Genomic DNA, 58,415 nt, shown 5'->3' with positions numbered 1-58,415 from the left:
TATATAGGATACACATATCTTCTCTAAATTTACAGATTGTGTTTATTTGAGCGATTTTTGAAAACACTTAACTTCCCGAAAGAAATATACATACATTTCTTTTTCATCAAACTAAGAAAACCATTAAACGCAAACCCATTTAAACCAGCGTAATGAGTAAGACAATGTGTCACTTTTCACTGCACTATGAACTTGAGTTGTGACTGACTTATAGTATGTTTTATTTACTTTCTCAAACCACCTGAGCCACATCTCAAAATATGCTGTTGGCCATATTCTTCAGAGAGGTTCACTAAGCAAGCAACTGACATCTGTTAATGATTTTATAAATTTGCTTATATTAATTGCATGCATATTTTTTTCTTTTGCTTAAAAAATAATTCACATTATCTATTCACTATAATAGACTTCTAACATCTAAATATCCTATTTCCCATAAAATACTTTTGGAATGTATTTCTACGGCAGAAAACTATCACAGCAACATATTTGGAGCCTTTTGGCGGCTGCGAGAGAAAACTCACTAAATAATTTAGATCTGAGCTAAAAAATTTCGCCAAGATCTGCATCAACTAGAGTACAAACCTAACGCTACAAGTTTCTTTTTTTCCTATTTTCTAGGGGAGAGGGGAGGGCGTTAATGGTGTAAAGGATTCTTCGACCTGGAAGTAGTTATCTTACGAGTAGGCAGGTTATCGTGACTAGGAAATCTAATGAGAGAAGGCAGCCGGAAACAAAAAATTGATTACGCCCAAGGTGCCATTTACTCTTCTCCACGCCACAGACTATTACAGAAAGATAGACGTGTGAAATTATTTAATAGATAACTATAATTGTTTTAGCGCTTGATAAAGTTCTCTGCTTTACATGATATTGAATGTCATATGACACCTTAATTCAGCTCCAACAGAAGCTGCTTTAGTGGTGTACCAAAATAAAATGTTTATCCATTTGAAATTGTTGCAGGGAACTCGCTTACGCTTCGTCCAGTATTGAAACTATTAGACTATGCCAGTGATTGTAATACAAGATTTAAGTATTTAAAATGGTAGGAGGAAGAAATTTGTTACAAGGTTTAAATAGGGTGTGATGAAACCGTTGCCTTAAAACTAGAATACGCAAACTTAAAAAAAATCCAAACTGCAGTTCTTGTATGAAACCAACGGTGTCCCCTTCAAAGAAGGAATTCCCTTTATTTCCCTCAAGAAGACTATAGTCAGCTAATATTTTCTCGCCACTCGCTGTTCGATCGTTTAGACTCATTCACACTGATGAAATAAATTTGATTTTTTTTCCAAGTTTTGGCAACAAGATAGAATTGGACGAAATAGAAAAAAACATAAGAAAGGAAAGCTGTTTGGTCTCACGCAGAATTATTATTATTTAATGTACGCCAGAAGAAACGGATAAATTTTTAAAACACTCATTCGTCGTTTCTGCTTCAATGAAATAAATTGTTTTAATCTATGTTATTGATTCTCCCCAAAGCTAGTCAGTGGCTTGTTGAAATATATTCTTTTGAGTAATAATGGAGACAGATCTACAGTTTGATTTCCACTAGAGAAGCAAGACCAATCAATGGTTTTTGAAAATTGCGTTTCTATCTTGAGATTTGTAATATTTGATGTACACTAACCAAAGAAACATCACTCAGTGATCATTGATCTACAGGAAATATTCACCGTTGGTAAGTAAAAGGAATTTTGGCAAAGTTTTGAATGTCTTCATCACGTCTTGTGAAGGATAAATTTTTGAAATCTGCAATTCTTTCATCTTCTCTGATGATACCTCCTTAGCTTAAATTTTTAAATAAATCCAATATTCAAGACTTCGAATTATTTTTACAAAGTTTTTTTTTTTATTTATTTAAATCTGATTAGCTGCAAATAGATATTCAAAAAGACGCATTTTTGTCGAAGCTCGTTTAAAATTCTCAGTCACGAATCACGATTAACTTTGCCACGACGTTACAAGGGATAGTCATTTTAATAGCAAAAAACTAGCTTAACCGCATCTAACTTAGCTTTATTATATCTAAAATTTTCCAATGTTTCTTCTAGTGCGGCTTTGTTTCGAACCAAAACGAAGCAGCTTTGAATGAAATGGTATATGCATTTATAAATATTTTGTTTGATGAAAGACGTGTTTCTCGTCAATTTATCCGAGTCCACTACAAATCAAGCATTACTTTTATTATTATGTATCTGCCTATACATGCTTGTAAATTTAGAAAAAAGTCAAGAGTTTTCATTCATATCAATAAATACAAGAAGGAAACCTCGTTTACTTTCCTTAAGATATGCCGCACTCGAGAATAATAAAAACAAGAATTAAAAGACATTTTCAATTCAATTTATGTATATACAGTTGAATACTTGCCAAGCAAAAAAAAAAACAATGTTTAATATAATCAGACAAATGATCGTTAATTTGTCAACAAGCTAAAACCGAACAAGTATTGTAGAATTACACAATTGATTCTAGAAATACAAACTAGAGTGCATTGGATGATCCTTCAGAAATTTTAAGTAAATTTGAGTCTATATCGATTGCAAATAAGTAAACTTTTACCAGCAGATTGTATGCGGATACTATTCCTTTGTATTGCCTATTTGAAGGATGGGTCACGAGGTTCTTAAGGTATCTGTCTACGTGCGAAGACAAATTTTTGAAAAAACTGTTCAATTTTATTTTTTAGCTTATTTTTTAGGTCATTGCAATTCAAAAAAATGAATAATACCATTTAAAAAGTTTTATGAAATTTGCAACTCAGTCAAATGGGGAAATGTTAGTAAAAAACTGTGAAAATTGGTGTAAAACGCAAAACATCCTAACAAGAATTCTAGTCAAAATTTTCAAATTCTTTTTCCAGAAAATATAATTACAGCTTTATTGAAGGCAATGAACTAGGATCTAAGAAATATTTGCATTTATAAGAAAGGTTTAGCAGTTCGAGTATTTCCTAAATGGAAATTTATCAAAATTCTTACGCATAAACAACATTAAGGAGCTCTAAATAAAAAACTATTCATCTCAGAAATATAATCCTAGTTCATTGCCTTTAGGATAGTATAAATCACATACATACATAATTTCATTAAATATTCATAATATTTTGAGATATCATGTTTTGCGTATCAAAATTTTTACAAAATTAAAGTTCCTCAAAAAATGCATTTAAAGTTTTTGTATTTTATGAAAAATATCTCAACGATCGATTGCAAAAAAGTTAAATTTTACCAGCAGATTGTATGCGGATACTATTTCTTTGTATTACGTATTTGAAGGATGGGCCACGATGTTCTTAAATGCGAAGTTCTTAACTCGGGATGTAACAGATGATATGAATATTGATAAGACATTGAGATTACTTATGAAGTTGTTGCACATTTTGAAAGTGTCGCCACGGAGAGCAGTTAGATAATTATTGATGATATTTCGAAAGAGAGAAAAGAAAATTTATTTATATATACATAAATATAATAAGGAAATCGAATTTTATATAAGGAATTTTTCTGTGAAAAGTTCTCTCGGTGTGGTAAATCAAAAATTTCTATTAAACACAGATGAGATGACGAGGTCGCTTGGCGTTTTTCGGAAGTATGAAGTCACATGGTTTTATTTCTTTAATGGCAATGTTGTCACTTCTGTTGAATTTATCAAAAAATCTTATTATAAATTCCTGTTGAACGCCCTGAGAAAGACGAGGATAGGAAATATTAAAATTTACAATCTCTGGACCATATGCATCTTTCAACAGACAAAAAGGCGAAGCATTTCACTGTTTTTCAGAAAAATTCGCTTTTTAAAAGGATATTTTGAAAGGTTTTTCTCGAAATTATTTAAAACAAACTGATGAAGAAACGTCGATTTCGGAAATTCATATATGATGAGATTTCACAATCAGAACCGACCTAAAAAAATTGTAGAATCTGATTGAGTTGTTATTGACTAAATGTTAATCGTACTGCCAATCGATGCCAGTTATAGCAGTCTTCTGAAAATTTTAAATCTCTTCTGATTAGTGTACTATAATAATTAACTAACAAGTGAAAAGTCCATATACATGTTAAAATTAAATAATTCCTCACAGAAAATAAAAAGGAGACGATTTCTTAAATAGTGCAATGATTCCTCAGCTTTCAGCTTTGCTATCTTTGCAACGACATTATTTTCTAATGTCAGAAGTAAATTATTCCATTATCGATACTGAAGAAAACTAAAAATAATTGAATCGCTTATCTTCATTTATTGCATTTCGCTGATATTTCTCAAAAAAACCCTTCCTATCTTAATAAAAGAATTGAAGTATGAAAACACTCAGTAATTAATTTTCTAAAAATATCTATATCCTAAATAAACGCTAGTTAAAAATTGTATTTGGAGAACATTAAAAACGAAATAATCGTTTTATTCATGTGAGTCGGATACTGCTTTATATAAATATTAAACCTCAGATTAAATAAAAATTGTTTTTAAGTATTGGAAATGTATCTTAATGAAATGAACTGACTTTGGGTCAATTCAACTGTATTTGCAAGTAGGTATTTTTCTGATGAGGCATATAAATTATATATACGACACAGTTCCCTAATATTGTCCTTTATTCATTTCCCCAGCCCTAAAACGAAAAAAAAAAATCCAAACTTATATGAAGTCATTCATAAATACGACCATTTCCCAGTTTTATGGTTACTAGTAGAAAAAAAAATGTATATACTTAATTGTATTTTCAGCAAGTATATACTTTGAATAAAGGACAGATGGGAGCAAATAATTTTGGAAATATTTCTTATATATAAATGAAAAGAATGATGAGCAAAACAAAAAGATTTACGTTTGAAAATTTTCGGTTAACAGCTTCATTGATGCATGAAGCTTTGGGTACAATTCGCAGGATATTTGTATACGGCTTTCATATTTCGACTAGATTAACTTGTGAAAGCAAAGAAACTAAGGGAAATTTATTGACTACCCCTTTTTAAAAAAGAAAAAGACTTTAAATATTTCTTTAATTATATAAGATGCAGTTGTATATTATTGCATTTCTGCATCATATGAGCATTTTCTTTTTCATTGAAAATTATCAATAAAAAATTTAATGGTTTTAATCTGATGTTGTAGAAATGTTTTACTATATCATTAATTTTTAATGACTCTTAATTGTGAAAGTAAATAAATTGCCTCACTTGTTATTCCTGCACTCCTTGCTTTTGTTCATTTACATCTACAGAATTGGGTTTTAAAAATAAAGTATCAATGCATGAAGTTAAAACTCAGATTTTGGAAAATTATTTTAATATTTAGTAACAAGGAATTTACTTATCAAGCAATATTTTTGAAATAGTTTTAATTTGTTCATCTTTCATTACCATCGTTAGTTTCAAACTTTTGACATAACATAGGCGACTCTAAAGTGGAAAAATCGTTATATAACCCATTTCTAAAATATATGGAAATGGATTTTCTGAAACAATTTCAAGCAATGTAATGGGGGGGGGGAGAGGATTCTACGTATTGTTAACACTCAAAATATATAAAAACTGGGACTAGAGCAAAATGCAATTTTTCGACTATTTTTGTCCTTATGTGAAAGTAAACAGTTCTTGTTTAGATCAAAAATGTAAGAGCACATTTAAATATTATGAAGATAAATTAATTAATTAAAGTAATATAAAGCTGGGATGCTGCAGTTCAGTTGTGTTAATGACAGAAAACTTCGAGACAACGTAGTTTGATTGAAAATTGACATTCGCACCTTCAAACGATACTCCTTATCGCAGTTGCTTATCGTTGCAATTTTGTTGCATAAACGAATAAGTGATTTCATCAGTACAAAGCGATTTCATAAGTAATGCATAGGATATAAATTGTTACATTATCCATTTTATTAATATATGTGATTATCGTAAATGTTTGAAAAAATTTTACTCTATATTTAAAAATTGTGAAAATGTACTTGATCTTATTGACAACAATTCCAGTCTAAAGTTCATGGTGTGAAAACGTTTTTAGAACAAGGAACCGGTTTGCAATTTCAAATACATTTTGAATCTGAAAAAATCACTATTCAAAGAAGTACACGAAAATCCTGGTTTAAAAATTTGTATCAATAGTTTTGTTGCATTTACCTATTATTAAATGTTGAATTGTTGAGCATTGATTTTCAGGTAAAAAGATAATATAAACAGTCATGAATTATAGCAAAGAAGTAATAAAATAAATACATTGAGCACCTCTTTCAAAAATGAAATGCTGTCTTCGAAATGTCCAACAAAACTGCGTATAATTAATTATTTTTAGAAAACAAAATCAGCAGAAATGGTTTTCTTAAAAGTTTCTCCCATACTCATTAATAAAAGTGTTATCCAGAGAACGCCCTCTGTGGCATTGGTATACAAAAAGTATTACATATTAATTTTTGGTGTGAAATTTCAGCATTTTTGGTTGAATCTATCGTGTGATCCTTGGAGAGGATTTAATAATTGATCCCTAGCATAAGGTTAATAGTAAGTATATGAAAATCAAATTTGGGTTTTCGAAGCATATTTTCCCAATGGATAAAAAGAAAAATTTAACACAGAACTGCAAAAACCAAAAACCACATAACAAATTTGATATATTTAAGATCATACTGATCGACAGACGGTCAATCCCTTGTTGGGTCAAACTCAAAATTGACATATATTAAATCTATACCGAATTTAATCTATCTAGATCTTTTCGTTTTGTAATTATCACGACAATTTATAATCATCCAGTGAACTGACAAAATGCCATTGAATAGTTTTCCTTAAAATTTGATTGAAATCTAGAAATATGACATGAAGAAAGATGACATATACTAAATTTCATCCGTCTAGCTTAAAGTGTTTGAGGTTTCTTTGTCTGAAATACGCATAATGCCGAAAATCTGTTTTTAAACTCTGAGAGGTCTAAAACAAGGAGATTCCGCAAAATTTCAAGTTCAAATTTTTTGTGATTACAATACTTTCTCTCTTCTTCATATAAGTAAAAATACAAAAATAGATATTAATTATTTCTTCGCTACAATATACTAAAATATATGCTACTCATTGATTTTACTGAATTTCAAATATATTTATTTTCCACAGCTTTATTTTTGTACCATAAAATTAGGTAGCAATTGCATGATTTAAGCGTTTTCCAATCTAATTTAACAAATTCATATAATAATTGAGTCCCAAATGATAAGCAAATGATTTAAGCAGCTACAATTTTGTTTTATGGAGAAACATTGTTATTACTAACGTTATTAACTAAATAACGTTTGAGTCTTCTTTCTCAAAATTAAGTGCGAATCTGTCATTCATTTAGTACAATGATGTAAAACTGAAACAAAATCGTTTGCCAATGAATTATTAAACCTTTAAAAGCAATTTAATTTATGATTCTAATTTTAAAAATTAACGACAACTTAGCAGATTTTTTTGCAAATATTTTTGTTTCGATATATCTCAACAACATTATTCATATCAGAACAAAAATCTTAAATTTGATATCCGCTTTGCAATATAAAAGATACAAGTAATAATAATTCAAAAAGGACAAATTTAATTAATTTCTTTTTCTATTACAAAAAGTACTTTTAGTCATAAATAAGATTTGAGATAAAAATTGGATTAAATCTTTAAACGAATATCCAGTTTTGAAATTAATCCATAAGTTACTCAGGAAAGCTATGACATAAGCCTAAAATAGACAACACTATTTTGATAATCTAACGACTGAGCTTTGACTATTCACATATGATAAAAAGATCCTTTGTCAAATTGGATTACGAAATTCATATCACTAATTGATTGTAAAAATAACTGCATGAAAGAATTTAATATTTAAAAATATATTTGAATGAATCTTCTCGTTTTTTTTTTAAAAATCCTGATAACCACTGACATTTAAAATACAGTATTGATGAAATTTATAATTCACTGCATTAGATTGATTTATTATATCAAAAAAATAAATGGACGCTTTTGTATAATTTTCCGTATTCATAAGGAAATATCTATTTAAGGACATACATGAAGTACTCAAAAATACTAGGAAATAACTATTTATAAATGATTCTACAACCTTCAATTCTACAAGGATCAAGATATTTTTATGTCAAATTTTCGTATAATTGAATTTTTAAAAAACATTTCAATTATGATCATTAATAGTTTCAGAAAATTAAGACCCAAACTACCATTTTCCGGTGAACTGAATTTCTAACCAATGGAACACATAAAATCCCTGAGGAATTAATCATTATAATAAATTATTTGATGCTTACAAATGTTTAAAAATTTTGTTGGCAAGTATATTCATCAAAGAGCTTCAAAGAATTTTTTTTATTATCTTGGCAAGATATTTTTTTAAATTATAACTGATAAATTTTCAATAATTTATGGCACTCCGTCTATTTGACTCTAAAGATAAGATAGAACTATATAATGCAAATATGCTATAAGAAAATTATATAATACAATTAAATGGCGCTTGTTTTTCTCCGGCAGATTAGACCGAAGGGAATGTTTCGTCATAACTTACAACACAATGCTGAATAGATTTGATTTACTTATAATTATTTAATAAGCACTACTAATTTACAAAAATTCCAGTTTGCTCAAAAAGGCTTAATATTTCCTTACTTCACGATTACGAAATAAAAAATAAAATTGCCTAGCATTCCAAAATTGATATTAATACACGTAAAATTTAAATTAATAAAATAATTTTAATTTAAGAAAAATCAAAGAATAAATATTTTTATTTACTCATCTTAAGATTTACTTATATTAAAATTTATTTAAAAAAAAACAATATTAAGTGTAAGAATCATAATTCATTAATAGAACAAGACATTAAAAAATTGCAACATATATTTTTTTCTCAAGCTCCATTTAGATAATTTAAATTGCACCAATCAGATTTAATAAATTGCTAAATTAAGACAATACTTTTTAATATTACATTCAATTACAATTTTGAGACAGTCAATGTGCTACAAGTCTCATAAACCCATAATTTCCAAAAAAAGAACATTAACGTAATATATATACATTATACACAAAAGTTCTGCATCAGAAATTGGTAACAGAAAATATCAAAATATACACAGATTACAAGTAAAAGCATTTTTAGAAGGGGGAATTATTAATTTCATTTTCATCACTTTTTTTTTTCTTTTCATTTTTTATTTTTTCCTTTTTTTTTCTTTTTATTTGTTTTTTTTTTCTTTTCATTTTTTTTTCCTTTTTTTTTTCATTTTTTTTTTCTTTTCTTTTTTTTTTTCTTTTTCTTTTTTCAATTTTTTCTTTTATTATTTTTTTCATTTATTATTATTTTCTCATAAACCCATAATTTCCAAAAAAAGAACATTAACGTAATATATATACATTATACACAAAAGTTCTGCATTAGAAATTGGTAACAGAAAATATCAAAATATACACAGATTACAAGTAAAAGCATTTTTAGAAGGGGGAATTATTAATTTCATTTTCATCACTTTTTTTTTTCTTTTCATTTTTTATTTTTTCCTTTTTTTTTCTTTTTATTTGTTTTTTTTTCTTTTCATTTTTTTTTCCTTTTTTTTTTCATTTTTTTTCTTTTCTTTTTTTTTTCTTTTTCTTTTTTCAATTTTTTCTTTTATTATTTTTTTCATTTATTATTATTTTCTTTTTTTTTTTCATTTTTTTTGCTTTTTTTATATTATAATTTTATCTTTTCATTTCTTTTCTTTTTATTTTTTATATTTATTTGCATTTTCCCCTTTAACAATATTAATACAGATAAGATATATAGAATAACATACGGCATATTTCATACATTATCACTAGATAAATACAAAAAGTTAATACAATTTAACCCCACATGGCGCCTTTTTTTTCAACCACATTTCTGTAAATCGATGTAAATAGAAGTAGAGAAATAGAATATTAATTTTCCAGCTTAATTTTTAAAAGCTAAACTTTAATAAATCATTACGAACTCTAAATCATTTAATTACTTTTTTTTCTAAATTTGGTTTATAATGGAACTATAAACCAAAATATCCTATTATAAAAGAAAAAAATGTATTAAATTATTTTATCATTATATTCATAATTTAAACGAAAATAAAATTTAAGAATTATTGCGCAATATAGTGTTAATATCAAATTTTTGATATTAGCCAATATTGCATTAATTTGCTTCCACATAAACTATTATCATTTACTATTAAAAGGAAAATAATCTCAATCTAATTTCTAGAGATCATGAATTCTTTTAGATAATTTGCCCTGCATGGGCTTCGGTTTTAACTGGAGCTAACCTAGCATATGCATGAAGCACACAATATAAAATTAAATTTAAGATAAAATGTTATAATCAAAGCCGAAAAATGATATTTTCTGATTTGATTAATTCTGCAAAACCTTATAGAAAAGTAATGAGTTTTACAATTTGGCAAGTCCCATGCATGATAACTTCAAAGGCATTTATGACACTTTCACAATGACTGAAATTAAAATGTTTGCTTGCCGACTGAGACGCCAAAAAAAGAAAATAACTGTATTTCTATACATATTTTAACATATTGATAATTCCGACTGCTTACAACTTATTCTTTCCTCAAATGATTAAAATCAAATTTCGTAATTTTTAATCAATTTCGATAAACAAGATTTGGAGTTTGTGAATTTCATCTAAAAATACTTATTATTAAGTCAATGGATACAATATTCGCAAATCATTTTTTCTAAAATTATTTATTAAAAACAAAGAAAAATCTTTGTTAAAATAATAGAAAAAGTTTGTTAAAATAACACACTCTTTTTATCAACTTGAGAAACAAAGTCTGGAGAAGTTTTACTATGTAAAGTTGATGTGCTCCTTATCGAAGCTATCATTTAAGCAAAAACACTCTTTGCACCAATGCATTTCTTCTTTCAAATTAGGTATTTAACGAACATTTTCTTTTTTTTAATTCATACTCAATTTCTCAGACATGACACAGACTTTGGAAAAAAGCTGAATATTAAATAATGAACTAAATATTAAATAAATACCAAAAATTAAATCAAGTAGTAATAGTTGAATGGTAAAATGAATTTAAACAAAAGGTGCATGAGATATTTACAATTTTTTAGAATTATTACATGAATACAAGAATAATAAATTAATACTGAATAATAAATTGTATACAATACAATTGTATACAAATACAAGAATAATAAAATTAAATACTGAAAACAATGAAATCAGAGGAAATGTATCATGTCTGAATTCTGTATTAAAAATATGCATTTACATTCAATTAACAATAAACTTCTGCAAACGTAGTACTATCAATTAAAATTGCAACATCTTTAACATATGACATGATTAACATGAAATTCATTTTACGCATAAATCAGAAATTCGATCACAAAAAATGAAAAATGATGCAGAGTTGATTCTTCAAAAACACATATTTTGAAAATTGCAACATCATTAGCAGAAAACAGTCACATTCAGTCGAAAAATTCAACAGGAATAATTGCTTTATTAGAAGGCTGCTTGTGCGCCGAATGGAAGGAATATAAAAATGAGACTAATGTTTCCTTTCAGTTTATCAGCAAACAGCTCAAGAAACACACTGAATACAGAACATTTGGTGTTTTAAAGTCAGTTCAGAGTCCATAAGCGTACAGTGGTGCTTGTCACAGTACACTGCTCAACGTATGGTCGAAGAGGCTATATTCGTAAGACAGTTGGGTACAACACTTCTCTTTTCTTTCAAAAGATAAGTATAGTAACGACTTCTTCTCAGATTATTTTCAGTATATTCTTTTTTATTTAACTCGAAGTTAAAATCAACTCTGTAAAAATTAGTTCCTTAAAAATTAGAGCTTATTCCTTCTTCCAGGCTTCCCATTTTGTACAACCATTTATTTCTTCTCCTGCCTTCTTTTTCTTCCACTTCTGCTACAACAAGTTATTTTTTTTATGTCTGTTGTAAGAGGTTTTTCCCTTTTTCCCTTTTTCCTCCTAAATGAGTTTTTCTCCTTTTATATTTCTTCTCGCAAGAGGTTTTTTTTTATTTCTTATCGCAAGAGGTTTTTTTTTATTTCTTCTCGCAAGAGATTTTTTTTTTTTTATTTCTTCTCGCAAGAGAGTTTTTTTATTTCTTCTAGCAGGAGAGGTTTTTTTTTTTTTTTATTTCTTCTCTCAAGAGAGTTTTTTTTTTTTTTTATTTCTTCCCGCAAGAGAGTTTTTTTTTTTTTATTTCTTCTCGCAAGAGAGTTTTTTTTTTTTTTATTTCTTCTCTCAAGAGAGTTTTTTTTTTCATTTCTTCTCTCAAGAGAGTTTTTTTTTTTTTTTATTTCTTCCCGCAAGAGAGTTTTTTTTTTTATTTCTTCCCGCAAGAGAGTTTTTTTTTTTTAATTTCTTCCCGCAAGAGAGTTTTTTTTTTATTTCTTCTCGCAAGAGAGGTTTTTTTTTTAATTTCTTCTCGCAAAAGTTTTTTTTAATTTTTTTTATTTCTTCTCGCAAAAGTTTTTTTTTTTTTTCAATTTCTTCTCGCAAGAGTTTTGTCTCTTACAAGATTTTATTCCTTCACCAGAGTCTTTCTAGGTCCACTTTCTTTATACAAGAGTTCGCTACAAACAACTTTATTTTCTTTCGTTCTCTGATGGCAATTCCTGATTTCACACATCGAAACAGCTGCAAATCAATCAACAAGATTCACATAATTACTTGTTCTGGATTATAAGGTATACAGTTTCACAATGGTTATATAGTCCAGCGCCCAACAACGTGTTTCCGATACATAAATCTGTATCTTCTATTGTAAAGGCAACAACTGGGGGAAGGAGCCGGAATAGTATAGAAAATAGCTATTTTGGAGCTGGAAAAATTCGACATCGTAGGCTTTTTTGCCCCTACTCCTTTTTGTTGCATATTTTTATAAGCTCACTTATTGAAGAATTGAAAATTTAGGCATGAAATGATCATGGTTAATAGTAATTTCCATGTTTACATCAGCACAAATGAAAGTGGTACACTTTGAGCTCGCCTTTAATCGGGAACCACAACAAACCGATATTCTGTATCGATTGCTAAGTCCTTGAAAGGCACACTGGTGCAGCCACAGCAGTATTTTGCAGCACTGGGAGTTTTCTTATAACGACTGTATGACTGCTCAGAAATTACAGGTTATAAATTATTACAGAACAAAACTTAATATTTCCATTTCAATGAAACATTTGAGAAACAGAAACAATTATGATGTTGCAAATTTTAAGGAGTACTTTATATATCAAATACAGGAAATTAAAATTTGGAAAAATGCATTGAAAGATATGCTGTTTTGATTCTTTAAAAAATATTTATCCCTAAATATCTGCTCTAAATTATATATCTTTAAAAAAAATTTTGAAAGTTATGCTAAATTAACAGTATTTGATATAGAATATTATTTTAGTAAATTATTATCTGAATACTGTTTAATTGTACTAAAAGAAAATGTTCGAATGTCTTCTATCATCTGCACATGAATAGGAATAGGCTTCAGGAACAAACATGAATCACATTTAATTATTTCATTGAACATAAATTTGATCACAAAAGTTCATAAAAAAAATCTGAATATTGATTAAAATTATGAAAGCTTTTTTTTTTTCCCCAATTTCCAATAGAGAGAAAATTTGACAACACGAATATAAAGTTTTTCTACAAAACAAGATAAAAATAAACAATTTATCACATTTTATAACAAAAGCTTAAACTAATTGATGCTTTATAAAGCTCATTTAACAGTTTAAGTTCTGATAATGGTTTCTATTTTAACAAAATAATACTTCAGAAACTTCACAGAAATACTAAATACATTGGTGCAAAAAATAAAAAAAGTTTAATTTCCTTTCCAGACGTTATTTTTGGAGTCTCAGTCATTCTAACAACACACATTATTAAATTATTTAACACTTTAACTGCCATGGGGTTCACTGGTGACCAGTGGTCCAATATAAATTACATTGTAAGAAATTCAGCACGGTATTCAATATGTTAATTAACGAACATAAAATTCCATAAACTCAAGGAACATAAAACATTAAAAAAATACAAAAAAGGAAATTAAAAAAATATTTTTAATTAAATTTTGTTAATTTTTATAGAAGCAATAAAAAACGAAACGAAACATACACTTTCTGCTAGATACAATGCAGGCATATACTGTATATATAGAATAAAATTAAGATGTCAAATGTACTAAATATATTTTTGATACTGAGCTGTGTTTATTTTCAAAATCCCCAAATGGGGATTTGTCAACTAATGGATTAAAACAGTAATAGCTATTTGGTGCAATATATAATAAAGGAGCAAATAATTTTAAGAGAAAAATATAATTTCATTACATAATTACCATTTGAAACAATATAAAAAATATTTTATTTCGATAGAAAGTATTTAATAAAAAAAATGAATAACTATAATTTATATCCAAACAGTAAATTTTCATAGAATTACTAATTTTAATCATTAAAAATTTTACTATAAATCTTTTAACTTTATAAAAATTTTTAATGAAAACTTTCGTAATTATCACTTTATGAGCAAACTGGACAACACTTTCAAAAGACAAACGTCTTCTTGGCTGTATTAAATCTTAATATATTCAGAACTACTATTTATAATTAATTGAATTATAATTAATACTGCACTGATAATGATAAATATCAATTAATAACTTTTAATGATGATAAATAGCAATTAATAACTTTTTAATGTGATGTAAGAGTGTATTAATAAATTTCATTTTATCACAATTACATGAGATAATTGTTTTTGTTTTTAAATTTAAACAGTGCTTCAAATAAATACTTACATACGTTTAAAATTTAGATATATTAGAATTTATCTTTTCTACACAAAATGAAACTCAAACTTTACAGAAGAAACTTCAGAATACCTATATTAATTTACACTGAACCATAAGTTAATAATTTTAAATGCGCTTCAAATTTCACCAGATATAAATTTCACCAGGTAAAAATAATTGAAGAATTTTACATGATTATGAATATTGACGATTTTGTTACTTTTATAGTTAAAATATGCCCTTGATTAAAAGAAAAAATATCGGCATTCGAAATTACCAAACTATTGGAAAACTTATAGAAATCGTGAGTATTGAGTACTTGATATTGAATATATAGCATATTTTTGCTATGATTCTTGCCAAAACCAGCCTCAAATTTTTTAAAAAATCTACAAAAAATTATAAAAGAAAGGTGGATTTCTTATCACATCGGTTTGAATTGACCTCACGATAAAAAAAAACAAACCTTTTCAGCATCAAATATTCAAGTTCACTGCAGAAATAATTGAAAAAAAGCTGGAAATCCTAAACTTAGTGTTAAAAAAATGAATAGAAGTACAAATGGAATTTTTAAAAAAATGAACACGAGTGCAAAATATTGTTAAAATGCTCTATTTGCTTTTTCGGGTGTAAGAGGATTTCATTAATATTTCGGTTAATCGGAATCTCTTTCCTCTCTGAGATAAACAAATTGATAAATTGAGGGAATTAATAAATCATTTATCATTCCATTACTAAAATTACTCCCTTCAATATCCTAGAAGATTTGAGTTATTAGTTGAGCTGCATAAATCTTTAATATCAGTAGTACCGATTATTCCCAATAAGATTATAAGATTTTTGTAAAATATAAGAAGCGTTGAAGTTACGAATTTGTTTCTAAATAAATTTGTGCATCCAATTTAGGTAGAATTCCTATTCTTGAATAAACCAATGAATTAATTTAAACACGCAAGAAAACGTTAATATTTAAAAGAAATAAATGTCTCCTTTCAATTCCGTAATCTCCAAATTTCATTTAGTTTATACATATATAAAGCGAGAAGAATGCGAACTATATCAGAAATTTTATAATTAACATATACACCAGCAAGAAGATTACCGTAATCATAAAATTGTGTTTTGAATTTAAAAAATAAATGATAAAGTTGTCTAGCAGTAGATGCCTTTTCGTGAGTAACCCATAAGCATTTGATATTTATTTTTAAACATTGCTATTAAAGGATTTCGTACAAGGCAACTTTATCAATTCACTTCAAAGGTAAGCAAATTGATACGAAGCGATTCAGAAATCTATTCCTCGATTAAATATTGACAATTTTTTGAAAAAATATGTTAAAATTTTTTAAATATGGAATTATCCTATTTATGCACTAGGAAATAAGGAAAACTACAAGTTTTGAATATTTCGATTCATTGGCAAACGGAGAGGGTTTCTTGGAGCAATCTTACAAAAAATGTAATGAATTTTGAGCAATCCACTAAATTAATGTATATTTAATTGCTCGTAAATGTAATAAACATATTTCTAACAAGTTCGAAGAAAATATGTGTCGGCAATCTCGAAATGTACTGCTCTTCCTTAATTAGATTAAAATATAATACATTTAAGAATTAAGTAAAAAAGAATCCATAACACTTTAAAGCAAATACAGAGGCGGACAGTACTTATTACAAGTTTGAGACTTTTACTTTATCAGGAGTTTCATATTGCAATCAGACTTTACTTTCTGATAGGGTTATTCAGAATTTTTAGACGAAACTTTTGAATAAATGCCACACCGAAGTTCTTGAGGAAATGTCAGTCATTCAGATAAATAATCCTTTGAATGACTAGTGATTTTAAATAATGTTTGCGCTTTTATTTCATTTTACAAATATGTTTGAATTTCGGGAAAATTATTACAGTTTTTCGGAGAATTACTAAACTTTTACAGCAGTTGTCTTGATAAGGCGAGATATTTTTTATAACATATAAAAAACAACAGATTATCTTAATATCCAGTTTTAGAACACAAATTCTATTTCGAAAAGGATCCTGTAATTCTTTCTGAGGGGAGACAACAAGGACGACTCCTAGACCAACAACACCTGATCAATAAAAGTGCACATGATCCTGCGTATAGATTTTATTATCATTAGCTGGGATTCGAATTTCCAATCAAGAACTTCTTAGCTATGTATCAAAATAATAGAAATTTTATACAGAACTTTTCTGCGACATTCGATTATAAGTCAGTTAATTTTTTTATAAAAGAGTTAAGACTTCTGTCCATTAATATTTTTATATCGTAATACTTTCGCCGGTTTACAGATAAAATCAGATACATTTAATTTCGAGATTTTCCATCTAAGGTTTCTTTCCAGGTAAATTTTCAAATGTACTTTTGAAAAACATTATTAAATAATAATGCGGATGTTCATTTATTATTTTAAGAATGGGATCGTATTTGAAGTTCATGCAATTTTAGACTGGAATTGTGTCTTCAATAATGTATTCGCATTAAAATTAACCATAATTTGATCTTGAATTCATAATTTATTAGACATATCATTAACAGCAAATATTTGAATTTCCTGGGCATTCAGCCTTCATGAGATTTCTAGCATATTATTTATTTTTCTATTAGTTTTAGAACTGTTTGTACATTTGTCTATTCGCTATACTAGGCATTTTGTAAGCTTATGAAAATGTCCCTTAAAATGTTCTATTAATATTCGGTTTTTCCAATGCGATGAACAGGCGATTTTTCTTTTTATTTCATCAGCAAAAACTAAGTATTGTAAAGATAGAAAAAGCAGAAACCGAGTCAAAAAATTCTTAAGAAATATAAATCAATAAAATATTTTGCATTATACCTAGAAATGCTTTTTCCTAACTAATTACTTACTCAAACATCCTTAACTGTATGATTTTGAAAGATTTTTTCCAATTTAATAAAAATATAAAGTTGCATAAATTCATATGGATAAAAGTAAGGAATGCCGGGAAGAGAATTTTAAGAACTAAATTCAGACGTATTTAATAAAAAATTATATATTATTAGCTTAATTTCAATTAAGGAAAAAAATTGAGAATTAGAGGTTATAAAAAGTGACAGACGAAAATGTCAGAAAATCGACAAATTTTATTTTTGCATATATCTGACACTAATAATATTCATACTTTTATCTCGTTTTCATTGAGAAACGTTTGTTACCTAATATATATAATATCACCATCATTACACAATAAAAGTTACAAAGTGCATCTAATTGTCCTTTGCATGCTCTTTTGAATTTAGAGGTATACCAGGCATTTTTGACAATTAACACATTAAAAAGCAATGCTCATTTGATATACAAAGTTTATTTTTTGTGCTAGCATGCAACACAGTCCTAAATCTCAGTAATGAAGATAAATATAACATACCAAACAATTAGTAAAATATTAATTTGAAACTTTAAAAGCAGAGTATGATGTCTCAAGGAATGTCAGGATTTGCGCTTTAATCAAAATTTAAAATATTTCAGATTAAGAGTTTCGATTGATGTTCCACAGTTCTTTGATTTTGTGCAGTTAAATTTAGTTGCACAACCATATATTAATATTTTTCTGATTTGGTGGCAAATCATTCGTAATATTTATTTGATCTCCAACTTTTTAAAGGCAAGTTTAAATATTTTTAACTATAGATATTCAAATTTTCGAACTAATTGAACGTTTTATTTTAACATTCATATAGCAAAATACATTAAATTATTATTATAAATTAAATTTAAAATCAGAATATTGGAACTTAATCTGAAAACGGAGTGGAAAAGGGAGATGTGCTCATAAAGAAAACTAGCATAAGGATTAAAAACTGAAAGGCAATATGTGCTTTACAAAGTAATATCTGCGCTGTATATATTTCACAGTATGGCAGCATCGGATGATGAATAATATTTAAGGAGCAGGTGAAATTAAGAATCTGTCGCCTGAAAATTCAGAAAAAAAATTACTCTTGAAAGACCGAAAATTCTACTAGGGTCTAGGGCACTAAACAATCTAATTTAATATAATATGTTAATGTAATCTAATTTAATGTAAAGATACATTGTGTTTTCATGCGATGGCCAAGTCAATATATTTATTTAAACCATAAAAGATTTTTAATATTGATATGGTCACTACAAGATGTTGTTAGGTTAGCTAATTACGTAATAACTTAAGCCAGAAGGACCCTTAAGTATGAACTGAATAAATTGACCGACTTGGTATTACATGGATCTCACAACTTTTTACGATAGAAGAACTGAGTTACGAGACTTTGTTTTTTTACAAGTTATGGTTTTGATGGCATTACTTAAACATCCTCAACTGTATGATTTTGAAGATTTTTTTTTCCAATTTAATAAAAATTTAAAGTTACATAAATTCATATGGATATAAGTAAGGAATGCTAGGAAGATAATTTTAAGAAATAAATTCAGACTTATTTAATAAAAAAATTAAATATTAATAACTTAATTTCAATTAATAAAAAAACTGAGAATTAAAGTTTATAAGCATAAAAAGTGACAAAGAAGAAAATGTCAAAAAATCAACATAGTTTGTTTTTGCATATATCTGACACTAATAATATTCAAATTTTAACTCGTTTTCATTGAGAAACTTTTGTTACCCAATATAATATAATATCCCCATCATTACCCGATAAAAGTTAAAGTGCACGTAAGTGTCCTTCACATGCTCTTTTGAATTTAGAGTTCAACCAAGCATTTTTGACGATTAGCACATTAAAAAGCAATGCTGATTTGATATACAAAATTTAATTTTTGCACTAGCATGCAACACAGCCCTAAATCTGATTAATGAAGATAAATAAAACATACCAGACAATTAGTAAAATATTAATTTGAAACTGCTTAAAAGCAGAATAGGTTGTCTCAAGGAATGTCAGGATTTACGCTTTAATCAACCATTTAAAATATTCCAGATTAAGAGTTTCGATTGATGCTCCACAGTTCTTGAATTTTTTTTTTTTTTTTTTTTTTTTTTTTGCATTTAAATTTAGTTACACAACTATATATTGATATTTTTCTGAATTTGTGGCAAATCATTCGTAATATTTATTTGATCTCCAATTTTTTAAAGATAAGTTTAATTTTTTTAACTGTAGATATTCAAATTTTCGAACTAATCGAACGCTTTATTTTAACATTCGTCTAGCAAAATACATTAAATTTAAAATTAAAACTAGCATAGGGATTAAAAAAAGGCAATATGTGCCTTACAAAGTAACGCCTGCGCTGTATGAATTTCACAGTATGGCAACATCGAAGGATGAATAATATTTAAGTTGGGAGCAGAGGAAATTAACAATTTGCCGCCAGAAAAATCAGAAAAAAATTACTCTTGAAAGACCGAAAATTCTACTAGGGTCTATAAAAAAATATTCTAAAATTTAATTTGATAAGAAATTAACTCTGAAAAAGAATTTATTTTACAAATTTAGCAATAAACCGTATGTAACTTAAAGTACTTTTTTAAAAGATGGACAATTTTAGTTAAATCGTTTGGTTGATAAAAATTATACAATTCTCACCATTTTTCACATTTGCCTCTAGTTTGGGCTTTTACTTTATGGCCTGTTCAAGAGCATTCATTCCCCAAAACTTTCAAATGAATATACTTGTATTTTTATCTCTGCAAAATTTCAAAAATGAAAACAGGAAACAATGAATGGATAAATATTCAAAACTGAATCATCTAGACCATTGCATTGACCAAGACCAGCTCTCGTCTAAAGACCAACTGACGTGTAATCGAACAGAATAAATACAACTACTTCCGAGCTCAGGATGGCAGCAAATAGGAATCGACAGGATTGGATTAAAAATAAATTTTATAACAACGAAAGGCGATTGAAAGATTATCATGTAACCTCACTAAGTCATAATCTCAAATGATTCAAAACGCACCGATTCGGGCAATATCTGAACTTTCAAAAGAACAAAAAAGCTCACAGCCTCATAATTCATTTTCACAAACACCAAATAAAAAGTATTTCACAAGCTTTCCAAAAGTCCAAAATGATTCAATATTCAAATTTCAATCTAGATAATGGTTGGATTGCTGGCCTTAGATTAATCCAATAAGATCAATTTTTTGGAAATAAAACAATGCAATTTTTTTTATTTGATCTTATTATATATCAACAATTCGGTAAAGCAGAAAAAAATGTATAGCTCTAAATGTATGGCTTCCTCAACAATTTTACCCCGTCACTCAGCAATTTGACTTGCTTTGCTATGGAATAATAATTTCGAATGGACAGTTTTTATATTCAGTTGAAACAAGTAAGAAAATCCACTATTTTAAACCAGGATTTTGATACAATTTTTAAACAACGGCTTAATAAAATAATAATAAATTATGACAAGAGGTTTAAAAACAAAACTATCATATACAGGTGAAATTCTTTCTAAATTGTGTAATATTAAATTTCAATATTACATAAGGATCATATCTCTTCAGTTCTACTCAGCAGCTGCAGTGCAGTTAAATAAACAGCTTCAGTTCACCTTTATAGCCATACCGAAAGCATTCCACAGTTTGCAAGTCAATATGCATTTCTTCACAAATTTCAACTGGTATATATTGGGCCATTGAGCAGATTTTGAAGTCGGCGTTTTTGTTAACTTTTTTTTCGTTTACGAGATAATAAAAAAAATATAGATTCAAATTTCTTTCATTACTTTGGATTATTTTAAAATTATCTTTTAATTATATCAATAAACTGTTTAAATGATTGCTTGTTTTTTTTAATCCAAATTAGTGCTCCACAATTTTTTCTACGAAATTTAATTTTATTCCATTATTATTTTCATGTTCTTTACATAATTCAAAAAAAATTCAAATTACTGCTTTAAATTAAGTCAGGAGTTACGGTTAATAATTCTGGTATAAGATTTCTAAAAATACATTATTTGGTGCTGAGTGTTTTCATAATCCTTCTGTTAAAACTTTTCTAACAGACAAAAACATTAGAACCACAATAATATTAACTTAATATGTGTTGTATACATCACTCGCTTTAGAATGTTAAATATTTAAAAACAAATTGTAAATCCGCATCGAAAATTTAAATTTTATGTCATTCTATTTTTTTAATAACACTTTACATTTGAAAAATAGAAAATTTGTTCAAGCATATTTAACTTATTCGATATTTATTCTGTTCCCCCAATTATCTTTTTTCCTCATTATAGCATCATTGGACAGTAAATTTATCAATTTAACTTTATTTATAAAGCAGATACATTCAATTCAGTATTTAATTTCTACACTTGTCCTCAAATATTGGACAAAAGTTATTCAAATTAAATTATTTCTATTTCTCAAGAAAACTGTCAAACGAAACATATTTTATTAAATTCTTTCCGAATTAATAAATGGCAACATTTTTCTTTTTACCTCCCTATTTTTCGATTAGTCCAAAAAACCAAATTTAAAAAAAGAGATCGAATGGCCATGAATCTCAAACAATCCACCTCAATTAAGTTTTTACTTTCAGATAAAATATCTTTCCACCACCAAATTTCAGTTCAATAAAACACCGATTATATGCCTTTAAATAGACTGACTTAAACTGAAGTATTAAAAAAATCAATTTCTTTATTTGAACTTCATTTACGTGATTTTAATATTATTAAATATTTAATGCTTCTCTTAGTACCAATTTAATGCAAATTTAATTAAACGCAAAACTTTTTTTAAACTTACTAGCATATTACAGCATAAATTATTATTGAAATAATTGACTTCTCAAATCAAATAATTATAAAATTAAAAAGAATCCAGTTTTATAGCGTATCTGAGTACTAATCATATTTCTAATTTTTTATGATTTATGCGCACTCAAAGCACGACTTTAATTGATATATTGTAATCCTCATCCGACACATTGACTGAATATTATGAATAGTATTATGAAATGGATTAATTTCATTGATTATTTTCTCATTCGTGTTTTGACATAACTTGAAAATTTTTCAGACGTTCATTGCAATTACAAAGGAATACAAAAAAAACTTTATTATCGCTTTAATTACTATTAAAGTAGTATCTTTGATGATTGAAGGAACGATTTTTCTCCAGGTTCTTCAAAACGATATTTTAGAAAAAGGGGAAAGACGTTTTAGATATGAAATATTTTTTAAAACATTTGAAATTCTCATACAAATCAAAAGTCTTCACTTTTCCAATTTCTCTTTCCTCACCAATGAAAAGAATCAACTTGGATGCAGGAATGTCACAAAAATGAAGAGATTTCAGAGGAGACGTGATAAATTTTGAAGTACACCTTGCACTTCAGGTACTTCCCTGTTTCAGCTGGCTTTATAATATTATGCAGCGACATATTAATTCTGATGTTTTCTGTTTGAAAACCTTATTCAAGCACTAAAACAAAATACAGAAACTACAGTCTTGGCAGATGGGGAATTTTAACATTCTGTAGCATGTGGAAAATAAGCACCAACTCATACAGCATTTACAGGGGCCAATAAAGGAACTCTTGGTCTGATTAACCATTTAGAAAATGTATCCAGAATTAAAAGTTTGAGTCAGCATTTAATAATTCATAAACAAATAGGATATTTATATTAGCATGATATGTTTATTAGCAAAAAGATTTGATTAATTCTTATTGGCATCTATCCATTCAAGGACATATTGTACATTAATAAATCATATAAAGGTATGGAAATTCAATTAAAGGCTCAAATTCGTAAGCTGGCAAGGTATGTGTATTAAAGAGTGAAATGCATACTTGCAACAGTTACGTTGTTAACTACTGCCTTTATAAAACAAACATTATTTTCCCCCTTTCTCAACGCTAATTTTCTATCTGGAAATCTCGTCATAGTTTCCTAATACGTTGCAAAAGAATGAAGGTCTAGTATGTACAAATTAAAATAAAACTTCCTACTCTAGGATCACACAATTTCATGAAGTTCTGTAACTCTTGCAACAGTGGCAGATTTACGAGTAGGAATCTATATAGAAAGATTAGTTTCTGACCGGATTCAAACTTGAAACTCAAAGCTGTTTTACACACGAGGCCCCATTCAATCGCTTTTACAACTCGGTAGCTGCGTAGCTGATGCTACTGGCTGAAACGGAATACAGACATCCCGGATTAAAATTTGGTAAGGCCCTATGTAATTTTAGAATTGAGGCTGCCTTTCTAAGGACTTACCACTACGCAGCTATGGAGGATTGCTGGTTGAGTGACAGGGAGGTAGGTATAGGCAGGCCAGATTTAGACTTTGGTGGGGTGGGGAGAGTGCGAAACAAAGAATCTCAGTGACATAGGCAGATCAGTAAGTTGATCACTAGTTGCCAAAGAAATTCATGCAAAGTGTAAATTCTATGAATTATAAAATAGTAGGGCTACAACGCGGAATATACGGTATATGGAATTATTAAAATTAAATGAATTTAAGCATAACCACTTGCTTATAAATATTTAAATATTTAGTGGCTGTGGGGTATTTTGCTTGTAGATTCATATAAAATTATGTTAACTACTTCCTTATAATAAATTATTATTATGAACCGACAGCATTTAGGTCCGCATTATTCATTTTGGAAATAAGTAAACCATACTATATTTTTTTCAATAAAATATCTAGCATTTTTATAACACATCTCTAAAATATTAATATGTTAATTGCGTATGACGAAATATTTCGTCATACACGAGTTTCTACTACAATGAGCATAGCGAAATTTTTCGACTTGGAAATTTGCTTTAATGTTTTTAACGTTCTAGTGACTCCATTGTGAAACGAGTTGAACAAATCTTTATTCCCCAGTTAACAGGTTCAAAAAAGTATCAAAGAAATAAAGACTGATTTTTAACTGAGATATAAAACGGGAAAAATTACTTCAGCTGCCGAGATCGGGAGAAATTAATAAAAATATATATATTTCTGTGAAAATAATGAAATTAAAATATTAAAAAAGCGATTTAGTCAAACTGCTGAAATCCGCAATTAAATATATTAATTTTTATGTGAAGAACCTTATGTTTATAGCATGGGGCCTCTAAATGTTTCCTAAATCCGCCACTGATTCTGAGTTGTGCTTATTAAATGTCTATTTATCGGCAAAGAAAGTTTTTTTGTTTTAAAGTTTAATTTAAATAAAACCGCCTCTCATTATATCTATTTTACCATTCTTGGCCAATACTAGTGAAAAGTATATCACCCAATTCCCTTTAGATGAACGCAATAAATAAAAAATCCATCACATTTATTTGACAAGCTAGATGCAGGAGCAGAAACTGTGGCTTGCCGAACACTGTGGGATTTGTTTCCGGTCATTAGGAACGTCGTGTCGAGTGAATTCCACGAAACGCTCGAAGAACGACAGTGACGAGGTGGAGTGAGAAGCCGAGTCGAGACGCTGATCAGAGGGGTGGGACTCCCTCAACATTGAACATGCACAGTTAAGTAATTGCATTAAAACATTCACGAATGCATAAATGTATATTTATAAATACGATTTCTTATAAAAGCATGCAAATCTATAATTAAAAACTGAACCTTTGCATTCTGAATACTTTTAATCAAGTAAAATATGGATTTTTTAAATTGAGTATTTTTAAAAAATAAAAATTTATATTAATCAGCAATTTAAAAAAATAATATGGCGAATAATGAATGTGGTGATTTAAAATACAGCGACATTTCATTAGCAATATACGCAGTTACCAATTAGAGAAATGTATACTTTTGGCCGATGATACATTCACGAATTATGTGATTTCTCCCTTCAGAACGCGGAATTCCGCCGTAATTGAAGTTTATTAAAACTATTTTAATGAAGTTAATTTCAATTGCGAAATACTGAAATATTCATTGATTAGGAGGCCTTTTGAATTTTGGGGTAGCGGAATTATTTTCAAATTTAAATTAAAGAAATAAACTCCAGAAATATCAAAACTACCAATAAAATAATCGTCTCAAACTGCCAGTTAGGAAGGTAAATATTGATATTTAAGAAGAAATTTACTAAATATAGGTTGAAAACACTTTGTTGCTTAAAGTGCAAAAGAGTTCAATTCTGGCCACATGAATGCTGAAAATACCAAAAAAAAAAAAAAAAAAAGAAAGTCGATAATAAAATATTTCTGATGTTTTCTAATTAGTAAATAAAAAAAGAATAAGAATTCGAAACTTTTAATTATTCTTTAATTTGACATTTTAGTGATTGTTTATATTTTGTCTTACATGCAGTAAAACGATGACTGAATATAGAAATTTTATAAAGTTCTGAGGATTAAGAAGTTTGATTTCTTAGAACCCTTCTCCTTCGCATAAAATGACGCGTTTGACTCGAACATTGAATTACAGAATTTTTAATTTTAAATGAACAATTAAGTGAAAGTGAAGTATTTTAAAATGCAAAAATCACTACTTAGAAACACTTCATTATCTCAACTGCCATTTTATTATTTCAATTCCTATAAAAATGTACGATCTAAATAGGATATGCTATTTAATTAGGGAGTAAAATAAAATCGAAAGACAAGGGCTTCAATGTCTAATTAAAAAGTTAAGCATTTCAAAATTACCAAAATAAATAATATTAAAAATTAAAAATATATATTTTTTAAATTGGCATTGCGGTTTATAAAGCACTGGTTGTAAGACTAATGATTGCGTATTAATCGATTTGATTCCCGAGTTCTTTAATTAGTAAGGAATATGAACATATTCTTTTGCAAAACTGAAAAAATAAGTATAAGAGCACAAAAGTTTTTTTTTCTTTCTAACTCTATTTCTGATTTATAGCATTTAATATCTAATTTTAGTAATCAGACACAACAAGTAAGATCAATCTTTGTTGGAAAGTAATTATTAAAAAAAAACTATTTTATGAATACAAATGAACGAACGGTAATTGTAATGCTAGGAAGTACCATGAATGAAAGAGGCACGATTATAACCCATTGTGAAAAAGGACCTTCAGAATGCAGAGGTTTAAAAAAAAGAATTATGATGCAAGCTAGAATACTTTCCAAAAAACTGAATCAAAATACTTAACATTACTTAACAAAATACTAACCTTAAATATTCTACACAATTTTTTTTATTCTTAAAAATTATGCAAACATCATTTAATGTAGGAAAGTACATTTGTCCTCATTTATTCCAATATGACACGAAATAGCTATATTCTTTAAACTTACAAGATGAGTAATTTAACAATAGGAGGGAAAACTATCTTGAAAGAAGTGCCGTTAATCATATGCGATACAAATAATTCAATAGATGAGACACTGAAATTTGTTTACAAGTGAAATAATCAGAAGAATTTTTGAAAAATATATAGCAGTAAATGCTTTTCAATTAAAGCGACATCACGGTCATTACTTCAAACTGTTTCGAATAATTTAACCAATTAATTGTTTCGACCTCTTCGAAAAATACGTATATAATTGTCATAACTATATATATTATAAAAAATATAATAATTAGTTACAAATATAATAATTAAACAATCATTATATAAATATGATATTTATATAATAGTTTAATTAACCACTTTATAAACTTGTCATAACAAAAAATTTAATTTTTCCATGGCGAGTATACTCGCCAAAAATAGATAACTCTAATGCTTTTCATTGTCCCTACAAATGTTTAAAAATTTGTCCGTAATTAATAAGAAACGAATTAATATTTAATTTCCGGTACAGTGTAGCAAACGTTAGAAACTGATAAAGTAAAGATTTGATCTTTCTGATTGTCTGGCTCATTTCAAATTTTGAGAATGAGCCATAAAAAAAAAATAATTTTTTCGGCATGATTAGCATTAATAAATATATTACAAATCGAATAATTCTTTAATGAAGCCATTGCAGATTCTATTATAAATTAGCAGCAAACTCAGCACAAAAAATCAATTGTGCTTTCAATACACAATTTGTTTATACATTTATTTTAAGAGATTGAGAAAAATAGGCAAAACTATTTTAAGTATGAATTAATCTTTTGTAGGAGTGCCAATTGAAATTCTAAGCTCAATACATATGTTTTCATACCTTCTAGAAGAAATTAAAAGTTATTTCTTCGAGAAAATATTATGAATTTCAAGATATATTACTTTTTAATAAATATGATATATTTATTACAGCTTAGAGCTTTATTTCAAGAAGAGTTTAAATTTTACATCTATTTAAAGTTCATATGTATCCTAAATAAATTCAACTTATCGCTTAACATTTGGTGAAATCGAAACCCTTGATGCCTTAGAAAAAAAGCATTTTAAACATTGCTATATTAAAAATCCTATAATATTCAAATTTTAATAAAATACTTTCCGTTCAAATAAAAACTATCAAAATCACTCCAATCAATAAATAAAATTGCCAGTAAAGCCTTTTTGATAATAAAAACGGATTAACACTCACCCATGGGTCACTTGTAATAATTAAAGACATGCCGATGGATTGTTCATAATAGACATAAAAGACGGTTTTCTCTAATCCGATCTGAAACAAATGTATTTTAATTCAGATTCAGTTCAGTTAAATGCAATATTCAATAAGAACATGCCCATTAAACTGTTTTTATTAGCGTACTAAAAATAAAAATCAAAAATTTGAATGCAAAATAATAAACTAAGTGAGGCTTCGAAATTAATGATGTAACAATAAACATCAAAATTTAAAATTAGTTCGTTTTCAATATTCTATCGAAAATTGAGGATTGATATTTTATATTGTACAGGTTTACGACACTGACATTCTACTACTTTTTATTTTATTTTTAATATTTGATTAATTCATTGCTTTAAATATCATGGTATCAACAATCTTTGTAAAAATCACAACAATCAAAATTAATCAATCAACCGAAAAATATTAAAAGTATTAAAATGATACATTTCCATCAAGAATATACACAAACATAGAAAATTTCAGTACTAAAGTCCACTAGGAATAAAGCAAATGTCTGATTACAAAATCTCATCTTACAGGAAACTAAGAAAAAGTTATTCAAAAAATTATTTCAAAGGATTTTATATAGGTATTACAGAATATTTTTCAATGTGAATTTTTGCATAAAATATATTGAAGAAATCCCAATAAGACGAAACTATGAAAATTTAAAGTCAACATATTTTTTTTTTTAAATAAAAAGACCAACTATGGATATTTTGGCTGAAAAGAAATATAGAACACAAAAAATTCCAAACTTTCCTGAAAATATATTTTAGTTTCCGAACGAAAAAAAATGTAACTGTATTCTTATACAATCTTTATACACCAGGTATTCGATTGATAAACATTATGAAATTCTATATTCCTTTGCATTATGCACCCTTAAAACAAGTATAAAATCTTAAAATAAGCATGTTGCCGATTTAGTCATACGGGAACTACAAAATAAATTGAGAAATTTCGATGCCAACTTTGCACAAAAATTTAATTTGGTTGGTTTTAAGATTGTAATAAACTTGTGATTTTTTTGTTGTAGTAAAATTGTTTAAAGATTGTAAGAAGATTCTAATAAAATTTATGATCCGGGAAAATAGCATATTAAAGCATACTTTTATGGAAATATAAAAATTATTGAGTGTAGAAATAAAAAAAATACTTTTCTAAGGAAAACTGTTCAGAAATTAAATTTCACAATAAAAATATTTAACATTTTCTCCCGAAATCGTATTTTCAACATAAAACGTTATAAGAACTTACACTTAGTCGGTAGAAATACAGCAACAGCATTCTTATCGGCGATTAACACGAATTGCACGACAGGCTATTTGACCTAGATCTACCAGAGTTGCATCTACGTACGAAAAATAAAAATGTATATTTCTAAATATTTTTTTTTAAATTTTAAATAAAAATGAACGGAAATTCGGCCATTTTTCTGTGATATCTTCTGGATATTCTACTGTAAAAATAAATTTTTCAACATCATAGAGTTCAAAAAAAACTGTTGATTGATACCGAATTTTAGCACAAATTAAATTTATTTTTAATAAATTTAAAAAAATATTTTAAACGTATTCAGTTTGTTTCTCCCTTTTTATTAATTAGCATATATATTTTAAAAAATGTTTAAATCAAATAATTATATGAGCATCAGTACTATGAGTCTTTTATAGAGTATTCTTGAAACATTAATATTTTAAGAAAAATAAAACATTGGTAAAAGTAAATTTTAATGTGTCCCTTGCTGCGCCAACAATGCCAAATCGCCAATAAAGATGGCGGACAAAAAAAATAAATACTTCCGAGGAACAGTTACGGTACCATTTCCCGGCATATAATTAGGATTTACTGATAAGTATAGTTTATTCCCCCCAGACTGCCCGGTGCCTTCGGCATTTGTAGAAGTCACTGGGCACAATTTTTTAACTTAAAAAAAAAAAAACCATCCTACGGCTTTGCTAGCACCGGGAGCGGGAACCTAGTAGCTTCGCTAGCACATTGAAAGTAAGGACTGTGTGGATAACAGGAATAGTACATAACCAAAAGAAAAGAAAGAATAGAGAAAGAAGCAATCGGAACATTCTCCATACAAAATTCCAAACAAACATCCTTTTCTAACTTCATCAACTCATAATATAAATATTTCACTCATCCTTCATCCATTCTGCAGGTTCGAAATACTATCTTCCATCCCATTTACCCGACATACATTGCACAATTGCCGACATAACAAATAACGAAGGAAACCAACCGTTAGAACACCAAAAGAATTACCAGAACTGCGAAGAATTCCATTGCAGCTGTCTTAAAGTGAAAATTCAGACGATTTCGTAAATCATTAATTCAGACGATTTTTAAAACTCATACTGACAGTTAAAAATTGCAAAATAAATATTTTCTGTTCGAATTCACAGTTGAAAAAAAGAAATAAGAAAATAACTTAATTATAAGCTTAACTTTATTTAATAAACTTTTAATTATAATAAAGAACAAAATTAAAATCTTTAATCGATATTTTTTTAATATTTTTAATTTAACATTTTTCGTAATATTGTTGTAGTTAATGTGCAACTCAACCATTGCAAAAGGTAAACAAAACAGCATTAGGGTTGCCATATTGGCGAAAAACTCAGGGACACACTATTCTTTACTTTATCCCGAATATTTTGAGGATTACAATACTTCCTCCATACTTCGTTTACAAAAAAACTAAAATAAAGTAAAGCACTAAAAACTGAACCCGTTTTTGCAGCGCGAATTACCAACTGCTGCTCAAGCAAAATCAAATTCAAAATAGAAACAAGAATAGAATATGATAAGATTTAAGATGCTAATTTATAGCGGTTGGTAATTTTTATAAAGTGGAATTAAATGCAGATAATACCCACAGGATTTATTATACTACTCTTAATTGTGAAACAGACGAAACTCGCAAATGTACCACCAAAAACAAATTAGCAAATTGCTGCCCTTTGAGCAGGCTTGAATAATGTGCTTCTAACTTACGAGAAGAAAGAAAGCATATCTTTACTCTGTGTATATTAAAAATTGTTGAAATTATTGGTTAAAATTGAAAAAAGGAGAAGAAATTATCGACAACGAATCGCCAAATCTTCACCGTTAATTAATAAAGACTTTATTATATTTATTTGAAGCTTTGCGAATTTCATTATATGTAGATGTGGGTTCGAAAATTCTGATCCAAGAAAATTAAAGTCAGGATTCATAATGAAAATGCCATCTTTACAACAAACATAAAACAAATCAATTTAAATATGAAATAATAACAAATAAAATAAATCCGACACAGAAATTACATTAACATCATCTAGATTCAAATTCGGGTTCTTACATAATGTAGAAATCTAGAGATTTTGAAAATAGTGCAAATCGAGAGAATGGATACATTTACATTAGATTCTCTAATAACAATAAGAATTTAGAGCACAACATAATGAACAACTGACAATATGTTATTAACACATTCATTGCTACAAACGAATCACGCGCAAACTTTAAAAATTGAACAAAGTAAATATAATCACTCTAGACAATTTATACAAGAAAAAGAAAAGTAGACTGATCCTACAAATATTTACTATGTAGCAAAATCAAGTTTACTTGAAGTCGCTAGTAAGCTTCTAACGACTAAAATCTAAATTCGCCATACAGAAAATAGTCATCAGATAACGGCATCCATCTGGAGGAATACGTTAATCATATTTAAAAATAAAATATTGCAACAAAATAAACTTACCGGATTGCCGCAGTTTAAAATAAATTCTTGATGGAAATCACAGATGGATTCAGAATAGCTGAGCACAATGTTGCTGCAAAATTTTCTCTCTTGCCGTTGATATCCAACTACGAACTAAAGGGAAAATAGAGTTTCAACCAACCGCACGAACGAATGCGCGCGCAAATGATCATATTTGAAGCCGTCTTTCTAGAAGGTTCAGGAAAAATTACGCAGGTGCATTGAAAAATGTTAGTTAGATTTCCAACGGAAACTGCGTTTTCTCTTTTTTTACTGCATTTTTTTCATACCAAATGTTTATAGCCCAGCATCCACTTGAATACAATTAGAAAAATTCCAGCATTTGTTTATGACTTTAATATATAATTATTATAAAATGATTCGAATCGTCTCCTTTTTTTCTTCTTGTTATCATTAAATCCTTCATTTTAAAAATATTTAAAAAATTGAATTTTATATACTTAATTATTAATTTTTAAAAGATTCTTTTCAATTTTTCATGTACATAAAGTAGTAACAATTCTCTAAATAATAATTCTTTCCGATTCATTATATTTTGACAAGTCTGAAACTTTTCTTTGCATCGTTTGTCTAGCTTAGGTGAGACAACGCCGGTTAGGCATTTTTTTACTCAATACCAGATGTAGGCATGTTACTGCTTATTTTTATTAAACTGTAGACTGTTAGTTTTAATAAACTTCTATATTTGACTTCTTAGCTGAATGAACAAATTATTGATTTATTTTATATTGCTAATTTTTTATTTTTTATTTTAGTAACTTTATGAAATGCATATCTATCCGTTTATTATGCAACTATTAATCAAATCATTATGAAATTCAATTAAAAATGAATATTTTCTGAACCAAACTAATAAAAGATGCATTGCATTTAGAGAGCGCTAACGCTGCTACAACTAAAACATAAATGAACTTAACAAAAATAGAAATAAATATTAAGTTCAAATGCAAAAAAGGAACCAAAATGAAAGAAATGTTGAATACGAAGAAGAAGACACGAATGATGAAGATGGATATTGAAGACCTTTTCGAGGGTCACCCTCAGGCAGGGATTCCAACCAGGGATTTTTTCTGTGAGGAGTCTAACTATCGTCCAAAATATTGACCCCTCGAGACCCGAAAGTACCATGAAATTGGGGCTTGGATTTTTGGGTCCCGAAAGCTCAATATTTTGGACACTAGTTAGACCCCTCACAGAAAAAAAATCCCTAGTATGAATCCCTATCATTTCTTTTCATTCTTTCATCATTTCTTCTTTTTGGATTCATCATTTCTTTCTTTTTGATTCCTTTTTTGCATTTAAACTTAATGTTTCTCTAATTTGGTTTATTTATTATATATCATGCCTATGCAGCGTCCACGCTTGTACACTATATTGTTTAGAAGGTGATTGAGGCTTCTGACACATTCGCTGCATAATTCATGCCTCTGACTAGAACCACTATCAAATAAGATGATTACTTCTTTGCTTTCTTTTCGAAAATGACAAAGACGACATCAAAACAAGAAGGACGCCAAATTTTGTGAAAATACGAAGGCAGTGCATGATTTTATTTCTGACTTCTCTAATATATATTTAAATTCATGCGTTGCTATTTGTCAGATTGTCACGTCACATTGTTACAAAATGAAATTCAGAATAATAAGGACACCTGTTATATATTGTTATATGATATCGACATGTTCATATGATATAAAATTCATTGTTAAAAATGAAACTAAATTAAATTTGGAACGATAATATTCTACGGACAACAAAGGAAATCTATGTTCTATCACTTTATTATACTCAGCAATATTTTACACTTATTCCTAAAATGACAGAACTTAATTTACGCCCTTACGTCCCTTTCCATCTTTTATTTGTGCACGTAGAGCATGACAAAAGCTGTCTGAATGTGCTCGATTTTCAAAACAACACACCACAAAAATAATTATATTTCTCGTTATAATTAAAATGGAAGAATGATTCAAACGTCATTTATAACAGGAAGAGTAAGAATTTTTTTTAATTCAATAAAATTTTGCAAAATTTGAAGATTTATGTGTCCCCGAACCCCTTAAAGCATATGGCATCAAATAGGATCTATTCACTCTTAAATAAGTTTCGAATAAAATTACAACTTCCTTACACCAATCTATTCAATTTCTTCTTTTTTATTTTCTATTTCTTTAATTTTCTTTATATATTTTCTAAAATAAAGTTGGTATTATTTTACAAATCGATCCCAGCACTTTTCGAATATTTTTGGGTAACCAAATAAAAAAAATTCTCAAAAATTTTACATTTAAAGAATTCGTTGCAAATTCAAATTCCTGCATCTAAATTACCTTCATTTTCATTTTGGTCAGAAAGAAGCAGCTATCATTTTCGATTTAACTTCAAAATATGGATTCAAAATAATAAAATCCATTTAATATACTATTTGTCCTCTTAATCAGTGTGATAGAATCTGAAAGTGTCATTTATGTTATCTGCAGTTCCCAATTTTTCAAAACAAAAAATTTTCTCGGGCTTTGGAGATAGTTCACTTTTAACCATATTAAGATTTTTATGTTATTTCATTTTTCTACTTGATTAATGTAAATGTGTTTTGACTTTCTATATATTTAACATGCGTCATAATCATAACCCTCCAGTTTTGAAGCCGAGAATTTAGTAATATCATCCATTTCATAGCACGATACAACGTTTCAAATTTCATAATCCATAATTAATTGATAATTCTACCTTAAAACTTCTTGCAAGGTATGGCGAGCAGTTGCATCCCTTTCCTTACATAATGCATAAATTTCAATCTGAAGATAAACGTCAGATTCAATGAAATATTTTTTAAGTTCAAAAGATTTAATTCATTATACATACTTAATTAAAAACAAAAATTTGGTTCCCAATTTTTAACCAAATCCAATGAAATTAGACTAAAAATTCTCCACCAAACTCTCTACGGAGGAAAGTTGAAAGCAGGAACAATACTCATTGGCTGTGTATCCTTTTATTAAGGATAATGTCTCGCTTTTAAGGAAAAAGCCCGGAATATCCAAACCTATAGAACATATATCCTCCTAATTAGATGCCACATCTTTTTTGGACACTTATTATTATTCAGTTCTTAAAGATCATCATTAATTGAAGATTTTTTGATCCGATAATAAATTTATGTCAAGTTATACGTATACCAACTTTGATTAGAAAAATATCAAAAAATGTTATTCGACGCACTTTTCTGGCACTGTATTATAAGTAAAACAATTAAGGATAGGACATTTAAATTAAAGGCCTTGACAATTTGAAATCAATTGAAATTGGGATATATGATTAGTTACTTTAGCAATATTCAACGAAGTCATGTTAACATATTTCAGAATGTTCACTCTTTTTTCAACTTTTAATTTTCTCTTATGATTGAATTCTTTGTGTATGATATTTTCTGGCAATTGTTTGTTGCTAAGTTAAATCAAATTAAAATATTGTTTCTGATCTAAATAAACATTATTTTAGACTGGCCTTCATAATTTTAAGACGTGATGAAATAATGTCCCCAGCAGCAGATTCAAATTTCCATACCACATCAATTACCAAACTTTGAATCTTAAATAATAAATTTACTATGAACCAGTCCAACAAACATAACTCATTTAAGTGAAATTCTGTCTTCAGCCTGCTACGTTCCTATCCTGAAACTCAGACATCATCACTAAAGAATAACGATTGTCATTTTTTAAAATTTTATTTATTTATTTATTTCAACTCTTATAGGAGGAATTATAAATCCCCTTTTCCTCCACTTCCTCATGAATATACGGAATATGTTTGGTATTTGTTTCTAGCTTATCCCTGAATGTTGTATAAGGTGAATCCGATTGTCTTCTTGCATTTTTACTTTCTTATAGCGAAGTATAGAAAAAAATATTATAATCATCAAAAACTTAGAATACGAGATTTTGATAAACCTTCCTAAATTCCATAAACACATTTTTATAAAATTTTTGTCTGTCCGTTTATGATAAAAAGTAACTTAAAATTTGCTTTGAGCTAGACGGATGTAATTTGACATAACGCTTTACACCAAATATGTAGATTTCTATCAAATGTAGAGCAAAATCTATTCAGATCTAGCCTGTTCGTCCGGCTTTTGAATATAACTACTAAACAAATACGATAACTGCAAAAGGATGTGAGCTAGATGGATAAAATTCAATACACAGAATAAGTATCTGTACTGAAGTAGATACTAATTATGTCTACTACAGTACTAATTTGTAGACACCTATCAAATTTCGAGCCAAATCCATTGAGGGGTTGGCTGTCTTTCAGTCAACACTGAGAAAATTTTAACGTGATGACTAAAAAATGCAAAGAGTTAAATATATCAAATTATTGTGTGATTTTATGACTTTAAGTGTAGTTTTGCATCAAATTTTGGTTTCATTCGGTTGGGTAAAAACATGTAAATTCACCTTTATTAGAAAGTATGCGAGAAATTATTAAAGGGACAACACTTACTGGTTTAATCTCCGTGAATTAAAAACTACTATGAAAAAGAGAAGCCATGAACATCATCAAAACGAGGTCGTTTTGAAGACTGTACGTAAAGGAAGCGATAAAATGTACAATATCTGGATAATCATTAAGAGTTTTAAAAATTTAATGTGATGTTCTTCATGGTTTTTAATTCTATTCTTTTTAATTATTTATGTCTTGTTTTTGTTTTTCCTTTAATATAGGATGCTCACTATTTTATAAGGATCATATTTCAGGCCTTCAAAAAAAAAAATGTTCGTGCCTCTAGGGAGAAAAAGAAATTCAAATAGTAGATATCAGTATGCCTGTCGAGATGACGCCAGAGCTTGACATTCCTCTGAACCGTCAGTCAATGCAGATCTGTGTGGTTTGTCAAAAATGTTGAAAGCGTTTTTGTAAAATGTACAATTCTGAATTGAACGATTCAATGTTATTGAATGTTTTACCTTTGAGGTTTCATTCTGAATTAGATAATAATTCTTCATTAGATGTGCGAAAATTTTGCTTTCAGTGTGGAGAGTCATGAGTGAATGAGAGTATGAAACTGAATTAAATAATGTGCATCTAGAGATGGAGGACCTTAAGAAAGGTTGAATACCCACCCTCTATAATTGACGATGGTCTACTCAAAAAGGGTATCTAGAGGATAATATTTGCAAGAGAGTTCAAATATCAGAAAAAACCAATTCAGTTGTATCTGCATAAACTTGGGAAGATTCAGGAATTCTGTAACTGATTACATCGCGTGTTGAACGGGGACAAAAAAAATGACGCAGCGACTCAATTTTTACCATGCCAGAAGAAGGCTTAATTCTTGAATCAGACTTGACTAAATTTTGATATGACTAAAAATGGACCTTAAGCGTTATTGATCTTCTTTTTTCTTGGAAACATTTGTCACAAAAATGAAATCTTCGCTAATGGAAGATGCTGCTCTGTGTTTGCTGGAATATGACTTTTATTGTCCACTTCGGATACCTAGAAAGTGACAAAACCATTATAATCGAGATATATAAGTCTTGGTTGCAAAAGTTTTCAGATACTGTTTCGGAAATGGTATTAATAAAAAGAATACTGTCATGAATGTGCCGTTCCCTGTTCAAAATATAAAAAGGGTAAGTAATTTTGTTTTAGCAATCTTCCATAAACACATTTTATTATTAAATTTTTATAAGTATTATTTAGTGTTGTGTTTACTGTTATTATAGAGGTATTATATAAAAAATCTGTTAGATTCAAAACATCGTAAACAAGTTGGAAAAATGTCCACTACGCGATAAGTTGCCAGCCATTATACTTTAGCAACGTTTAATTCAGTACCAAATTAGGTAATATATCATCTGAAAAAATGTAAGTTTTGAAGCCCTACTATTTAAATGGCAAATATTCCTGTTGTCCAGTTATTCTTGTTGATCGCTATAGTGTTGCAGCATTTTAAACTCGAAATATTCTTAAAAAAACTTATTTCATAGTTTATCATATTCAGTTTAAAGGAGACACAAATCGCATCAGTAGGTGCATGTGAAACTTTCATATGCACCAATGACTGGAAGTGTTCTTTAGAAAATAAATTTACAAACCATTTTTAGTTTTTCCTAAGAAGTTTTAATGTCAAGAAATCGATTTTCAAATAAAAGTTTGCACTAAAAGTGCATTTCAGATATAAATATTACTCTAAAATTAATTTTTCAAGTAATAAGTAGTGTAAAATTTTTGGTTTTCTGTTAATTGTAATATGCCAGATATTAGTGAAATCGATATAGTTATTCTTTTAAAATTCTGTGGTTATTGGCTATTGAAAGTTTTCAATTATAATTTGTCTATTAACTTTCTTTAGTCTTTTTTTAAATTGTTTTGTGTTCTTAAATATCTTCCGCTACTTTAATAAACTATGTTTATAGGCTGGCACACTATATTTAAGCTCTATCACATTACGTAGTGAATGGAAGAATTAAATTCTGTGCACGGCAAATCGTTTTACCTACAGCTCTCAAATTGGGAAATCGATGTTTTTTTGGGTAATAGATGCTACTTTTATTGAAATTAATTTCGACCTTCGTTGTTTGAAATAAAATTCTTCTCATGAATATTTTATACCTATACTTTTGAGTAAAATGCGAAGCATTTCTATAAAAAGAAAAAAATCAAAATAATAGTTGTAGAATAGTTCACGTTATCCAGTAAAAGATCGTTTTTCCAATTTCAAGATCATTTTTCCTATTTCATTGAAAAGGTGAAATTTTTAATCTTAATTCATTTGCAGCCAAGCGATTATGAGCGACAAGACAGTTAACGTGTTAAAGTTGAAAATGAGAGTAAATGAGTTAAAAAAAACCCCATTCATTCCTTATTTATTGAATTTTAAAACTCAAAAGTGCTTTTATTTTTTAAATCTAAAGACATTTTAGAATATGTCTTGTAGGAAGGAGTACATTCGTAAATATTTATCATCATACATAATGAATATATACCGTTTCTTATTTTCTCAACAATTAATATTGATGATTTAGTTTTACTTGATAAACTGTGTTCCGAATTTTCCCTATAAACTAAATATTTCATTCTACTGAAAATTTATAAGTATTATAAGAATAAGGTATAAGAATTTAATCCCTAAGAAATTCTTTCAAGGGTACCCAAGATTCTCTTTCTAAAATCAGCACTTGTTAAAGAAATCCTATAAATCTTTTGATGAAAACAGCAAGAAGAAATTTTCTTTCACTTGTGATCAAGTCACTTCTGAACTTTCTTGCTGTTGTGATCTGATGCGAAACGTTTGACCTTTAGCTCTGTGCAAACCATTCCCTCCCGAGGAAAAACGGATATTAATTCCAGATTTGTCTGTTCACCACCACATCTTCAAAACTTCTTTATATATATAATATATAAATCGGAAATACACGAATTACTTGCATATTATTTATGGAATTCGAATTTTCATGCTCCAATTTAAGATGAAAATATATTTTAATACAATATTTTCATCTGACGGCTCGAATTAAAACATATGTAATATATTTAATTAAAATTAAAAATATTAATACTATGTTGTAGTAATATGTCTATTTTGAAACCTGCACGTTTAGAAAGTTAGCGCATAACTCTCCTAAAATTTCACTTCATTCATTTTTCTGCACATCTGGCAAGCGCGTTTTGTCACTAATGAAAGCATTGCTTCATGCAACTAAAGACGTATAACTACAAATATTCAAAGCATGTATTTAGAAGATAAAAGAAAACAAATGATTAAAATGCAGTACACGAAATTCGCTACCATGATAAAATTTAAAGGAAAAAATATAGAGGATTTGATAAAAGCTTGTGAAAAATTAGATTTAAATTTAGGTTTTTAAAATTGTTGATTTGAAGCAATTGTTCCTATTTTGATTTGTTCTGATTCCGATTTGTTCCTTATATTATCGTTTTACTTAGAAAGGACAGAGCATTTGGTTTGATGCTAAGCACAGGAAGCAGAATTGAAAGTGGATTTTAAAACTTTATGCAATCTAATGTATTGATGGATTTCAGTTCCCGTTTTAAAATTTCGATATATTTGTTTTTGGCAAACACCATATCTTAATGATACTGATTAATCACAACTAGGGATTCCAATACCGGGATACCGAATACCGGTATTTTGAGCCATTTGTATGATTTTGTAATACCGGTATTCACAAGTTTAAATACCGGTTTTTCGGTATTTACTAGAAATTTTTAAGGGGGTCTGGGACACAAAAATCGTCAAATTTTCGATTATTTTTTTTAGCTGAAAAAATTTTGCATTCTTTTCTGCTTAAAATAACATTTAAATCATGTTTCTGTCTTAATTAGAACGAGATATATCATAATTTTTGTTGACCATTGCTTTGAAATTCCAACTGTCAGAAAGGCGTTGCCATGGCAACTTCATCTCTTTAAATGTAAACAGACATTTCCCGGCACTGTTTTAGCTTAATTTTTGATTTTTTTTGAAATAAATTTTTAAAGAATTTATTTTAAATCCTAGATTTAGTTTGTATACAACTCAACTCCTTCAATAATGAAGTGAAACGAAGAGATTCAGTGTTTATTAGAACCTCTGTGTTTACATTTCATGAGACAAAGTGCTTTTTAATTTTCTGCTCTAAAGTTTGTTTTCTTAATTGTAAATGTAAAATTAAATTAAAATAAACACTTGTGAGGAAGGGAGGCGTCTCTTATGCATCTGGAAGCTTTTAAATGTATTTAAATAGTTTTAATTCTTATAAAGTTTATTTTTAAACTTGAAACGCATTTTTAACCATGTTGCGTTTTTTCATTATTTGTTGTGATCAAATTGATATAAGTCCAGATCATATAAAGATAGAGGTCTGAAATTTGAAACACATACTTTTCAAACTGTTTGCCTTAATTTTGATGCAGCAAATTAAAAAAAACATTGTTACTTTTCAAGATATGAATTTTTTTAAAAAAAGTACCCAAGATTTTTTCAAAATTTTCATTCAAATTTTTTAATTTTTTTTTTATATTAATATTTTTTTAAATTGCCGAATCAAAATGAAAGAATATATATTTGTGTTTGATTTAATGAAAAAGTTTTGAAAATTGATCAAAAATATTTTGAGTTATATCGATTTAAAACAACGTCACTTTTTTTTAAAAAAAATTAAATTTTAAGTTTAAAAAAAAAATTTGAAAATTTTTGCGTTGTGATTTTGCTTATTAATAAGATGGTTGATCAGTACAAAAAATTTCAAAATTTTAAATTAATTAATAAATTTTTTTCAAAATGTGTAAACCTTAAAATGGTCTCCACTATATGTTCAAGGATCGCCAACATAGCAAAATAGTATACTTTTTTGTGTTTATGTTTCCCTAATGGGCGAAATTAATTAGCTAATGGATGGTTTAATTAATTGCTTAAATCTAAATCAGCGAAACATGGATTATCCCTGAAAGAAGATATTGTAACCATAACTACTGATGGAGCAACAGTTAGGAAAAAAGTTGGAAAGTTGATTATTGCAAATCAGGTGCAATTGTGCTATGCTATTGGTACAATTGTGCTATGCTCATGGAATTCAATTAGAAGCAATAGATGTATTGTACTAAAAAAAAAAAAAGAACGGAAGAATCCAAATACTGTGCATATAGAAACTTCGAATTCCAACTTTAAGAGAGTAAGGGTAAGAGTGATATTGACAATGAAGATAATGACAATATAATTGTTGAAGAAGATATTGATAGTGAGGATGAAATATTAACCCATCAAGAATTGCTTCTTATAATTTATGAAGTTCGAAAAATCGTTAAGATATTTAAACGTTCTCTTATAAAAAATGACATATTACTAAAATATATACTAACTGAAAATAAAACAGAATATATGTTATAATTAGATTCTAAAACACGTTGGAAAAGTTTACTCCTAATAATGGAATGATTTTTGAAATTGAGAAATCCTATCCAAAAAGCAATAATCGACTTAATTCTGTAAATTAATTTTTCAGATAGTGAATTCGACTTAATATCCAGAACTGTATCAGTTCTACTTCCAAAAAAACTGACTATTGAGACATTATGTCGGAGAGATTCTAATTTATTAACAGCTCATACAACAATAAATTTTAGGTTGCAGTCACAGAAAGAACAGCACGTATCACTATCTGAAGAATTATATATTACATTGAAAAATCGCACAGAAGACAGGCATACCGAAATAGAAAATGTCTTATGGTATTTACATAATTATAATTATTTTAAAAATGAAAATGAAAAAGAAGAAAACAAAATAACCAATTCAATCTGATTCAGTTTATAGTAAATTTTCTTAAAATGTTTTACCCACAAACCTATCCATATTTAGAATTCGATTCAGTTATCGAAGATCAGGATGATACTAATGTCGATAGTGAAAAGGAATTGCCTCTTGATCAAAAATTAGAATTAGCGATAAATAAAGAAAAATTCAACGAACCAAAATACAATACAGAAATCAGCTATATCCAAAACCATCCGACGAGAAATCTATTTATTTGAAGATGAGGGATTTAGAGGTAAATACTTGGAAAAAGTATATCGCGCATCGCTAACAGTACCGCCAACTAGCGTAGATGCCGAACGAGCGTTTTCGACAGCTGTTAATTTTTACACAAAATTACTTTTCTGGCTTAATGACAGTATAATTAATGCATTATATTTTATAAGATGACATTTCAAAAATTTGTAATAGTACCACAGACTGAATAGTGATATTGACACTTTTTTTTGTTCTTTGTATACTGTTTGTTCCTTTACTTTTTTGTTATTATTTATATACTGTTATAATTTATAAGTTACAAATTATTTTTGTGATATTTACCCTCTCTAATAAAACTGGCAAATAAAACGAAGAAACACCTGTGTTTTCTTTCTTTTTCCAAAATTTCTAATACCGGTATTAAAACCGTTATCCCGGTCTTAAGATCTAAAAAATACCGAATACCGGTATTGAAATTTTGGTTCGGTATTGCAATCCCTAATCACAACAGCTACATTTGGCACTTATCACTGTATTTGTAAGTTGTGCCGAAATATAAATTTCTAGTAAATTTAATACGCATGTTTCTACAATTACCTTCCAAACAATTAATGCAGTCTTTTCGTTACAGCTCATGTCTTCTCAAATGGAATTCTCAATGGAAGCACATAATTCATATCCAGCCATCAAGTCACGCTCAAGTCATTTCAAGTTGCCTCGTTCAATCGTCGAATGTCATGGTATATTTCCAAGCTGCCGACTCATATGACAACAAGCTGCCGATTCATATAATGAATAAAACAAATGGATTATGAAAAAGAAAATGGAGCGCGGGACGCTTATTTAAGCATGCCATTTCCACTAGAACTTTGCTGTATAAAGTAAGATCTGATGATTTTAGAATATTTGCTTATCAGAAAGGGCTGTAAGACATTTAGGCGATAAATCTTTCTTATTTATTTAGATTACTTTGGGATATGATTTGATGCATCTTAAAATTTTTTCGAATAGTTAAAATCTGAATAATTGTAATTAGAAAAGCTCCAAAATAGCAAAAAATGAACATCTTGCAAGATAAAACGATGTGTCCAAGAACTATTTCACTGCCATCGAAAATTCAATATTATATAAACGATGAGTAACTGAACCTTTTTGGTAGATTTTTCAAATTAATTTAAATTCGTAAGTTATTAATTAATGAACTTCATTTCCAGTTCTTAAAGAAGTCTCAAAATAGGATGCCATCTAATTAGGATGCTAAATAAATTCAGAGAAAAAAAGGTTAATAAAGGTAGTTTTGATTAACAAGCAAAATTATTTTTCCTATTTTTATCATGGACATATGGAGATCATTTAAATGCAATTTTCTATGAGATGCAGTGTATGGTAACGATCATTTGCATCTTTAAATAAGGAAAGATGCATATCATTAAGTATGTTATTTAAAACAGTGATAGAATAATTCACTGTCAGCGGTTTGTTTTTCGCTAAACAATACACGTCTTTAAACAATTGCCAGGAAGACAAAGGGAGAGAGATTTTGGAAAGGCATGCAAAGGAATATTTGAGAGCTATTTTATATAAAAAGCAACAGAATTTGTGAAAAGTAATTTGGTCGTCTGTCGTTTAAGAGATTGAAATTGTTAAGAGTTCTTTATCAATTCTGAAAAATTTAATATGTATAGCTATACTACATTAGGAGTGAATGTTTTGGGTTTTCTAGGACGTGTAGATAATTAGAAAATCTCTTTATTTTTTTCACATACAATTGATTTAATCTTTGTCTGTCCTCAAAACGAAAAAAAAAAAATTTAGATGCAAATATAATTGTATCGTAGAAATCAGTACAGAATGGACGGTAGTGGCACAAATTTTCTCCCAATTCTATTTTTCTATAAATACAATTTTATTGCGTTAGAGACATCAAAGCATCGCTGTAGGTTATCGCTACCCTAAAATCATGCTAATTAACTTTTAGAATTGTATGTTGCACTGAGTGACGTTGTTGCTGCTGTATATGAAATTTCTTTCCTAGATTTCAATGCGTGGATTAAAAACTATAAAATCCATTGACTTAGAATAGTGGCAGGGGATTTTATAATGAATGTCACTGGTATTCATAGTAGGTAAAGAGTGGAAACTGTGCTGGATTGGAAAGGCCTATGGGTTTGTTCGCTGTTAAAATTATGATCCATTGTATTGTAAGTAATGTATGCTATTTTAACTGTGTGGGTCACTGTGATGTAGGAAACGTGTTGTAATTGTGTGGGTCGTGGTGAAAAGGATAATGCTGATGGTAGTGGATTTGTGGGTGTTTTGGTGGAGTTAGTAATACTTATGATAGTGAAAGCGGGTATCCTAGTTGATTTCGTCATGCATGTAATGTTAGAACAGTGGGATTCGTAGTTGAATGGGTAATGTGTGTAGTATTGGAACTATTGCGGTCGTGGTGGAGTGCATAACTGCATGTGGTGTTGGAATTTCGCTTGTCGTGGTGGTGTGGGTAATGAGTGTATGTGGTTTACGGATTTGGAGTGCCGTTGTGATGTGGGTAATGAGTGTATATGGTGTTGGAATTTCGAGTGTCGTGGCGGAATGGGTGAGACATATTGGAATTATGAATTAGAGTGGGGGGGAGTGGGTTTATGTGTGTATGGTGGCGAAAATTCGGGTATTGTGGTGAAGTGGGTAAGTGTGTGTGTGTGTGTTGCTGAAAATTCGTGTATTGTGGCGGTGTGGGTAATGAATAGGACTGTATTAGCTGGTATTTCGCAGTAAAAAATATTGGGAATGTCAGAAAGGGGTTATTATTGTGAGTTGTGCTGAGAGAGAGTAGAAGCGTTTGGTAGGTGGAGGGTCAGAGTACAGAAGCGTTTTGTGAGATAATTATTTTATGTCTTGGCAATGTCCTAATTTAAGGACGAAATGTCATAATTAAGTTTTGTTTGAAAAATTATGTGAAAGAAATGTTTTTAGGGTTAATTTGATAAACTCTTGTAAATCAAAGCTTGTTACGCGAAATTTTCTTCCCTTTGCCAAAGAAAAAAAAAAATACACCACTACACCCCTGAAGGAATTTTCATTTATTTACGGGATCTGAAAATTTGGGTCGTAGGAACAGTTTAGCGAACTTTTTTTTTCTTTATAATTTGTTACTTCGATGTTAAAATTCGAAATTCAGTGAATATTTCATTCATTCATTTATGATTAAACTAGATATTTCAAACGGATATGTCTTTTGTATGGGTAAAAATAAGAATTAATTGGAAGTGAATCATTTAAGAATGCCTCCATGATGGTCTCGAAAATGAAAAATGCCTGCAATATTTTCGGAATGATACGTTTTTATAAAAAATCAGATTATAAAGCCTAAACTTAAATGGTTATTTAAATGTCAATTTTACTTAATAGAATCTTTCATATTAGAGAAGTTAGGAGAATCTCAAGTTTAGTTAGGATTTAACACGGATTTTAGAGTTGTATTCAGCAATCTACATAGTTTAATGTCTTAATTTTTCTACTTTAGAAAGCTTGGCCCAAGCATTCTATACCAATCATAGATTAAAATCTTTTAATTTCATGGTTTTATATAAAACTTTAGGAATCTTAATCTGTCCTGTCTAATATTGAACAAATTTGTTTTCGGAAATCCCTAGTATTCGAATGCTCGTTTATAGACAAATGAAGCCCGGCAGCTTAGAGGAAGTCCTTTCAAAGTTTTTGAATTATTAAAAAATAAACCCTTGAATGATCTTTCTCTATATTTTAAAACATTTCCTAAATTTAATATAGACAGTTTTTGTTCAGCATATAAAACAAAGTATTTTCCAGGTACAAAAGTATCAGTATTATGCAAAACAAATTTTGTGTATTTATATAAATCTACAATATATTTCATATGTCAAGGCCATTTGATGCATCAGATTCTAATAAGTCAGTTTTATCCTTCCGATAGATGCAGTAAATTTCAGTAAAAAGTAAATACAGACATGTATATTATGAGATAAATTTCTACTTAATAGAATGAAAATGTAAAGCCACTCTGTATAATAGTTGCTTCTCATCTCAAAAGTGTACCATTTTTTGAGCGCTTTTCTTTCTTATTTCTTACAATATGATTATAGCTACAATGTTAGAAAGTGTGCTGATATCTACCAATGAAATGTCTAATTGTTGCAAATCTCAAACTTTTACCAAGAATCTCGATGGAAAACTGAATGAATCTACAAAGAATTGTACATTGAGCGGAAATAAGACAGAGCGCTTCACAGACTTTTCCCCAAGAGAATTAGCTTTATGTTTAATAGCTAAGTACGAAATCCAAAAAAATCCATAAGTAAGAGTAAAAATTTAGCTGACTAGAGTGATAGTTCACAGCTCTAAAGGAAACATTGCTGTAGATAAGAGAAAAAACTTCTCTATAATTATCAGCTTTGATCTTGGATTGGATGTCACAAATGTAAGATAAACCATGTTTGCATTTCCTCCAATATTGATAATACAATCTTGAATTTAAATAGGAGCTCACATTAAATCGGATGAAGTTAAAAACCTTTCATGGGAATTTTTTTAAGCAATGAATTTCGATTCGATATCAGAGAATAATTAATGATTTTGGGTTCTAAAAATCAATAAAAAATATTGACAGGAATGGTTAATGATTATTGGATATCAAATAGCAGCGATCTGTTATTTTTGAATGATGAATGCTTTTTTCTGTTCTTTTAAATATCCATGTATTTTCAGTAACCGGAAATTAAGATTAAGGGATCGTTTTCAGAACCCGAATCTTATCTTTCCTTTGTTTTTCAGCTGTTTTAACTCCAGAAATGATTCTAACCTAACGGTTATCAATTTCTTCTATTAACGGTTTTCTATCTTGAGTTCGTTCATTTGGAATCAGAAATTCCAGTATTTCTTTTATGGAATTTGTATGAAATTTATTCTTGAAATAATCTCAAGAGCCGTAAATTTTTGACCCGATCTCATTTTGGTCTCGAAATATTATCACTCAAATACAAAATTAAGCGCTTATCTCATTCTTTCTACTTAATTTCTGATAAATATCCATCTATAGCAGACATTATGCCACATTCCAATTCGCGATTCGACACAATTTCGAACATCGATGTCATAAAAGAACCATGTATTTATTAACGTATCATAAATAAAAACAGTAATTGTATCGAAAGCGTATCTGCACATTAAGATGGAATTACTTTTATATAAGGGTGGATTTGTTGGTTGTATCCAAATCGTGCATCGAAACTGGAATGGGTCAGTTCTCAAGTATATGGACAAATATTTGATTCGTTTTAATGAACTCGTATATGTTGATTAATTTTAATGAACTGAGCTATGGTAATTTGATAAACGTAAAGCCAGAATGAATTTTCCTTAAATGTAGATGCCTAGGAAGCATCTGAGTTTATTTAAAATAATTCCGAAACAAAATCGTGTTAATTTTTATCGTGTTTGACGGCAAAACGAATATTATGATTTTAACTGGAATGAAATGATTTCATTTTCTTTAAGGAAATGATCAATCCCTAAAGCAGCAACAAAAATGAGATGAAGCATTAAACGATTGCTATCAATTCAATTTTTAAATCCAATAAAATCCATTTTAGATGATTTATTTAGCTACTAATCTACATAAAATGTTGAATTCTCAACTGTAAGGAAATATTTCAATGAAATCCTTTTATTTGATAAATTGTTCATTCTTTTCAATTTTTGTTTTTCAAAATTACATTTTATTCCAATTTTATGAAATCGAAAATTTTTAAAATGCATTACAATCATATCCTGAAACTGTCTGAATGAATAATTAACATTTATTTCCTGATGTCACAGCTGTTTTTTTTCCCCAAGGATTCCAGAATTGATTGATCTGTCTTGTGCAATCTATGACCGAGGTATCCTGTACACCTGGGACATTCTCAAGCAATTGTGGATAAATAAGTATAAAAAGGTCAACTTGCCATGAATTCTTCACAAACTTCAAACCAAATGAAACTCTAAAGCAGTCTTCAGAAAGGAATGGATTTCGTCATAAAATACACCTTATTTTTTATTTATAAGACTCTTCAAAAGTGATCTAATAAATCATGAAATTTCTAGATATTCAGATGATAGTTGATCTATTGAACTATCTAAACTAACTCTGTAAAAGAAAAAAAATCTATTATTTCTTTTATCTGTTATTTCGTTCACTTGTCATAGACAAGCTCGCTGATGAAGTCAGCGATAGAAAAGAAATATTGCTGACTTAACTCAAAATCTTCCTGAAAATGAATAGCATGCACAAATAAAACAATGTTGAGCTTCTGAATAGCTTACATATTTCCAACTCCTTTATATAGTTTTTACATTTTAAAATGTTAAAAATATGTATTGATCTGCTTTGTTAATGAAATTCGCATAGAATTTAGAAGAAATAACAGGAGAAAAAAAATTGTTTGGAAATAAGTAATCAAGAATATTTAATTTCTGAGTAACACTCAGGGAAACGGAACAAACCGAGTTAGAATAAGCATTAAAGTCTTGAGTCTTTGATATCAAACTTTTTATTACAGGAATTGAAATCTATACAGTTCGAAAATTTTAAACATTCTTTCTTAGATTTACTTTGGAAGTAATTTTTCTTCAGATATTTCCCTACGACTAAGACTATAAACGAACTTCTACTGTGTGAAGATGCAGAAGTATCAATTTTATACTATATTATCACTTTCAGTGTTTGATATTACCTTTCTTCTTAACTACTTGCAACGTACGACATATTATGAAAATTGACATTGATTTGCTCTACAAAATTTGACTGGTTAACATTCCTGCTTATAGATGCATTTTATTCAATCGCTTCGATCAAAAAAACACACCTGGATATATGCAGTACCATAAATTTTTTTTGGTATATAAAAATAAGCATGCTTCCATTATGTAGGATTGAAGCTAATAAATAATCCGTATATTTACATAATTAGGGAATAAATGCCATGTACCGTACTTTGTTTCAAATATTTGGCCTGAACAATCCTTCAAATGTTGCAAGAAAAGAAAATTAGAATGCACGTCTCTGCATTTATGCTCAAGTCGAATCTAACGTCAATGAACCCATAGTTATATGGATTCATCAGCGTTTGCTGATTATTATGCTGCAAAGAAAAACGATTCACACGTTGCTACTGATTTCTTAAATTCAGACACTATTTTCAGTTTTAGACCAATCTTAGTTCGAGGCCAGATTTCCAAGATGTGCAGAAAATATTTAATCTCGAATACAAAGACGATTCTAAAGTTCAAGGACTTGGTAAGTTGAAATTCATTAGTGCCAAATCAAAAATGTTAAACCGAAAATGAAAATATTTGTCATTTAAAGAAAATGTGTATTCATACGCACTTATCGCTTGCACTGCATTTTACTTTTGCTTTGATCTGATACATGCAGAGGCCACGGAAATAGATTAATCTTAATAGAAATATTTAGTGATTAAATAAATTTTACTATAATTTAAAATATTTAAGAGAAGAGTTTCAATTCCATATTTTGATACACCAGAAACGGATTTTTAAAACAATTATCTAATGTAGTCATTGGTATTGATACTGAAACCTTGTTTTTTGATAAATTTGTGTATAGTTAACTTCGACAAATCACTGCTCTTCCTACATTGTTTTTCGTTCATTAAAACGAATACATTCAATTTAAGTTGCATTAATTAACATATTCTTTTCAGATAATGGTGGAACAAGTTTAGAATAAGATGGATTTGTCTCAACATTGCTAAGAAATGATCTTATATCGACATCAAGACTTTGGAGTTCATGGCTCTTACATGTATATCAATGGAAAAACATCGAACAGTATTTTTTGCTGACAGCTTGGGAACTTATAAATTATAACTCTTGCAAAATCTATTAAGATGTTTTACTACTAATTATAAACTCGACTTGGCAGCCGAGGGAAATGCAATTTACCTTTATTTAAAACTATGTGCACTGATTTTTTTTTAAAAAAAAATCTTATTTTACATTGCTTTGATCCGAAACGTTGCAGGTGAGGAGAAAATTCGACTTCCTAAACTTAAAAGGTAAATCTCGTTTAAATACGCAACTGTGACCATTGCCGATGTTTATCACGAAATGGAAGCATATCTCCGGCTTTCATACTATCTTTTAAAATAATGACTACCTACAAAGACTGGAATTGAATGCTTTTTTTTTTCATGCTCTGAAATGGCACTTCACAAAATATTTTATTTTCAAACTATTGCTACGAATGATTAAACTGAAATTTCAAGTGAATGTTTAGCGTTTAAATTAATATCTATTTTTAAACTCTATTGATCAAAACTTTTGTCTTAAATAACTAAACGAAATATGTTGGAGACTAATTCACGGCTTTTGTATAAGCAAGTTCAATAAGTCTGTTTCGATACAGTTTTTCAGCATTTTAAGAACATATATTTTATTCTGCTTTTAGCTTTAATCTCATATTTTCAAGCTTTCTCGTGACTCACTCTCTGAGGCTGAGTTTAGCTGATCAAATTCGTAATGAGTTGTTAAAAATTGGACGATCATATTGGTAAGAATCGATATTGCTAAAATTCTTCAAATAAAAAGTCATGATAAATAGTATTTAAATATTTCCTTCGTCTTTGCTTCCAAATTATTAAAATAAATTATTATCCAGCTAATCTACTTTTGTATACAATACTAATATTTTCAGTTTATATGTGAGCGCTAACAATCAACTGAAATGTCCAAAGTACAGGAACTCGAATTACTTCTAGTTTTATTCCTTGAGATTATTTTAATTTCTAAAAATATATTGTATTCTAAGTAAGTTTTGGGCTTGCATTTTTAAAATGCAGATTTATCCCTTTGAAAAAGCTAGTGTCAGAATGACTGTCATTCTTTTCATTGGAGCTTTTGATATTTACATTCATTCATTGTCGTATATGGTTGCCAGTATGTTCCTATCACTTAAAATTGTGATAAAACAATAGTCTTGAATTTTGATAATTTTGTGAATGTATGTGTATTATTGCTGTTATATTGATATTCTATAAATTCACTCAATTCTCATAGAATTGGGGGAAAACTTTTTTTTTCCAATTTCAACTAAATGATTTGATTTGTAAAACTAGAAATAGTCGATTATCTTAAAAATCTCATATACTATAGCATAGCTTTGTAAAGAATGCCTAATTTATGTAAGAAATTATTCCTTATATTTGCATATTTGTCGGAAAAGTAATTTCAGTCTTGTGTGTTTATCTTATTTACTGTTCAGAATTTATGTTCAAAGAACTTGCCATCCATATTTTAAGAATCAAAGTTACTAAAATTTTAAGCCATTTATTTGCTTTTAATAATGAATTTTTTCATATCACAAACATTAAGTCTGAATTCTTAATGATTAATGCTCTAAAATAAAATGTGTTGACGATAATTGATAGTCTTTGCTGAAATGATGATGAAAAATATTGATACTTCTGCGCACCTTTTGTAAATGGATACGGAGAGAATTGGATAAATAAATGTTTTAATTTTAATTGTTCAAAAGAGCTGGATATACAGAAATGAAAGAGTTTGAAAAAGGGAACGACCTCAAAAATGAATCATTACTTTTTATTGCATTGTGTCATTATATAGATTGTGCTATGATATATTAATAATAGCTTTGAAAAAAACATTCAATAAATCAGTGTTAAAAGGAATCTGAGGATAAAGTTTGTTAAAGAAAGAATAAGATAGAAAGTTTATTTCCAACAGTAAATTCTATGATGCGACATATTTGTTACAAATAATTGACATCTGGAAGCTTTATAATATCTCACAAAAAAAAACTACATTGATGTTGTGTCTGAATTAAATTGTATATTTTAGAATTAGGAAATATTTTTAATTATGTGATTAGTATTGTACACGTGATTGAGTTTTGCGATAGAATGGCTATTCCTTACCTCGATGTTCTGGAACATTTAAATCTAAAATCACATAGTTTAAGATATTAAATTATAACCATCAAACAATAACGTGCAATATAATTTAAATTTCTGCATTAACACTTAAATTTCAGCTATTTCTTAAATACTTATTCATAATTACTTAAGCAAAATATATCGTCAAATCACACCTCCATTTGTTGCATCCATTACAAATTCTTTTTTATAATATCCTTTATTGCTTAGTTTGCTATAAAAAAATAGATGAGCATAATGTTTTTAGAAGCGAAATCTAAGCATAATTTTTTGTAATTATCCTTAAAGTTTAAAATTCTGATAACTTAGAAATGCATTGAAAAATATGTAAGGAATTTGAAAGCTCTTCTTCGGTGGTTTTCAAACAAAGGATGACTGATGGCTGTGCTAGCCAGTCAATCAGAAATCCATCGGATTAAGAAAAAGCATTTGATCGCCATGCCTGATCAACATGGTGATGAATATGCTTTAAAAGAATCTTTAAAATTTCCCAAAACTACAGTAGGGAATATAATTACATATGGATAGCGTTTTTGTATATGAAATATTTTGGAAATCTGGATACCACTGCCTAACTTTCAATCATGTTATTGAAACATGTCATAATATGCTAGACCTATTAGAATGGATGCAATAAATGACAAAAGCTTAATTTTTCTTTAATATAACTTTAATGTCTAATAATACTATTAAATTTAATAATTTTGACATACGTTTTTATTAATGTCTTAAATTAGTATTTGATTAACTTAAATTTTTAGTCTAATTCATTTATCATTATGGATCTTGACGTCGATTTCTCCCACTTCTAGATTACACCCCTCGTAAAAAATTGAAAGTCAGCTAAACGAATCAATCAAATGATAGTTACGTTTTAAAGATGAGGGGATTTTTATCAATCTGGGAAATTCCAGGATGTCTCTGAGCGTCAAAAAATAAAGATTTTAGTGTTACAAACCTAAAACATACCATGAATGTAATCTTAATAATTTTGAAATATTTAAAATTTGTAGAAAGTCTTATAAAATCACAAAATAAATTGCAAAACTTCCAAGATAGTTTTCTTTGAATTTCTAAAAATATCGTTGGAATATTTTCTTTGAAATTCATAATATTGTTATAATTCATAAAAACTGCATTGTCGATATCATTAAGGTTACTTTACCTCATTTTTTTTCTGTATTTCAACAAACTCCTGGTATTTCGCATGCATTTTCTGTTAATATTTTTATCTTTATATATAATCTTTATTTCAAATGAATGTATTTAATATGAATGTAATAAATGCTATTTGTTTGCTTATTTTGTATATAATATCAGAGTACTTTCATATTCCTATATGTATTTACTTTCAATGTTATATTAACTATATTGTCTTATTTCAGTATTTTGTATTACTTAATTTTGTAAATAAAATCTCGTTTGATAATTTTGTAGTATTCAGTTTTTATATTTTAATCTTTATAGTTTTGTGAACATCAACATTTTTTACTGATTTCTAAAACTTCACTAACATTATATATCCCAAAAGTCTCCGAGAGATGCTACCGGTTGCACTTCATTAAATTAAAAATGATAATTAAATGAATAAATGTCTGTTTTACGATTTAAAAAAAAAGTCTGCTTTTCCTTACCATTTACGCAACTATCAAAACCAACAGGGACAGTCTCTCAATCTTTATCGCATACTTTCTAATAAAGTTGAGTCGCTATTTTAGACGCGTTTCCCCCAACAGATTATAAAAAAATAAACATGTTATGCAATATTTTTAATGCAGCTGTGAATATGTAAAGAGTCTTAAATATGCTTTATTTCTTTTGATCGAGACTACTCATTCATAGACTATCTAATAGATATTTATAGATATTATATTCCAGATAACGCCTTGCTTGGTATTGACGCACAATAATAACGAAATATTAATAAAAAGCCTTTTTACTGAATCTATCGGCTTATTCTTCTATTTTTGTTGATTAATCCTGAGCATGCAGGTTGATAGTATTTGAAAATTGAATTCGTGTTTTAGGCTCGTTATTACCAAAAGACTGAAAACATTTGCCACAGAACTATGGCTATGGAATCGCATGTTTAATTTGACATATTTTAGTTATTGCATTTTTGAGTTATCTAAAATCTGAAGGTACGTATAGATGTTCACCCCCTAATTGGCTCAAAGTTTGACAAATGTCGGCACTGTAGATGTTAAATCTGTCGACAGAATTTTCATTTGGCTTCCATGACTTTGCATTTAACATGATATCTTATATTCGAGAACCAGAAAATGCAGACTTCCTCTGAATAGATTTTACTTAACATTTGATTCAAAAATCATATGCTATATTTTATCTTAGTTCAAAGCGCTTTTGAGCTATCTTTGTCACAGACTAACATTTTCCAAAATTGTTTTTCGAATTCAGAGGTGTGGAACGAGATGATTCAAAATCTCGAGATTGAATTTTTTTCAATACTACACTATATTTTTTTTTTCCAAAGCTCCTCTACGAAAAAGTAAAAAAAAAGTATGCAGCTAATTATAAATAAGATCTAAGTTTTATTTCATTATAGAACCTGCATTTAAAATGGCTGTATGAATTGAAATATTTTATTACTCCCTCTAGTATAATTTTTCGTGATATTAAAAGTCCTTGATCGAAAAATGTGTTAGCTTTTCTTCATATCTTCTTCAGTAATGTACTTTGCTTACTAGAAAATTTTAATTTGTTCAGTTTTTATTAATTCTTAAATACTGATAAATCGATTTTTACCCTTTTTTTCTCACCATGGAATCATTCTTGTTCGTTTGCTAGCTTTAATTACCGTTGTTTTAAATCGTAATTAAATTTTTAATAGAATTTATTTTTTATGGTTATAAGCTCTATTAGGGTGTTTAGTATATTTCCGACATCCGTATAATTCAGTGCAATTCGAAGTTTCAATATTTTATGACTCTTAAAGTGCAACTGAAAATTAATCAATTTATTACAGTGACGAGGCTGTTGTGAAGCATGATGGTAATTAACTTGCATTTTTAAATAAGCACAGTATTTATCTTGAAAATTATGGGGAAAAAAAACCACGTTGAGCACAAGTGCATTTGCAAATTATTCATTGTCACTACTAATATTTCTTCGAATATTCAGAAAATGTATAGTAAATTTTAATGTTGCTATGCTAGCATATTATCACATATTTAGCGAATTTTGTATAATTGGTGAAACTCTGCAAGTTATAAGAAGAAAAATACATGGATTTTTTTTAAAAATCATTTCAATCATTATTAGTTCGTTTTTTTTATGTTATTGACAATATCATTATTTTTCAGTACTTTCTAATCTTTAAAATACAGTTGTTACCGGAATTTAAACTAAAAATTATGATCAAGCATATTATGTGTATGATTGAATACCTCCTGCATTTCTAGGGAAAAAAAAACGAGTGAATTTAGAATCTAGCCAATATTTTTGGTTATAAAGTAACTACCCTGAGATATATAGGAATACCATGTTCAAACCATTGAAATTCTGATCCAAGAAAAGAAACATGTTACTCGTAGTTGCATTAAAAATATTCCAAATGAGAAGATCCTTACTTATGCTTTTTTTATCTGTTTGAATAGAGTCAAATCATTCAAAAAAGCTTTGAAAACCAGCTAGAATAGTCTCCCTGAAACCTTCTCGTGGATTCTCTTCTTCTCTCGTATAATAGTAAAGAAATATTAAACTTTGGAGTGAATTTAACCTTTTTTACTGAATTCATCTTGTTATCCCTGAAAAGTTAATTGGCTATAAATCCCTAGCATTCGGTTACTAGCTTCCAAAAATCGAATTGAATTTTGGATATATATATATATATATATATATATATATATATATATATATATATATATATATATATATATATATATATATATATATATATATATACTAGCTTTTACCCCCGACTTCGTTCGCGTGGAAATTTTGATGTGTATGTATGAGGAATGTCGATCTGATCAACACTCGGCAGTGTTTGTCTTTGGTCGTTCTTTTTGGTGGTGTTGCATGTTGGGGTATGTTCGCTTGCAAGATTAAGCTGCAATTTGAAAACGGAATGTTCAGTATGACCACTGTTAAGCAAAGTTGCAGCAATGCTTGAGGAAGATACAACCAGGGCTATATTGCGATCCTTGCGGAGTTGGGCTAGCAGGAGATTCAGCATAAACGTCTTACCCGTACCATCTGGTGCGTCAAGAAAGAATAATCCCTCCTCTCCACTATTTACTCGGTTCAGAATCGTTTCGTAGATTTCATGCTGCTCGGAAAATAATCGTGATGTCATTTCATTGACCTGCACTTCTAATATCGCGGTGTCGTAGTTTAGCTCCATCACAACTTCGCTTGATACTTCCACTCATTGCTGCGGTGGGGGTAGGCTGAAATCAGTGATACATTTTCCAGATATTGAAATCCTTTTATCCTCAATCAATACCAAAGCTTCGTTAATGATTCGGTTATTGTGAGTGCCATCCAGCCTATGCACGATATCTTTTGATAAAGCATCCTTGTATTTAACCCACAGCTGGAGGGGTTTTGGATTCCGCAAGTGCTCACTAAAATTGCAAACAGGTCTTCTAGTTACTTTCATAGCCCGAGCTTTATTACTCCTCTTCGAAAGATTATATTTGCGTTTTTTGGGCATTTCGAAAAACTATCAAACAAATAAAAAAAAATAAAACTAACCTAAAAACCGATGCACTTAAAACTATAAACGTATGCGAAAAATGTACAATTAACATAAACCCAATTTAGTTACAAACACAGAATTAACCTAAAAATAATTGATTTACATTGTAACCTGAAACAAAGTAAAACATCGAGTCCGTATTTCTTTAAAATCAAATCAAGTCTATTTTATTTATCGATCGAGATTGAGATAGCTACAACAGTATAATACACATAATTTTTTAACTCTTAATTAAAATGAAAACATAGTTGTCAACAATCAGAACACACTGATCATGCGTGAATTTTCTACGCCAGTTGGGGTAACGCAATGCAGATTAGAATTTTTTTTTTTATTTAATCTATTTTGTTTTAATTTAAAAGTACTTCAGAATGAATCCGAAAGATCGATTAATTAACAATGTTTAATTTTAAATGCATCAAACACCAAGAAAATAAACAGAACCCTTTGAAAAAATTGCTCATTTTTGGCGGGACTTGGCCTCAGATATTTGGCTGGAAAGTTAGTTTTTAATTAATAAAAAAATTAAATACTAAGTTAACTGGAATAATTAGTAGCCTATTTGCTTATATTATATATATATATATATATATAAGCAATTAGAAAATGCCATTAAAAATTATTTACATTAAGTTTTATTATTGTCTTGGTTTAAACAATGCTACGTATTTCTTTTATATTCAAATATTTCTTATATATTTATTCCTTTTTCTTTATTACTATATTTTTAACGTCTGAGAGAAAATAATATTTTTAAAACTGCAGTTAATTTAAAAATACATTTAATTATATTTGGATGAAATTAAAGAATGTATTTTTTTGTAAAGTAATTTAAAATGAGATGTTAAAAATAAATATTAATTATAAAAATTCCTTCTCAAACTAATAATTTTACTTAATTTAATCGATTATATAATGTTTTGATTGAATGGGGATTGACAAACTTTAATATATATGTTAATGATTAATAAATTTATTTTATTGGCAAAATATTTTCATAATCTGTATTTGATGTAATTTTTTTATTTAATACTAAATGTATTGTCAGTAAAATATTAC

General features: G+C 28.3%; 1 long non-coding RNA gene across 1 annotated transcript; it reads right to left on the bottom strand.

Annotated features, from left to right (window-relative positions):
* Positions 1-13,125: 13,125 nt before the first annotated feature.
* On the bottom strand, positions 13,126-32,198 carry LOC129976252 (uncharacterized). Its single transcript, XR_008785108.1, has 3 exons — positions 32,099-32,198; positions 28,309-28,389; positions 13,126-13,170 (listed from the first exon to the last, which is right to left on the bottom strand). It is a non-coding gene; the product is annotated as an uncharacterized LOC129976252 (long non-coding RNA).
* Positions 32,199-58,415: the final 26,217 nt, after the last annotated feature.

Source organism: Argiope bruennichi, chromosome 7 (genome assembly GCF_947563725.1).
Source record: "Argiope bruennichi chromosome 7, qqArgBrue1.1, whole genome shotgun sequence".
Taxonomy (NCBI): domain Eukaryota; kingdom Metazoa; phylum Arthropoda; class Arachnida; order Araneae; family Araneidae; genus Argiope; species Argiope bruennichi.
This window is presented reverse-complemented; position numbering and strand designations above follow the sequence as displayed.